The 60948-nt window shown below is 46.7% G+C and overlaps 1 protein-coding gene, 1 non-coding gene and 1 pseudogene across 2 annotated transcripts; 1 reads left to right on the forward strand and 2 right to left on the reverse strand.

Moving 5' to 3' along the window:
• Positions 1 to 25121: 25121 nt before the first annotated feature.
• LOC101958654 (transmembrane protein 126A-like) lies at positions 25122 to 29067 on the reverse strand (annotated as a pseudogene).
• A 4427-nt stretch (positions 29068 to 33494) lies between these two features.
• On the reverse strand, positions 33495 to 37172 carry Mchr1 (melanin concentrating hormone receptor 1). Its single transcript, XM_005322224.4, has 2 exons — positions 36357 to 37172; positions 33495 to 35106 (listed from the first exon to the last, which is right to left on the reverse strand). The coding sequence occupies exons 1-2, from the start codon at positions 36436 to 36438 to the stop codon at positions 34127 to 34129; spliced, it is 1062 nt and encodes a 353-aa protein (XP_005322281.2). The 5' UTR covers positions 36439 to 37172; the 3' UTR covers positions 33495 to 34126.
• Positions 37173 to 55175: 18003 nt separating this feature from the next.
• Positions 55176 to 55280, forward strand: LOC120888804 (small nucleolar RNA U13). Its single transcript, XR_005732487.1, has one exon. It is a non-coding gene; the product is annotated as a small nucleolar RNA U13 (small nucleolar RNA).
• The last annotated feature ends 5668 nt before the right edge of the window (positions 55281 to 60948 follow it).

Genomic DNA, 60948 nt, shown 5'->3' on the forward strand with positions numbered 1-60948 from the left:
TCACATAAAATTTGCCACTTAACCGTTTTCATATGTAGCACTGAGGTACATGCGAAGTGCTGTGCTACCATCACCAACATCCATCTCCAGAACTTTCTTCATCTTTCCAAACTGAAGCTCCACACGTCTTAAATAATAACGTCCCATTGTCTCCTATCCCCAGCCATTTCTGTCTCTGTAAATTTGACTACTCTAAATGTCCTATATAATTAGAATGAATACAGTATTTGTCCTTTCATGACTGGCTTGTTTCACTTAGCGTAATTTCCTCCAGGTTCATTGATGATGTATGTGTCAGAATTTCTGTTTCTTCAAAAGATGAATAATATTTTATTTTATGTAAAACACTCTGTTGGTCAGCTTTCCAAAATCTGAACAAAACTATAACAAAATGCCTGAGATAAATAACTTATGAAGAGAAAAGTTTTGCTTTGGTGCATGGTTTTGGAGATTCCACACCATGATTGACTAGCCCCATTATTCTGGGCCTGTGGTGAGGCAGTAGTACATCATGGCAGGAGCATGTGGCAGAGCAAAACCACTCAGGAGCCAGGGAGCAAAAGAGAAAAGTAAAACAAACAGATCCCACAGTCTCCTTCAAGGGCACACACCCAATGACCTAAGTGTCTTCTAAAGGTTCCACAGCCTCTCCATAGCACCACCCTGGGGAGCAAGTCTTTAGCACATGGAGCTGTGAGGGACATTCAAGATCCCAAATAGAGCACACCTTGTCCATAGCTGGACACTCAGGTTGCACCCCGCTCTTGACTATAGTGAATAATGCAGCTATGAACATGCGTGTGCAAATATCTGTTCAAGTCCCTGCTTTCAGAAGTGGAATTGCTGGATTGGATGGTAATTCTGTTTCTAGTTTTTGAGAAACTACCATGGTGTTTCCCACAGCAGCTGTGTCATCTCACATTCCCGCCAGCAATGCACAAGATTTCCAATTTCTCCACAGCCTCCCAGCCTCCCCAACACTTGTTCTTTTCTTTTTTATAATAGCAATTCTAGTGGGTGTGAAGTTGTATCCCATTGTGGTTTTGGTTTTTTTCTTTTATTGCAGTTGTGGGGAGGATTGAACCCAGGCTTCCCTGCATGCTAGGCAAACCCTCTTCCATTAAGCTACTTCCCCAATCCTATTTATTTATTTATTGACAGGGTCTTACTAAGTTGCCCAGGCTGAACTTAAACTTGTGATCCACACATTGCAGTGTGTGCCACTGCACCTGGCTTAGGACTTTGATTTGATTAGTGAAATCACCATGAAACGTCTTCTCATAGGTTAGTTGGCCATGTGTACGTCTTCTCTGGAGAAATATCAACTTAGGTCTTTTGCCCATTTTTAAAAATTGGATTGGTTTAGTTGTTATTGAGTTTCAAGTGTTCTTTATATAGCCTGGCTATGAATCCCTTACTGGATATATGATTTGCAAACATTTCTCCCATTCCACAGGTTGCCTTTTCACTCTGTTGATATCCTCGGAATCTAAGAAAGCATGAAGAAATCCATTTCATGAAGCGTTCCCCTTTGTCTGTTCTGAGAGTTTCATAGTTTGAGCTCTTCTGTTTGGCCTTCATCCTTTTTGCTTGTGGATATTCTGTTTTCCCAGCACCACTTGTTGAAAAGTCTTCCTTTCTACCACTAGAGAATCTTAGATCCTTGTCAAAAACCACTTGACCACATATGCAAGGGTTTATGTTTAGATTATCGTAGCTTTGTGGCAAGTTTTGGAATCAGGAAATATGAGACCTCCAATTTTGTTCTTTTTTTTGATTTTTTTTTTCAGCTATTCAGGGTCTTTTGAGATTCCGTAAGAATTTTAGGATTTTTTTTTTTCAATACCTACAAAAAAAAAAAAAAAAAAAAAAACCCACAAAAACCAAAAAGCCATTGGGATCTTGATAGGGATTCCATTCCAATTTGTGGATCACTTTGGGTAGTACTGACACCTGTGTTAGTCAGCTTGCCATTTTTGTGACAAAATATCTAAGAAAAATGAATTCATAAGGAAGAAAGGTTTATTTTGGATCATGGTTTCAGAGATTTCAGTCCATATTCTTTGTCTCCACTGCTTCCGGGCCTCTGGGAGGCAGCACATGGTGCCAGGGAGCATGTGAAAAGCTGTTTACTTCACGGTGGCTGGGATGCAAGAGAGAGGAAGGGCCAGAGTGCCAATATCCCCTTCTCAGGGCACTCTCGATGACTTAATTTCTTTCCACTAGACTCCATCTTTTTTCTTTCTTTTATGTTCACAAATACTAACATGTTAAAGACCTTACTGTGACTCCCGGTTTTCCTACTTTCTAACATGCTTGGAAATTCTTTCATATCTTGGAAATTGCTTCTCATTCTTTATTATTAGCTGTATAGTACTCCATTGGACATTTGTACCATACTGTGTGTGGTGGACATCTAGGCTGTGCCCAAATTCTGCTATTTAAAACAGGTTACGATTTTTCTTGAACGACCTTTCAGCACAACAGCTCGCACTGAGGAACACTGTGAGAATTGATTGCTATATGCTATCCTTGTCCACTGCTCGCAGGGTCATCTTCGGGTGGACCTACCAGCTCCTGTGAAGTTCTGCGTTTTGCCACTTCACAGGCTCTGCAGTTCCCGTACTTCATCGTTCACTCTTTGCTTTGACCCCGAGCGCTCTCAGAGCCGAGGACGTGGACCATGTTACCGACTGTACTGTACGATTCATTGTATATTTATGAATGCTAATCTCATTCTTGGTTTCATTACTTTCCTTTTCTTATTTTCTTTCCTCTTTGATTTCCAAAGCTATTTGTTTTATTTCTTGACACTGCATATATTTTTGTAAGCCATCTCAGGTTTTGTGAGACAAAGTGGGTGTAAATAAACACACACATACATGAATATGTCCATCCATGCATAAACAAAATATGAATTTATATCCTGCACCTCCTCTCCCTGCACTGTCCAGAGATACTGACCTTCCCCTCCCTTGAGCTTCTGCAGGATCCTTAGCTGCCCCTCCAGCCCGCCCCTGTGGCCCAGCAGCCTCACTTTCTGGTTACTCTTGGAGATATTCCAGTCCATTATAATGCTTCCAGCTCCCCTGCAAGCCCCAGACAAGGGCTGAGGAGAGACTGACCCGGACTCCCACATACTATAAAATCTTAATCCAAAGCAGGTATGAAGGGGTGGGAAGTGACTGTGCCAAAGGGGTGACCATGCCAAAGGGGTGCTGGGGTGCTCTCAGGGACAGGAAAGGAAAACAACTCCTGGTGGCTTCGCCCCTCCCTGCGTCACAGGTCCAGCTCTGGTGTCCTGCTGCTGCAGCTGCTCCTGCCCTCGCACTGTCATTCAGCTGAGTGCCCTGGTCACCTCCTCCCACCCACTATCTTTCTTTTGCCTTGATGTGAGAAAGCGATTTGCATCCAACCAGCAGGATTAAGTAAGCTCGATGGAGGTAGCCTGCTTTCTCTTCTCACAAACCTCTTTTGTCTTGCAGAGGCTGCTGTGCAGAAGGCAGGTGGAGAGCTTTTGTTTCAAAGTGGCCCCTGCAAACTGAGGTTTCAAATTTGTGATTCTTCTGCCTCAGAGAGGGGAACAGCGGGGGATGCTGCAGTCTAAGGACCAGACACACTTGAACCCTGCCCAGCTCCTCTGGGTGCCTGCTGAAAGTCAGATGAAGAGGCCAGCTCTGTTTGCAGTCCCTGGTGTGGGCGGAGCAATGTCTGAGGAGTGTTGTTGGAAAAGGGATTCAGGATGCACAGACATCCAGAGACTGCTCTGTACCAGGGCTTCTCCCCGGGGAAAGAAGGCTATGGGAGAGCAAAGGAGCAGAGTGCCAGGTGCATTCCAGAACTGTGAGACCTTTCCAATCCTTAGTGTCTTCTCCTGCAAGGTGGGCATTTAATATTCCTGGGCTCCAGTCATTGCTCTAAATGCTTTACATACAATGACTCATTTACTCCTCTTGCCACCCTTAAGTATCATTATCCCCATTTTTCAGAGAAGAAGACTGGGGCTCAGAGTGTAAGTAATTTGCTCAAGTTCACAGTGAGTGACAGAGTTGGGATTTGAATCTAAGAAGTCTGGTCGCAAAATCTCTGCCCTGAAGCACTGTGGCCTCTCTGCAAAGAGCCTCCCTCCTGCAGAGTCCGATGATGGCAGAAAGGCATGTTTTCAAGGGAAAGATGTGGCTGCTGGTATCTGAGCCACTGATTCTGGCTGAACCTGGGAGGTGGGCTCTGCGAAAGGCTGATTCTCTGGAACCCCTGCTTCCCTCCGCTCTCCTCCTCCTCTCTCTTCCCCAGCCAGCCAGGGTCAGTCCTGGTGCAAACCTCCATCCATGCACTGAGCTCCTTGGGCTTGGGATACATGTCCTACTTACAGTTTGACTCCCCTGTCTACAAGCAAATGCTCCTTCTTTCCATATCCCAGCACTTAGCATAGTTCTTTTTTTTTTTTTTAATAATTTTTTAGTTGTTGATAGACATTTATTTTATTTATTTATATGCAGTGCTGAGAATGGAAACCAGTGCCTCACACATGCCAGGCAAGTGCGCTACCGCTGAGCCACACAGCACCATCAGTGCTTTCTTTTTCTTCTTCTTCTTGTGATGCTGGGGATGGGACTCAGTGCCTCATGCGTGACAGGCAAGCACTCTACCACTGAGCCATAACCCCAGCCTTGATAAGTGGTGAATATCCCCAGCCCTAGCATATAGTTCTTGATGTATAATACGTGTTTACTTAAAAATTGCTTCCTCTGGGCAGGTGTGGCTCAGTAATAGAGCATTTTTCTAGCAAGCATGAGGCCCTAGGTTCCATCCTCAGCACGGCAAAGAAAAAAGGGAAACAAAACAAAACAAAAACCTCTTCAGCAGTTGGAGCCATGAAAGTCTCTCTACCTAGAAACAATGAGACAATCCTGGGTGATCCTGTCTTCCGTCTTCCTGCTGTGGCCTGGGCCAGAGACATCCCTGTTGTTTTCTGTTTTCATGACTCAAGCAGCCTGCAGGGATTACCTTCTGAGGTCACTTAGAATTAGTTGATCTTTGAGCAAGGTGTTAAGAACACATGAGAAAACTAGATATCCACATGCAGAATAATACTGGACCCTTACCTCACACTATATACAAAAATCACCTCAAAATAGATTAAAGACTTTAACATAAGACCAAAACAGTTAAACTACCAGTAGAGAATGTGGTGCAAAGTCTTTTTTTTTGGAAGTAGGGATTGAAGCCAGGGCCTCTCACATGATAAGCAGATCCTCCATCACTGAGCTACAACCCCAGTCCTCCTTCTTGTTTTAAAATTTTGAGACAGGTTCTCACTAAGTAGCTTAGCGTGTTGTTAAATTGCCCAGGCTGGCCTGGAACTTGCAATTATCCTGCTTTCTCCCGTTACTGGGATTCTAGACATGCGCCACCATGCCTGGCTGGTGAGAAGTCCTTTTGCTCTGGGCAGTGATATTTTGGATGTGACCCCCAAAGCTCAAGCAAAAATGACAAATGGGATTGTTTCAAGTCAAAAATCTCTGCACAGCAGAGGAAACAATCGAGAGCAAAGGGACAAACTAAGGAATAGGAAGGACTAGATCATACATCTCATCAGTGCTTTTTTTTTTTTTTTCTTGTGATGCTGGGGATGGGACTCAGTGCCTCGTGCATGACAGGCAATCACTCTACCACTGAGCCATACCCCCAGCCTTGATAAGGTTAATATCCTTAATATATAGAGAACCCAAAAGCAATAGCAAAAAATAAATAAATAAATAAATAAGTACCCTGCTTTAAAGATGGGCAAAGGACCTAAATAGACATTTCTAAAAAGAAGACATGCAAATGGCTAATCGGAATATGAAAAAAAAATGCTCACTATCACTAATCCTCAGGGAAATGCAAACCCAAACCACAGTGAGCTATTATTATTTACACCTGTTAGAATGACTGTCCTCAAAAAGCCAAAAGATAATAAGCGTTGGCAAATATGTGGAGAAAAGGGAATCCTGTACAGTGTTGGTGGGAATATAAATGGACACAGCTGTTATGGAAAACAGAACAGCGGTTCATAAAAAAATATTGAAAATAGAAGTATCATGATTCAGCAGTTCCATTTCTGGGTATGTACAGTACCAGAGGAAATGAATTCAGTATCTCAGAGATAGCTGCACTCCCATGTTCTTTGCAGCAATATTCAAAATAGCTTCAATATGGAATCAACATAATTGTTGGTGTTTGAATAGATCAAGAAAATGTAGTATGTATATATGTATATGTATATTTGATTCCATCTTTAAAAAGAAGGAAATCCTGTCATTTGCAACACCATGGATAAACTTGAAGGACATGCTGCTGAGGAGAATAAGCCCAGCATGGAAGGAAAAACACTGTATGATTTCACTTATGTGTGGAATCTAAAACAGTTGACTTTGGACTAGAGATGCAGGTCAGCAGCAGAGCACATACCTCATAGGCATGAGGCCCCAGGTCCAATCCCCCAACACTGTTTAAAAAAGAAAAAATAGTGCTGGGGCTATAGTTCAGGGGTGGAGCACTTGCCTAGTACATGTGAGGCCCTGGGTTCAATCCTCAGCACCACAAAAATAAAGAAAATAAAGGTATTATGTTCATCTACAAATACAAAAAAATATTAAAGTTAAAAATTTAAAGTGGCTCAGGAGGCTGAGACAAGAGGATCACAAGTTCAAAACCAGCCTCAGCAATGTGCTAAACAACTCAATGAGGCCCTGTCTCTAAATAAAATATAAATAATGAAGCTGGGGATGTGGCTCAGTGGTTGAGTGTCCCTGAGTTCAATCCCTGGTACCAAAAAAGAAAGAAAGAAATTTAAAGTTGAGCTCATAGAAGCAGAAAGTAGAGAGTGGAATGGTGGTTGCCAAGGACTGAAAGCTGTTGACCAAAGGGGTCCAACATTTCAGTTATACAGCATGAATAAATTCTGGATTTCTAACGAACAGCATGGTGGCTTAGGCCATTTGCTGTTTCTGTAAGAGAATACCCAAGACTGGGTAATTTATAAAAGAAAGTTTATTTAGGTCATAATTTACCCTTGTGCTACATTGGAACATGGCAGAAAAGCAGAAGGGCAAGCTGGGATGTACAGAGAATAAAAGGGGAGGGGGAGCTGGCTTTCTACAGCTCACTCCTGCTCTCACTAGTCCAGTTCCAGTAGAACCCATCCCACCACCTCTCAACCCTGTTACAACAGGGACCACATCTCAGCATGGGTTTTGGAGGCCACAAGCCATTTTCAAAGCTTGAGCATGTGGTGATTATAGTTAACAGTACTGCATTGTGCTCTGAAAATTTGTCAAGAAAGTAGATTGTGTTTATATCACACATAAAAAAAAACCAGTAACTATGTGAGATGATGAATGTTAACTAGCTTGATTGTGGTAATCATTTCTTTTTCTTTTTTTTTTTTAATATTTACTTTTTAGTTTTCGGCGGACACAACATCTTTGTTTGTATGTGGTGCTGAGGATGGAACCCGGGCTGCACGCATGCCAGGCGAGCGCGCTACCACTTGAGCCACATCCCCAGCCCCTGTGGTAATCATTTCTAACATATATGTATGTCAAAACATCATACTCTATGTATATGGTAAATACAAACAATTTTTATTTTTCAATTATATCTCAGTAAAACTAGAATGATACCTTTATAATTTTCATTTTCATAGTTGTAGATGGACACAATACCTTTATTTGATTTATTTATGTGGCTCTGAGGCTCGAACCCAGTGCCTCACGTGTGCTAGGCAAGTGCTCTACCATGGCAATCACCATTCCTTCTATCTCCATGAGCCCCAGCCCCAGCCCATCACTTTTTTTTTTTAAATATAAAAGCAAATCATGCTTTTAAAAAAATTTTTTGATTTGAATTTGAAAATGAAACTCCTCCATAATTCTGTGCTGAACATAGCTCCTGGGCCAGCAGTCTTGTCATCACTTGGGAACCTGGGAATGCAGGCTCTTGGGCCCCATTTGGGCTGGAGAATCAGTCTCTCTTCACTGAAAAAGATCCCATTGGCAGGGCAACTTAACTTTGAAAAGAGCTGGCCATGAATCCATGAATACCCTCCTCTTCCCCGGTCCCAGCTAAGGGACAAGTATCACCTGTTTTTGTTTTTTGTATCAGGGATTGAATCCAGGGATAATTAACCACTGAACTACATCCCCAGCACACCCACCCACCCACCCACCTCCGATCCCTGCTGCCTTTTTATTTTAAAACAGGGTCTCACTAAGTTGTTTAAGGCACCACTAAGTTGCTGAGGCTGGCTTTGAACTTGCAATTTACCTGCCTAAGCCTCCTGAGCCTCTATGATTACTGGTGAGCGCCCAAGCCCCTGGCTTGTCACATGTTTTGTTAGAAGGCTTTTTAATTTATTTTTATTTTCTGATGCTGGGGATTGAACCCAGGGACCCTTTACTGCTGAGCTACATCCCCAGCCCCATTTCTTTCTTTCTTTTTTTTTTTTTTTGTACCTTTATTTTACTTTTATGTGGTGCTGAGGATCAAACCCAGTGCTGCACGTGCTAGGCAAGTGCTCTACCGCTGAACCACAACCCCAGCCCCTCCCCTGCCCTTTTTATTTTTTATTTTGACACAGGGTCTTTCTAAGTTGCCCAGGCTGGCCTCCTGAGCCAGCAATATTCAAAATAGCTTCAATATGGAATCAATCAGTTTCCTGAGTATCTGGGACTACAGGCATGGGCCTCCCCTCCTGGCACCTGTCTTAACCATTTTCTAAATGGAGAGTTCAGGGGTGTTATGGTGACACTGTTATGCAGTCCATCTCCAGAACTTCTTCATTGCAAAGCTGTAACCTAAACACTCCCACATCGCTCCCTCCCACCCCGATCACTGGCAATCACCATTCCTTCTGTCTCCATGAGTTTGAACACCTTGCTTTTTTTAACTTCACAGCATATCTTTCCATATGGGCACATCGGATCTAGCTCATTATTCCTTGAGCTTGGAGTATTCCTCCGTGACTAAAGCTGATATTTAGCCAGCCTTCTATCAAAGATGTGAAGGCTATTTCCAGCTTTTGCTATTGCAAACCAGTTAAACCTCTAGAAGGTTGAGTTCAAAGAGTATGCATTTCTCCATTCTGCCAAATTGTTGCTCAAACAAGTTATCTCAGTTTCCTCTCCCACCCACAGAGGACAAGAGGTCTCCCCGCCCCCCAAACATCAGATTCTTCCCAATGGAAACCAACAAGTAAATATTGTGCCATCCCAGTGACAAGTGGGACCCAGCTTGAAAGGAGGGGTCGGTGACTCCCTTTGGCGGTGATCTCCCAGGGAGAAGCCTGAGAGGTGAGCTGGTGGCAAGCTGAGGGAATCAAAGCTGCGGTGTATACACAGAGGAAGTCTAATTCAAAAGCCATATAATGAGTGGACTTGGGAGGAAGCTGGTTGCCGTGGCAACCTGATTTCCCTGCTGCCAAGAGCAGCTTTTCTTCTTTCTTCTGCACCTGGCAGGAGCTCCCCCCACCCCACCCCACATTACTTGAGGAAGAAAGACAGAGTTTGGCATTCTTTTATTGAGGTCAGGGCACCGTCTCTGTCAGTGGCCAAGTGTCATGGAGAGAGAATGTGGTGGCCTGGATGCCTTCGCCCATCAGCTGGACAGAGGCACCTGGGTGTCTGGGCTGAAATGCTGATGTCAAGGAGACCTTTTGGTTCTCTCTGCAAGAAAAGCTTTTCTGTGCTTTTCTTTAAGGACACCAAAGGTCAAGGGCCTGGTGAGCTTTTGTGAGGCCTCTTAAGCCAGTTGTTTCCTTGTTCTAAGTCACTCTGCTCTACTTCCTGCAGGGCATTCAAGCCTGGCGGTTCGGATTGGAATAGAGCTAGGGAAGGAGGAAACAGATGGATGGGCCCAATTACATGACAATTTTTTACCTGTTCCTGCCTCAGGCTCCTGCTTGCTCCATACACAATTTACACCCCCTCATCTAACCCATAATGGCTGGGTAAGGTGGCAATTATTAACCCAGTGGTTATTCTCAGAATAAAAAGTGAGGCTCCAGCTCCTCAAGCCTCAGTGATTGCCCAAGATCTTAGTGCAAGAATATGAATCCAGGTCTGCCAGTGTCTCAAGGTCATGCCCTTGCACCCTGCCACCCCCCCTCCCCCTGAGATAATATGGACAGGCCAGCCAGACAGTGGAGAGATCACCCTTCTCTTGGACATGATGGCAGCCAATCATGTCCTTTCTAAGCAACAAGTGTATAGGGGATTTGATCCACATGCTTCACCTGGTCCTTTCAAGCGAAGATCCTGTTAGGTCAGTGGCAGCGACTTGGTGGCAGGTCAGTGGCAGCGACTTGGTGGCGACTTAGTGGCAACTTAGAACAAAGCAGCCTGCGCTGCTTTGAACATCAATCAGATGTCGGTGGAAACGCCTGTCAAACAGCAGGACCCCCTGGCCAATCCTGGAGTTCAGCCAACTCCCCTGACCAACTCCAAGGGGGCAAGGGACCCTAGAGACACCTTTTCCTGTCCCAAGCCCTTCCCTTCCTGCTGTAAGCCCCATAAAAGTCCAGTCCGGTTGAGCTTCCACGCGGTTTCTCCTCAGACCCTTCCCCTGTCCCCTCTGTGGGTCTGATTGAATTCCGCCCGGGAGTGATATCTCAATAAAGCCTGTTCAGCGGCCCTTTTAAATCTGCCTCCTTTGGTTGCTGCCTGCCCAGCCTGATCTGACAGATCCCCTCCTCCTGGGAAATCCCACCTGCCTCCTTTAATCAGGCTGTGGACTGCGGCGGGGACAGCATGTGTGGGGAGGCCATAGACTCTGTCTCCACAGAGTGGCTTCAGAGCCCTTTCCCCCTCCCCCGTTGACCTGTCTAATGTGGGCTCTTCTATGAGATGGCTCTTTCCCCAGCCTCCGGAGTAAATGATTTGTCTTTCCTATGATTTGCCTGCATCCCACACAGAGACAGTCATCCCGGAGCCCTCTCAGGGAGCATCTTGCCCCCAGACACATTCACTCTCGAGTGCCAGGTGCCCCTGGAGTGGCCCTCTTCTATGTGTCTGCCCCTCCATCTAGGCCCCAGGAATGTTGCTCTCTGCTTCCCTGGCGTGACAGCGCTGTCTGGGTGACTGAAGCACACGTACCAAGAGTGCAGATCAATAAAAGCTGCTGGGGAGGTGCTGCTCCTCCGTCTCCTACAGCTGACTGATGAGCTGCGAGCCCCAGCCCCTCCCTTCTGTGGCAACGTGGACAGAAACCCTCATTTGCCAATTCGTGGTTCTACAGCACATTCCAATTCAAATGGCTTCTCTTGGGTGAGAGTCTCTCTGTGGTAAGTGCTCAGGGTTTCTTTGTTTTTGTTTTGAGATGAATGTCTAGCAAGGTTGCCCAGACTGGCCTCCAATCCTGGACCCTTCTGTCTCAGCCTCCTGAGTAGCTGGGATCCCAGGTGTACGCCTTCGTGCCGGGCCCACACGTGGGCCTTCTGGAGCGTCCCTGACACCCACTGTTCAGTGATTGCTTATGACTCAGTCCCAGTCATGTCCCCATAGATTCTCATCTCTTTTTCCTGCCCTGAAACTCTGAGGCTCTCCAGGACCTTTAGCTGCACAGATTTATCTCTCTGGCCATTTCTGTACTGAGAAACTGCTGTGACTCCATTTTTGAGAAACCAGCCTCTACCTCAGAGCAAAGCCTGAACAAGGAAGGGGGCGTGACCCTTGTCCTTGGAAAAACCCACAGAGCACTAAGCACATACCCACCCTGCTGAGTTGTTTGTCTACAAATAACAAGAGAGATCTGTGGAGCCAGGTGTCCCTGACTCAGTCGGGCTAGGTGAGGACCCATAGCAACCCCCTAGCAACCACCAATCAACATGAGACAGGGAAAATACCTGGGGTGCCAGATGACCCCTCAGTAGTTTATGGTGGTTGATAACATGTTGGGAAACCATGTAGTTTAGCACGTACAACCCTTGTGGCCTAAACCAATCAGTTCAAAGTAATCCCCCTCTTGTACTAACCAATCACCCCTACCCAACTTGTTCCCGCCAGTGAATGTGCAAATCAATGTTAAGAGTTGTTGTTTGACTTTCCCGTGGTATGGAATGATTTGCTGGGTGATGATGTGACGCATAGAGTATCCCCCCAAAACTGAACAAAGGACCAGGACTCACTCCCTGGGACCGCTGCGTTGGGAACGGTTGTGAGTCCAGGCTCGAGCTTGCAATAAAGACTCTTGTGTGATTGCATCGGATTTGGCTCCTGGGGGTCTACTGGGGTCCCACGAATCTGGCATAACAGTACCCCAGTGCTATTCCTCTGCCCCTCTTCTTGCTGGATGCAACCCTTATCCCAACACAGAGCTCCCACTAGGGCTCCAGATAGGAAAGAGGGCCACAGACCCTACATTTTGAGCTGTCCCCTTACCCAAGCTAATATGGTACTCCTTTGGCCCAGAGGATGTGTTCAAAATGGTGCCTGGGAATTCCCATGTCCCTTGCCTCTGCCCACTCTCTACCCTCTTCACTCTCAATTTCCTTCCGCTCCAATCACATATAATGCAATGAAACTCGGGGACCCAGTCCTCCAGGCCTGGTTCTGGATGAATTAACATGCGCTTACATTATATGGAAAATGCTTTTCTGTCTAGGCAAAGACTAACTTCCAAACTTACTACCTTGCTTCATGCCAAGGAATCTTTTTTTTTTTTTTTTTTTTGATGTTCACAGCTGAATACTGACTTCCTCCTGCTCTTTGCAGCATCCCTACTCCTCTCTGAGCAAACAGATGCCCCTGGCAGAAGAGGAGGGAGGTGACACCAAGGGAGTGACACCATGGGAAATGCACACAAATGGCATGCAGCAGATGTCACCCAGTCCACTTGCTGATGATGAGGCCCCGAGCTTGTGTGAATCTGTGAATTCTGTCCTCTCAACCCCATGGACATAGAGCTCGTTCTTCATTGTAGTTTTTTTCTCTAAAGAACTTTTATTTCCCCACATTTTTTACTGGTGCGTTATAATTGTACATCATGATAGGACTTGCTGTTACATATTTGCACATGCACACAATATCACAATATAATATGGCCAATATCACTCCCTCCCCTCCCCTCCCTTTCAGGTATCTTTCTTCTACTGATCTCCCTTTGATTTTCATGAGCTTCCCAGCCTCCCACCCTTCTTTTCCTTCTTCTCTAGCTTCCGCATATGAAAGAAAACATAAAACTCTTGACCTTCTGAGTTTGGCTTATTTTGCTTAACATAATGGTCTCAAGTTCCCTCTAATTTCCTGCAAATGACATGATTCCATTTTTATTTATGGCTGAATAAAACTCCATTGTGTATATGCCATATTTTCTTCATCCATTCATCCATTGATGGACCCCTAGGCTGGTTCCATAGTTTGGCTGTTGTGAATTGTGCTATAAACATGGGTGTGTGTGCATCACTACCGCATGACTTTCATTCTTCGGGATAAATACCAATGAGTGGTTTATCTGGGTCATATGGTGATACCATGCCCAGACTTTTGAAGAACCTCCAACTGATTTCCATCGAGGTTGTACTAATTCACAAATTTACCAATGAGGTAAAAGTGTTCCTTTTTCTCTACATCCTCTCCAGAATTCATTATTATTATTATATTATATTATTTATTTATTTAGGTACCGGGGATTGAACTCAGGGACACCCAACCACTAAGCCACATCCCTAGCTTTTTTTTTTTTTAAGTGGTTGATGGATCTTTATTTTATTCACTTATTTTTATATGCAGTGCTGAGACTAGAACCCAGTGCTTCACACATGTGAGGCAAGTGCTCTACCACTGAGCCACAACCCCAGCCCACTAGCCCTACTTTGTATTTTATTTAGAGACAGAGTTTCATTGAGTTGCTTAGTGTCCCAAGCTTTTTGCTGAAGCTGGCTTTGAACTCCATCCTCCTGTCTCAGCCTCCGGCTGGGATTACAGGCATGAGCTACCACGCCAGGCTGTATGCTTAATGACTACCATTCTGATTGGTGTGAGATGAAATTTCAGTGTAGTTTTAATTTGCATTTCCCTAATTGTTAATGATGTTGAACATTTTCTAAAGATCTCTTTTTTTTTTTTTTTTTTTTTTTTAAGTTTTGGAGATCAAAACCAGGGCCTTGATGATGCATAGCAAGTGCTGTACTATTGAGCTAGATTCCAGCCCCTATTAAAAGACCTACTCTTTCTTTTTTTGCAATACTAGGAATCAAACTCAAGGTCTCCCAAGTTAAGCAAATGCTCTACCACTGATCTATATCCTAGCCCTTTTTATATTTTTCATTTTGAGACAGGATTCTGCTAAGTTGCCCAAGTTGGCCTCGAACTTGTGATCCTCCTGCCTTAACCTCCATGGTGCACACCACCATACTCAGTTCTCCCTCTCCTTTAACAGAAATCCAAGGGATTTAAGGTGGGCCTAAATCACCTCATCGTGAGAACTTTAACTTAGCTATAGTATCTGTCAAGACCTGATTTCCCAATGACGTCATATTCATAGATGGAATTAAGTCTTGGACATTTTTTTGGGGGGGGGGACACTATCTGACCCACTACATGTCCTTTTCGGTTCTCACTTTAGCCTTTCAGTACCGCTTGGTGTTCTTGATTACTTTCTCCTGGAAACCGTCCTTTGTGTTGGATTCCAGAGTGCAGGCTCTCTTGGTTTCTCTCCTACACCTGTGGCCCGTCCTCCATAGGTTCCCCTGCCAATTCCTCTTCTCCCACTCAGCCCTGAGGTGTTGAGATGGCTAAGATTCTGCCTTAGCTCTCTTCTTTTCTCAGTCCTCCAACAACTGCATCATTGTCCTCAGCCAAGACACAATGGAGTCATCCTGGATACAAGGCCATTTTATTGCCGATTGTAGAGGTAGAATAGCCTTTTACATATCTGATGGCGACAGAAAAGGGATATTATAGGATTCGAAAAGTGACCAAAGGAACTCAATGTTTTAAGATTTCTTGATGTTTGGGTTGGACTAAACTGAAGAAGGAGGATAAACACTTGAGTTTATGTTAGTGAGGTGACTTTGAAAGGCCCCTAAAGATGCCAGGGAAACCAACCCTGTGCCTAAAGAGCTGGGACTCTCAGCCCTGCTTCTCCCCAAGGGTTCAGCTGATCACCAACGGCCAAAGGCACACTGCATCATGAAGCCTCCATAAAAACCCAGAGAACTTCTGGGTTGGCGAATGAGAACTCCCCCAGGTCCTGGGAGGCTGGCATTCTCCCAACTCTGTGGGGACTGAAGCTCCTATGTGCTTGGGGCCCTTCTGGGCCTCATCCATGAATCTCTTGTTTCCTTTAAAATATCCTCTGTGGGTTTGGGGGTTTAGCTCAGTGGTAGAGCAATTGTTTAGCATGTACAAGGCCTTGGGTTTGATTCCCAGTACCATCAATCAAATAAAATATCTTTTGCAAAATATCAATAATAGAAAGGAAAGTTCCTTTGGGTTCCACAAGCCATTCTAGCAAATTTTTGAACATGAAGAAAGGGTCATGGAAACTTCTGATTGGTAGCTAAGTTAAACAGAAGTTGAGAGTAACTTAGCGATCCATCCTTAGTGTATCATCCTTAAACAAAAGGGGCCTGGTCAAACACTATGTCCCTGAGTGCCCCCATTTCTGTTCCCAAAACTGAGCCAAGTGAATGAAATAATTACAAGCTGCGCTGGAATGTCCAGATGCAGGTTATCTTGAGGGACAACTGGCTTTCTCTGGTGCTGGTAATTAGGGCAAGTCAATGTTATCTGTAGAAAGTTGCTTTTTGCACATAAAAAAAAGCAACCTGGGTTGCAGTCATACAAGCGTATTAAGCCAACCAGCAAGCTGATGCTGATGATGGCCCTGCTGTGCAGCTAGGCACATAAAACCCTCCTCTCAGTGGGGACTGATACAGAACTAAGGGCACTGCGGAAAGGATACGTGTCACTCATCCAGTCAGCTGCCACTAGACAAAACACTTTGAGGGACAGGAGGCACTGCTTGGTGAAGCCCAGTGAGGGACAGGGTGCTATCTGTTCAGCCTGTCACCCCAGGACTCCCCCATAAGCACTTCTCAGTAAAGCCCATGCCTCCTACACCTTCTCCATGCATTTTCTTTGGTCTCTTGGTGACCTATCCCTCTGCCCTGGCACAACGGGCAGGTGTGGGTCTGATACCTTGCAATTGATGTCTGAAGTGGGGTGTGGTCTTGTGGGACTAGGTCCTTCACTTGTGCGGTCTGCATAGCTCCAGGCAGCTAGTATCAGGAATGGGTTAAATTACAGGACATCTAGTGTCCATGGAGAACTGGACGATCAGTGGGTGTGGGGAAAACCCCTCACATTTGGTGTCAGAAGGGGAGTGTTGGGTCAATGTGCAGATAATTTTTTTTTTCTTTTTAGGGATGAAGGAGCAGGGGATGAACACCCTAAATAGAGGTGGGGGATTTTGGTGAGTGAGTGTGGGCGGTAAGTGGTAGAAGAATTATGAAGATGTGGTTTCCACCTAACCAAGTCCAGGATGGCAGGATGGCATGTGGACGGATGGAAGTATTGCTCAAGGTCAGAGAGGAAGAGAGGGATTTGAGAGGAAGCAGAGGGGAGGGGGAGTGGTCAAGTGAATGGTCAACAAGATGGAGACCCATGCAAGATAAAACGGTGACTGGTAACTTTTAGAACTTTACTTCAAAGGTGCCATAGCATTTAAAGTTCCCTTCCCCAATCAGGCGCCGTTGCCCTGGCCTGTAGCCTCATCCACTCCAGAGGCTGAGGCAGGAGTATCGCACCCACCCATGTCAGCCTGGGCAACTTAGTGAGATGAGTCTCGAAATTAAAATTTAAAAAAAATTTAAAAGTCTGGGGGTGCGGCTCAGTGGATGAGTGCCCCTGGATTCAGTCTCCAGTATGGGGGAGGGAGTCTTCCTTTCCCCAATTCAGAAGAAATTTATAATCTTCTGATTTCTTGCTTTTTACTCCATTTCCTGAGGAAGGAAGGAGTAAAATCTCGATGCCCTCTGGCAAAACTTGTGTTGGCAGGCAGCCTAGGCAGAAGCAGCAGGTGAGAAGCAGGCGGCTGGGCAGCCCTTCCCAGCTTGAGGGACTTAGTAGCAGGAAAGGAAATCTTACCCAGAAGACGCCAGGCCACGTGGCAGTGCCAGGGGAGTTTGTGCTGGAAACCCATTGTCTGATGTACCAGAGCTTTGTCCCGCGTTGGTAATGTTGCTGGCATTTGGTTTTTCAGCGCTTCTTCCCTAATGAGTTCCAGGGGAGACCAGGAAGGAGATGCACAACTTCTATGAACCAAATTCTCTTGTCCTCTTTGCAATGAACTGGTTTGACCCCAGGCTGCTGCTACAACCACATAATTGCAACCAGATTACTTTTTTATTACACCTTGCAAAACACACCCCAGGAGGACCCAAGAACACAGAAAATATCAAGCTCAGACATCCCAGTGGTTCATCCACGCCAGAGTGTGTATCAGCATCCCCTTGAACTCAAGAGGGACACTAACTCTCCCTCGCCTCCTGACCCTTCCGGTTGGCGTGGGTGAACTATTCTGTAGCCAACCAGGCCTTCTGGGACCTGGCTATCCCTCCCTGGCAGCCCTTTGCTCATTCCTCTCCTTTGCAGAATCCCAGTTATAATTTTACATCTATTTGTAGGTTGGGAGCTCCCCAAGGTCAGGGATCCTGCCCACCCCTGCTCTGTGGGCAGGCCCTGTACCTGGCGCTGAGCAGGGGTCCCTTGGAGACCCTGTCTTCTGGGTCATCTACTCTGTGGTCAGACCTCCGGATTCCACGCTGGGCATCGTTCCATGACCAGGGGTTCTGCCCCTGGCATCTGGGGAGAAGGTTGCAAACCCTCCAAACGTATTTGCTGTATTTGATGTTCTTATGCAAATGTGCATCTGTGATGGGGGAAGAGTCCAGAATTGTCATGGGATTCTCATGACAAAAAAAGATTATTTTCTTGTACAAATCCTCACAGAAATTGCTGGCTGCTCCCTCGTCCTTCCTGCCTGCTCCTTCTCCCCGTTCTGATTTTCCCCCACTCGCTCCCTGAGCTTTGTTCTCCAATAAGATATCTGCCCATCAACCTTCGCCCTACTTAGGTAATGTAAGTTCTTGCATCTTTAATGAATCCCCCCCCCACACACACACACACACACTCTGTGGAGCCGCCAATGAAATGGCACTACTGGAGAACATGTGATCTGCATTAGCAAATGAGAGTGTCCCATTTCTCTGGTCTGAGCCTGGTTGGGTGGAAGTGGGAAGGTAGTAACTCACTGCGGGTGGGGGGGGGGAATCAGAGACATTTTTAGGATTTGAACTAGGTGTTGGGGGGAAGGTGGAGTGTAAAGGAGGCTGGAATGAACTGGCTAATTCCTGGAGTTGCTGTCTCTAAGGACAATGCAGGGTCACTCCCCTATTGGTGGCTACCTTTGCGGCCACATGGGAGAACAGCCCCGTGGAAAGGAAGCCTACAGAGGAAAACTGGGCCCATCGTGGAGAGAGAGCCTGTGTGAGAAAGAGAAGGGAGTTTGTCCTGACTGCAGATTGGGAACCCTTGCATCTGGCCATGACTTCAAGCCAGATCTAACCCTGAACTTTTCTGTTTCCTGAGACAATCTGTTCCCTTTCTTTGGTTGCATGGGTTGAAGTTGGATTTCTGTCCAACAGCCAAATAAAGCTCTTACCAGCTGTCTTAGAATCCTGGGTAGCTTTTTTTTTTTTTTAAGTTGTAGATGGACACAATATCTTTATTTATTCATTTATTTTTATGTGGTGCTGAGGATCAAACCCAGTGCCTCACAGCTCAGGGCTCTACCACTGAGCTACAGCCCCAGCCCAAATCCTGGGTAGCTTTAACAGCAGACATTTACTTCTGGAGGCTGGAAGTCCAAGGTCAAGTTTCAGCAGATTCGGTTCCTGATGAGGGTTCTTCCTGGTTTGTAGATAGCTGCTTGTCAACATCCCTCCTGAGCTCAGCTTGGTGAGTGTAGTGGGAAGGGAGAGGTAGCAGGCTCTGCATCTGTCTTTCACAGGGTTCTAATGACATTGCAGGGCCTTACATGTGAGAACCTCATCTCAACTACTCACCTTCCAAATAGTGTCAGATTTGGGGTTAGGCTTCAGTATATAAATTTTGGGGAGACATGATCAGAAGCTTATTTTAAATAAATGAAAATCATTTATTTAAAAAATGATTATTGAAACAGTTCAATAATAGTCAAGATTTCCTTAGCTTCAGGGAAATCTTGACCCATCCTCAAACATTGGTACCTGATTCTCCCTCTTTCTCCAGAAGTCGCCCCAGCAGATCTCTGTGTGGTTTCTAGTGATCAACCCTAGCTGCAAGGGAGGCTAGAAAAACTGGAACCAGGATTGTTCTGATTGGCTGAAACTAATCACGGTTCATCCCCTGGGGCTTTTATTAATGAGGAAGAGGGGATGCCTGTTGGGTATGAAAGAACTAACAAGGCTTGTTGTTGGAGCAAATGCCCTTGTATTGAGGAACAGTTCTGCATATTTATAGAGCCAGGGGTGGTTTGACAGTTGGCATGGGGTGCTTTTTGATTGGAGGGTAAGGATCAGGTGAGCCAGCAGGGCTAGTCTGATTGGTGGGTAGGATCAGGTGAGCCAGCAGGGCTCTGATTAGTGGGTAGGGATCATGTGAGCCAGCAGGGCTCACCATTGGACGGCTCTTCTTGGGGGATGGGGAAATTAGTCTTTGGAGCCAAGTCGACTCCCAACAGGGCAGTTACCAGAAAAGTTGGATGTAGTTCCAAAAATACACACCAAACTTTTTTGCTTCTATCCTTTGTTCAAGTTATTTCCACTTGCCTGAAACTTGTTCTTCTCTGTCTTTGCTTGTCAAAGTCCTATCTAGCTTCAAAAAAATCCTTCTCTGATGTCCTGAAACCCCAAAGAGACTTTGCAGCCCATGGATCAGTCACTTTCCAGTTGTGCTTTGGATGGATCACTTCACCTGTCTAGGATCTTGATTTCCTCATCTACAAAACAGGAATAATATTAGAACCTGTCTCATAGAGTTATTGCAAGGGGCAAATAGGATAATTTGTGTGAAATATTTAGCTTCATACCTGATGCAAAGCCAGCACTTGATAATGGTTAGTTATTACCATTATTCCTGTTCTGGTGTCCCTGTCACCGACCTCACCCTCTCTGCCTTCCTTAGCTTTGCATACTCTGCCACTATTATTTTTTTTAAAGGAGATAATTCACAAACCATAAAAGTTACCCTTTTAAAATATGTAATTCAGTGATTTTTAGTCTGTTTTCAAAATTATGCAACTATTACCTCTATCAAATTCCAGAACATTTTTATCACCTTGAAAAGAACTCCTATACCTGTTATCAGACTCTCCCTTTCTCTCCCTCCCCTCAGTCCCTGGCAATCACTAATCTACTTGATGTCACTGTGGATTGCTTATTCTGGACATTTAATATAGAAGGAATAATACAATTTGTAGTCTTTTGTGACTGACTTTCTTCATCTGGCAAAAAAGAAAAAATTGGGGACAGGTGTCAGTACTGGAGATTGAATCTAGGATTGCTCTACCTCTGAGCTGCGTCCCCAGCCCTTTTTAGTTTTTATTTGGAAACAGGATCTTGCTAAATTGCTGAGGCTGGCCTGGAACTTGTGATCCTCCTGCCTCAGCCTCCTGAGCTGCTAGGAGTGTAGGTGTGCATCATAGTATTTTAAAGGTTCATCCATGGTATGGCGTGTTTCAGTACTTCATTATTTTTATGGTTGAATGATGTTGCAGCGTATAGATTTACCATATTTTAGGTATCCACCAATCAGCTGATGGACATTTGGGGGCTTCCACCTCTTGGCAACTATGAGTAGTGTTTCAGTGAACATTATTGTACAAGTGTCTGCATGGACGCTTGGAAGAACATTTTGAAGAACCGCTACACTGTTTTCCACGGCAGTTGTGCAATTTTACAGTTCCACAAGCATTGTCCCAGGGCTCTGATGGCTCCACATCCCCAGCTGCTCTTGTGCTTCCTACTGAGCCCCTTTTATCCCAGGACTGCACATCACAGGTGTTCTGGGTGTTGAACTGAAGCTCTCTGGGGCTCTGGCTTCCCCTAGGAGCTAGGCTGGCATAAGAACATAATTTATCCATTGGTGGCATTAATTGTGACCCCATGGATCTGGGGAGAACAGCTACTTTTGCCTTCACTCTGTGCTTATTAGGTGTCAGGCCCAGTGCTGGGCCCTTATGTCTCCATGGAGCCCAGAGGCATGGATGAGTCGGCAGAGCATCAATCCCCACTCCTGAGAGGACAGAAGCTCTTCAAGGAGAGTACTGTGATCTTGATGTGTCCCCCAGATTTCACGTGTTGGATACTTAATCCTCAAATTTATTTGTTGGTGATAACTGGAGATGGGACCTTTGGAAGTAATTAGTATTAGATAAGGCCATCAAGGTGGGGCTCCTGTGATGGGGCTGGTGGCTTTGCGAGAGGAGAGAGACCCAAGTTAGCATGCTGTGTGATGTCCTCTGCCACATTATGCAGCTTGAGGCCCTCGTCAGATGCCAGCACCATGCTCTTGAACTTTCCAACCTCCAGAACCATGGGCCAAACAAACCTCTATTCTTTATAAATTCCCTGGTCTGTGGTACTTAGTTATAGCAAAAGAAAACACAGAGGGCTTCCTGGAAGAGACAAGCCTGACCAGTTTTTAAAGATGAAGTATTTTTGTTTCAGAGAAAAAATGGGAGGGTAGTGTTCCCAGGTAAGAGGAACAGCACAAAGAAAGAGGCAGAGGTGGGAAAGGGTCCAGATTGCTGTGGAGGTGGCCAGGAGGGGATTCAGTGGTGAGAGAAGAATGGAGAGCATTGAGTGTGAGATGCCTAGTTTCCACCCAAGAGAGGCAGCGCAGATGGGAGGTCTGCCTTGGCCTTCTCATGGGTAAAGGGGGCCATCCGATTACTGAGCTGTATAGAACTGGTGGGGTTTAATGAGTTTGAACAAAATGTTTACCCAGCATTTTGAACAGTCCCCGGCACATGTAACTCCTGCTGCCTTCCAAGAACTGGGTGAGACATTGTGTGTCTTTTTCTGGAACTCAGAAGTGAATGAATGGAGGTGGAGGGCGGGGAGCTACCACTGGAGGGGAGCCACGAAGGTGGTGGGGCGAGGCAGTAAACAGTTCCTGGAAAAGAAAGATGACTTAGTACACCAAACAATAGGCTCTCCTTCCAGGGACAGTGATCAAGTTCAATCAGCCTTTGTGTGGAGAGTGCCTATTATATTCCAGGCACTGTGTGAAGCTGCAGGATGCAAAGAAGTAGGTCTCCCTGAGACAGTGCACAGCACAATAAGGGGGGCATCCATGTCACCCGACAGAACAAGCTGAATCACCTGAGGGCATAGCTAGAAAGCACCTCCACGTCCAGAAGGGAAGGCGGGTTTCAACTCAGGTGGAGGAAGTCACCAGGCCAGAAGGGCTGTTTATTTATTTATAATCAAGCAGAGAAGGAAAAGATTCCAGAGCATCCCATGGCGATTCACGAAGGACAGGAAAGGAAAACCGTGATCTAATGATCAACTAACACTCATTAAGTGCTAGGCATGGCCTTAAGGGCTTTCTACATTAAGAAGAAAGAAAATTCACCCTTTTAAAATCATGATGCAAAATAGTACTTACTGCTCCAAGACAAATATGAATGCTTCCAGGAGCCAGAGAAGGAAGGAGGCAGTGACCAAGGCCAAGAGTTAAGCAATAGGGAGTGGTGAGAACTGGGGCAACTGGAGGAGCATTTGCTTCCCCTAAAAGGGATAGCTGCTCCCCACTCAGCAGGCCGTGGGCCCCAGTCACCACCATAATCTTAAAACCAATGGACCTTCCATGCCTTGTGAACTTGACCTCTTAGGCAGCTCTGTTCTGGCCAACCTCAGTGCCAGACTTTCTTGACTTGCCTTCTACCCCAAGATCCCTCTGCTAGGGGCTGGGGATGTAGCTCAGGAATAGAGCACTTGCCTAGCAAATCTGAGAGGCCCTGGATTTGATACCCAGCAATGAAAAAAAAAAAGAAAGAAAGAAAAAGACTCCTTGGCTGGCCCTTCTTCCTGTTTGTCCTCTGCTTGGTGGAATCTCCCCAGCAGGCCCCGGCCCTTCTCTCATCTGCTTGGCTTCAACCTTTCTCTGGGCCATCTTACCTCTCTGAAAGGCAGGGGTTCCCAAAGTCGTATTTCCAACGTGGATCTTCTGAAATCGATGGGATCCTTGAGCATTTTACATAGACAAACCCAGTTGGAGATTTTCATCTCTTCCTACAAATCTTTCCCTTCAGTTTCCCCCATTTCAATAAATGGAACAGCTAAACCCTATCACACGTGCCAGCAGCTTGTTCTCCTCTGCGCTCCTCCTTCAACTCACCCCAGGGCCTATGGCTTCCACTTTACAAATGTGTTTCATGTGTGTCCACCCCTGTCACCACCCTAATCCAGGCCATTAGCATGACCTGCCCCAACACCTGCCGTCCACCGTCACCTGTTCTCCTTGCTTTCCCTCCATGCCCTTTTCTAGATCCAAACATCCATAGTAATAATTTAATGTTAAAAATCTAATCCTATCACTCCTATGTTTAAAACCTGTTGATGTTTTTCCCTGGATTTAGTATAAAACCCAAAATGAGTATTGTGGTTCACAAAGCCCTAGGTGAACTGGGCCCAGGGATGTGAAATAAAATTTCTGTAGGGCACAGAAGAGTGACTTAAATAAATGAAGCTGGCTGAGTCAGGGACACTAGTGGGTTGTGGAGACTGTGGCTAGTTGGGGAACATGCCTGTGCACAGCTGGTCTTGTGGATCCAGCCCCTTGTAATCACGTGGAAGGGCAGGCCCGAGAGCTGCATTCTGGTATTTCAAGAGAAGCTTGAAATCCAGATTTTAAAGCAAATCTACATATTTAAAATCTGGCAACTGATTCACAAACTTTTTAATACTATGCAAAACAAAAACAAACACCTGTGGGTGAGATGCCATCCTCAGTCTCTGCTGGAAGAATCATGGACCAAACTTCTGTTAGAAAAATTACTAATACTTTTGTTTGACAAGCATTTGGCAGGTTTTTTTTGGTGGAGCAGGTAAAGCTCCTCTCGCCCCGTGTCCCAGTGAACAGAAATGGGACCTGGAGAAACACAATGCTCTGTGTAAGAGAGGACAAAGACATCTTCTTGGCATGAACAGTTTGCCCTCCTATGTCCAATTTCAGAATTTCTCCAGGTTGGCAGAAAAAGAGGAGGTTTGGAGGCCCTGGTTCCAGGAGGAAAGAGGAAGTTGGAGAAAGGCTCTCATCCAGTGTGCCTGGCTCAGACTCAGGGCAGCTGGCCAAGCCTGGGAGGGCAGATCAGGAGGGCCTCCCTGTGACTTGGCTCAACAGATGGACTGCAGGATGGCAACGCCTGCCAGCCAGCTCCAGTCCTTTCCATTCTGGTCTCGCCACCTCCCTGTCTCTGCTTTGCCGATCCCTGAGCCCCACCCTCTGGCTCCAGCTGGAGCGAGCTGCCTCAGGGTGAAGCCACCTGCAGAGAGCTGCAGCCCCTTGGAGAGGCAGTGACCAGCTGGGCAGAGAGGACCTGAGCCAGAATAGGCAGGAACACCCCCCCATCCCCCCCACACCCCCCCACCCCAGGCCTACAACCACCTACAGAGATGTTGAGAAGGCATTCCTGCAGCCCCCAGGATGGAGGCTTAAGTTGGTTTTGTCAACCTAAGTAACAATCAGAGACTCTCCAGAGAGAAGCTTATTTGGGAAAAGCAGGGCACTGTATCAGGAACACGGCCACCAGAGTAAACTATGAGTGTATCCAAGGAGGTCAAGGCAAGGGAAGCTTTTAAAAGGCAAAAATGAGGATGACTATTTGACAGTAATTCTTGCTCACAAAGATTAATAACGATATCTATTATTTTATATATTGATTAATCTAATTAATATGAATGAATATATTGTGGAATGGTAACCCTTAGGGCTGATTAACAAATACATGTATTATGTATATAATTATATATATAATATATACATTATATATAATTTTTATCTTTACAATTTTATTTTTGTATCTACATTTGCTCAAAATTAGTGAATTTCTAGGCCAGGTTCAGGTAACTGAAGGGCCTTTATAAATACTTCATATTGTCTAGATCTAAGGTATGCTACAAACATAGTCTGAAGTAAAATGGGAAATAACATCTTTCTGAAGATAGGCTTAGAAATTTTAATCCAGTAAGTTAAGATATTTCCTTTCGGGCTGGGGATGTGGCTCAAGCGGTAGCGCGCCGGCCTGGCATGCGTGCGGCCCGAGTTCGATCCTCAGCACCACATACCAACAAAGATGTTGTGTCTGCCGAGAACTAAAAAATAAATATTAAAATTCTCACTCTCTCTCTCTCTCTCTCTCTCTCTCTCTCTCTCTCTCACTCTTAAAAAAAAAAAAAAAAAAGATATTTCCTTTCTCTGGTAGCAGGGCTGATTCACACCTGGCTGCTAGGTCAACATTTACAAGTATAGTGAAGAAAACAGGGACAGACCTCCTAAAACAAAACCAACAAGTCCACCCCATGTCACGATACAAGTTTTACAATTCAAACCATAAAACATTTGAAAATTGGGAGCACTGCCACTGGTAGGCCAGCAGCTGTGCGGGCCTGTGTTACATGCAAGACGTGCAGAGACTATTTGCTATTAGGTCACAGAGAGCAGCATTAAGTCCAATATACGTGGATTCATGTTCAAGTAGATTCCTTTTTGCTTCGTATAGTTTGTTCAGTTTTCCTGGTTATAATATCAAAAATTGGGTTTTCCTTGATAGTGTCACGTGGTTTATGGTTTTCCATCTTGGCCGTATTGCTCTCCTCCCAACAGCTGGTGCCTCTCCAGTTCTTTCTCTAACTCGCCGGGGCTTAGGATACAAACTTGACTCCATTCCTCCTGGCGCAGACATCTTCGGCTGACACAACAAATTAATATAGTAAGGGTGGTTACCAGTGTGAGGTTGAACAGTTGATGCGCAGAGGTCCTCACAGAAGTATTTTCTGTGCAAGGTTGTGGTTCCGGCAGTCTTGTGATCTATCAGGCAATGGTGTGTGAGAACCCTTCCTTCATAACCTCCTGGCTTTATTTATTTTCTTGTCATAGTTGACAGAAATGACTCCATTTTGATTCTAACAACTTTCACAGTTCATATGAATATTGCAAGTTATTGACCCTAGGGAGCACTCAAGTCACCTCTTCGACATCTCATTTAATTGTCCCTAAAACCCCATAATGTAGCTGTTAATATCCCCAATTTTATAGGTGGGTAAACAGGCTCAGGAGAAAAAGTCACTTGCCAAGGTGTTATGGTTTGGATATAAGGTGTCCCCCAAAATCTTCTATGTTAATGCAGGAAAGTTTGGAGGTGAAAGGATTGAATTGTGAGAGCTGTAAACTAATTAGTTCATCCCAGTTTGAATGGACTGGCTGGGTGGTAACTGTAGGCAGGTGGGACATGGCTGGATGAGGTGGGTCACTGGGCACATGCCCTGGAAGGGCGCATCTGTCCTGCAGCCCCTTCCCCTTCCTCTGTCTCTCTCACTCTGTCTGCTTCCTGGCTCCACAAATAGAGCAGAGCTCCTCCACCATGCCCTTCCACCATGATGTTCTTCCTCTCCTTGGGGCCAAAGCAATGGCGTCAGCCCACCATGAACTAAATCTCTGAAAACTGTGGGCTTAAAATAAACTTTTCCTCCTCTAAGTTGTTCTTGTCAGATATTTTGGTCACAGTGCCAAGAAGCAGACTAACACACAGTCAGAGGACTAGTAAGTGCTGAAGCCACCAAGTCTAGGGGTTCCCCTGCACTGCCTTCCAAGGAGAGAAGGCACACTATGTCTGGGGCAGGTGCAAAGAGAAGCCCTGAGAGATGGGCCGATGGAGCTTTGGCTCATCTGTGGGTCAGTGGTGGCCCTCATCCAGAGTCTCTGGGAGCTCTGTCCCTGTGGGCAGGATGGAGGACGGCTGCTGTGCCCTCCAATCCTTGGATTCCATGGTTGCCATGGGTGACACAGTCATTAGGAGATATCCCTTGTACTTCCTGCTGGAGGGGCCCCTGGAGGGAGGCAGAGAAGCTAGGAGTGGACAAGACGCAGTCCTTGCCAGGGTGGAGGGAACTAGGTGGAGGAGGCAGAGGACTGAGGGTGGTTGGCTGTGTGACGAATGAGGGAATGGAGGCTCATGAAGCTCTGAGAACCCACAGAGGCCATGATTAGCCTTCTCTGTGGGAGGCCCAGGTCCTCCCAGACTCTCAAGAAAGCCTCTGAGGTGCACCTTGAAGGATGCTCTTGCTCTCTGAGTCTGCTGTAACAAAGTGCCACAAATTGGTGGCTTAAAACAACAGACACTTTTGGTCTCCCAGTCCTGGAGACCAGAAGCTGGAAATCAAGGTGTCTTTCTGGAGGTGCTCAGGAAGGATGCGCTCCTCCTCTCTACCCTAGCTTCTGGTAGCCTCAGGTGGCCTATGGCTTATAGGTGGCATCCCCCCGACTTTCAGGTGGTCTCTGTCTTCACATCATCCTCCCTCTGTGTGCGCCTGGAGCTGTCTCCAAATTTCCCTTTTATGCAATATGGCACCAATCATATTGAGTTAGGGTCCACCCTCACGACTTTATCTGAACTTGATTAAAACTGCCAAGATCCTGCTGGGCACGTTGGCATGTGCCCGTAATCCCAGGAGCTCAGGAGGTTGAGGCAGGAGGTTTGCAGGTTCAAAGCTAACCTCAGCAATCACAAGGTTCTAAGGAACTCAGTGAGACCCTGTCTCTAAATAAAATACGAAATAAGGCTGGGGATGTGGCTCAGAGGTTGAGTGCCCCTGAGTTCAGTCCCCAGTACCAAAAAACAAATACTTGCCAAGATCCTGATTCCAAACCAGTTCACATTCTGAACTGGGGGTTGACCTCAATATATCTTCTTTGGGAGGACACAACTGAACCCAGTACAATAGGCAAGCGAGAATTTCACCGAGGACAAAAGAGCTTCTTCAGACAGAAACAAAAGTTGGCAGTCTGTAGTACAGGGTGAGACCAATGAGGAGAGGAGTCTTGGGGAGGGTCGGGAGGCGGGGCTCAGTTTGAAGATTAGGATGTGCTCTGAGGGGAGGTGACTCAGACTGGGCTTTGGATTCAAGCACACTTGGGTCTGCGTCTTGGCACTGCCACTGACTCTGACATTTGGAAAGTCAGTGAACCTCTAAGTCACAGTCTGTAAAATGGCATGAAGAGCCATCTATCACAAAACATTGTTGGGAAGATTAAGTGAATTACTAAATAAATAAAGCACTTAGCATAGTGCTTAGCACAAGAGACTAAAAAGAAAATAATTAAAGGGCTGGGGATATAGCTCAATAGTATAGTATGTGCTGAACTTGCATGAGACCCTGGGTTTGATCCTGGGCACAGAAAAGAAAAAAGAAAGACAGAAAAAAAAAGATAGAAATTACTTTTTCTTTAATACAAGGTGTTGCCCCTCTGTGTCATTTACAATCACCACCATTCATATTTCTCCATTAGGAGGCAGATTTGCAGGTAATTAAGCAGGTGGCTTCTCTATTCCTCTCTAACCATCTGGAAAGTTCTCCAATGGCTGACCTCCGAGTTACACCTGAGGGTGGGGCACTCTGGGGAGGTTGCCCACCTCTATGTAGTGGCCTTGTTTTTTCTGACCTCCTCACTCAGCTACTAGGTCAGTTGGATTTAAAAGCTGATCACAGCGGCTGGGGTTGTGGCTCAGCAGTAGAGCACTCGCCTCACCCGTGCAAGGGACTGGGTTCATGCAAGGGCCTGGATTCGATCCTCAGCACCACATAAAAAAAATAAATAAATAAATATGAAGGTATTGTGTCCAACTACAACTAAAAAATAAATATTAAATAAATAAAAGCTGATCACAGGCTTGAGAGGTAGAAGAGCTTCCGGGGAAATTGTGGTTCTCCATCCAAATGCTCGAATTTTTTTTAAAAAGGTCAAGTACTTCCTTGAGCTGCAGGAGAGAAAGAACCTAGTTTTTAAATTATTAAAAAAATTTTTTTCTAGTAATAAGGCATGAAGAGCCAATTATTATTAATTTGAGTTGAATAAAATATCCTTGCTAAAAATAACAAAAGAACAACCCCATTAAAAATGGGCAAAGGCCTTGAATGTACATTCTCCAAAGAATCGTAGCAAATGAATAATGAAAACACATGAAAAGATGCTCAACATCATGGATCATTGGGAAATGCAAATCAAAACCTCCATGAGACCACTTCACACCCATTAGAATAGCTTCTATTTAAAGAGAAGAAAGCAAAGGGGAAGGAAGTATGGGTTGGTGATGGGGAGAAATTGGAACCCTGTACGGGGCTGGGGAGATGTAAAATGAGGCAGCTGCCGTGGAAAACTCTGGCAGCTCTTCAAGATGTTAAACATAGAATTACCATATGATCCCGCAATTTCCACTTCTGGGTGTACACCCAAAGCAGGGACTCAAACAATTATGTATGCACCCAAGGGCCAAGCAGCATTATTTACAACAGCCAAAAGATGCAAGCAACCCAAGTATCCATAGATAGAGGTAGATAAATGCACATTGGTACACACACGTGGTAGTCTATTTATTCAGCCTTAGAAAAAGAATGAAATTCTGTCACATACAATAAGAGGGATGAACTTTGAGGACATCATGCTCACTGAAATAAGCCAGTCGCAAAAGGACAAATGTGGTGTAATTCCACTTATGTCAAGTTCTAGGTTAGTCAAAAGCACAGAGACAGAAAGTAGAAGGGTGCTTGCCAAGGGCTGGCTGGAGGGGGAACGGGGAGTTGGCGTTTTATTGGAGTTTGGGTTTGGGAAGATGAAAGTCCTGGAAATGAATGTTGGTGATGGTTGAACAGTAATAGGAATGTACTTGATATCACCGGACACTGGAGGTGGTTAAAATGTCAAGCTTTATGTCCCACACACAAAAATCAAAAATGCAGAAAACGAAAGCAAAAAATTATTCTAGTGACTTTCCATGATGCTCCTCCTATTCACTGGTGAAGGCCCAACTGCTGAAGGGCTCCCTGGCGTTCACTTGCACCTTTGACTGCTCAACCTGGGAGCTCCCAACGTCAGCAGTGGAATCCCCCTCCCATGGATTTTAGGAACACCATCCTCACAGTTAAGGAGGAAATAATTGCAAGGGAGCAGTGTATGAAGCACTCACTGGGTTGGGGAAATGATTTGATGGGGTAACAGGGGAGACTATTGGTTAGGGAATGGTGTTCTAGTCAGCTTTTGTGTTCTTGTGACCAATATACCTGACAAGAACAACAAAGAGGAGGAAAAGTTTATTTGGGCTCACAGTTTTAGAAGTTCAGTCCATGGTCGGCCCAGTCCATAGCTCCGGGCCCAACGTGAGGCCTAATGACTTGCATCAGGCTTGGTGGAGGAAAGCAGCCAAGGAAAGACATAACAACCTGGAAGTCAAGAGAGAGCTCTGCTCACCAGCAATAAAACATACTCCCAAAGGCACACCCCCTGTGGCCTACGTCCTCCAGCCACACCTACCTGCCTACAGTTACCACCTTGTGAATCCCTGTCAGGGGACTGATCTTTCAGTTAGGGTACACCTCTCATTCTTGCATTGTCTCACACATGAGCTTTTGGGGCACACCTCAAATCCAAACCATAACAAACGGAAAGGAGCAAAGATCAAGTGCACAGCCTCCAGGCCCTTCCCGGACTCTCTATCTCTCAGTGGCCCACATGGTTCTGGCTACAACGGATGGGGGGGGGGCGGTGTTTGAATGAGGAGGAAAGGAAAGTTCTACTCACTCTTCAGACTTGCCAGACGAAGTTCCCCACTGTTATAAACAGTGTCGAGAAGCTAGTTCACCCTTATCCTGAGGCGGTACCGGAGGAATAAGAAACAGGTAGGCTTAAAGCAGATTTAAGAAAGGACACTTAATTACAAAGTGCTCTTAATTACACCCCCCCCCCACACACACACATTAAACAGATTAAGCAAAAAGATGATATCTTGAGGGCTGGGGATGTGGCTCAAGCGGTAGGGTGCTTGCCTGGCATGTGTGCGGCCTGGGTTTGTTCCTCAGCACCATAAACAAAGATGTTGTGTTTGTCAAAAAGCTAAAGAGTAGGGCTGGGGGTGTGGCTCAAGCGGTAGCACGCTCGCCTGGCATGCGTACGGCCCGAGTTCGATCCTCAGCACCACATACCAACAAAGATGTTGTGTCTGCTGAGAACTAAAAAATAAATATTAAAAAAAAATTCTCTCTCTCTCTCCTCTCTCACTCTCTCTTTAAGAAAAAAAATCCTCTCTCTCTTAAAAAAAAACAAAGATATCTTGAGGCACCCATAATTTATGGGATTTTCTAGTGTCTTTTTTTTTTCTTCTTTTTTTGGTACTAGGGAGTGAACCCACTTGACCACTGAGCCACATTCCCAGCATTTTTTTTTAAGAGAGAGAGAGAATTTTTTTTTTAATATTTATTTTTTAGTTTTCGGTGGACATAACATCTTTATTTTTATGTGACCTGAGGATTGAACCCAGCGCCCCGCGCATGCCAGGCGAGCGCACTACCGCTTGAGCCACATCCCCAGCCCCCGCCCCTTTTTTTTTTTGAGACAGGGTCTTAAACTTGTGATCCTCCTGCCTCAGCCTCTGGAGTTGCTGGGATTATGGCCATGCACCACCTCATCTGGCTCTTTCTGGTGCTATTGGTCAGATAAGAAAGACCATGTCAGCCTGAGGATCCTGAGAGTAACCAAACACCAGAAACTGTCTTGAGAGATCACCAGACTGATATCATTCTTACGTGCCTTTCCATACCCACCCCTCACCAAATTTCCTTTAAAAGAAGATCTGGGAACCTCCAAAACACATCTCTCACTCTCGAGAAGACCCACATTCTCCTTTGAATATGTATTTTATTGCCTCACTCCCAAAGGAGTCTCTCTGTGAGATCGCCCTCATTCTCCCTTGGATTCTTTTCTAATGCACATGCCAAGAACCCTCTTCTCTCCAGGAACCCCTCAGACCCTTCTTCAGAGATATCTCTTCTCCCATGACAAACCCATCTGACCTCTGCTTATCCTCATGCTGTGACATCTCAACAGTGCTTATGTTCCTGTTGGATCAGGCTGGGGAGAGATGTGTTGGCGACCTCCCCCACCCCTGTTATAGTACCCTCACCTCTTTCAGCCTCCCTGATACCCTTCTCCCCTACGCCCTCTGTTTTCCCTGACTTCTCTGTGGCTCCCCTGATCCACTGCCCTCTCTTCTGTTTACAGCACCACCTACTCACTTTCCTGGCTTGGTCCCCTGGGCTTCCCTTTCAGCTTGAGAGCTGGAGGACAGAATGTTCCCCTCTTCTCCAGGAGAGGCTGGGGCCTCTATCCACTCGGTCACCTGTGTCTCACTTATTTCCTCTCCCAGATTTCTTGGTGAAGGAAGGGCTCCTTTACCAAACTGTGGCTGACTCTTCTTAAATTTGCCCCAAGACTCCCCTAAGAATCTAAAATGTGCATCTAAAATGGTCCTCGGGCATTCCTGTGGCAGCTAGAGACCCTATTGATAACAAAGAGGAAAGCTAACAGTGGGCCAGGAACTACTAATGATGATGACAAAAATAGCTGACCCAGGGACACTGCCCAGAAGTTTTCCAAGCAGGCTATCGCTGCGATTTGCCTGAACAACAACCAGCAAGCACAGGAACGGGCTGTGCTCACTTGCCTGCTTTAAGGATGCTTCTGGACAATTTGCTCCCACTATCTCATTAACGTCCACTGAGCGGCTGCTGAGGGCTCTGGCTTGGCCCCCTCTCAGTGAAGGAACTGAGAAGCAGCAGGCAGGGCTGCCTCCCAGTGGCCTGCCGTAGCCTGCTCCAGCTGCCACCCAGATCTCAGATGGCTCAGGCTGCCCCCATAGCCTGCCCTGGCCCTGCAGCTGGTGACTCAGCAGGGGAAGGGGGCGCACAGGGGTAGGAGGGAGGACTTAGGGCCTGAGGGGCCAGGCTTGGTGACATGTCCAATTCACAGTAATTCCTTTAATGTCACCGAATCCTCCTGTGTGCTTCAGGCTCCCTAACATACAGCCCAAACCAAAGGCTAAGCGCCACAGCCAAAAGACCCCTTTCCCTGGTATGCTACTTGCACTCACCCCAAACCCAAGCAATGACACAGAAGCATCCAGAGCCACGTGGGTGGAGGTTTCTTTTATTCATTTTGATTTTGGTGAGGAAGGGCTACAAGGTGATGTCCATACATCAGGCACTGGAATGACCCTCTGCACACATAGAACACATGGACGCCAACTCCAGGGAGCTACTGAGGAGCAGATGAGCGCCACGAAGAGAAAGTCCCCACAGCTGCAAAAGCCCCCTCCCCCCATTTCTATTGGTTTCAAGACCCCCACCCCCACCCACCCCAGCTTGCCCTCCTCTTCTCCTAATCAGATCTTTCAGCAAAATGGGCTTTAATTCCTGTGGGGTTCAGAGCCCCACCCCCAATGCAAACATGCATCCCCTAGAGAGAAAGGGAAATCAACACAGCATGCTGGAAAGAAGACAACAGGCTTGGCTTTCTGTGACCCACCAGCTTGGGAGAAAGGATGCCTTCTCTAACACCAACCAGAGATGGGAAAGTGCATTTGGGCTGCGCCATCTTTCCTTTTCCCCAGGGCCCTGGGCGATGTGGCCCTGCTGCCCATCTGCTGGCCCTGTCTGATTTTAAACAAGTTCAGCTAGGAGCCTTCAACCTCTTCCCTTGGGAAAAAGACACATGGAAGCTAACACATGTAGGGCTCAACGGAACATTCAAACAAACATTTCCACCCCAAACCCTCATCCTGTTCCCCGCAATGGCATTTCTGAGGTCAGAAGTCCCCCAAGCTGACTCCAGTTCTCCCCAGCAATTGGTGGGCCCCATAGTATATTTAAGTGCAGCAACCCCTCACCCAGCCTCCCTGCCTCCCCGCAGGGTGGCCTTGGGTTTTTCTCTAGGTCTCCCCGTGGCTTGCTGTGGTGACCTGACTAGGAGGTATCTGGATGGCAGGAGAAGTGTCAGGTGCCTTTGCTTTCGGTCCTCTCCTCGTCAGCTGTCTGAGCATTGCTGACCGTGCGAAGCTGCCCCTGGGCAGCAGGCTTCACCGACAGGACCAGGCGCTTGCGAAATGTCTCGCAGAGCACAATGTACACAAAGGGGTTGAGGCAGCTGTTGGCGTAGCCCAAGCTGATGGCCGCGTTGTACAGGTAGACAAAGGTGAGAGTTGGGCGGCTGATGGACAACTGGGTCAGCTGCAGCACATAGTAGGGCGCCCAGCACACAAAGAAAACCAGGCAGATGGCGATGGCTGTGCGGGTCACCCTCTTTGTCCGCAGCCGGATACTGCGTTGAGAGGCAGGGGCCACCGAAGAGGTCATGCGCTGCAGGATCCTCACATAGGCAGCGGTGATGACCACAAAGGGCAGGGCAAAGGCCAAGAAAAACTGGTAGAGCGTGAACCAGTAGAGGTCAGTGTCTGGGTTGGGCAGACGGATGCCACAGCCCACAGCACCCCCGGGGAAGGGGATGAGCCTGGCGTAGAGCCACACCGGGGTGATACTGATGAAAGAGAGGGCCCACAGGAGGCAGATCACCAGGGTAGCCACTGAGGGCTTCCGGAACTTGGTAGAAGAGATGGGGTGGACCGTGGCCAGGTAGCGGTCAATGGCCATGGCGGTCAGGATATAGGTGCTGGTGAACTGACTGTTGGCGTCCATGGCTGTGATGAGGGTGCACATGGTCTCCCCAAAGTGCCAGACGCCATTGCCCATGAGCTGGTGGATCATGAAGGGCATGCCCAGGAGAAAGAGGAGATCCACCACGGAGAGGTTGATAATGAAGATATCGGGGACGTTGCTGCACCAGTGCAGCTTGGACTTCTTCACCACTGCAAAGATGACCGTGGAGTTCCCCACGATGCCCAGGAGGCAGATGGTGCCGAACACTGAAGGCATGATGATGTTGATGTAGGAGACCCTCCCCACGCGAGGAGGTGACACTGGGGACAGAAGGAGTAAGTGTTCCACGTGACATGGCCTCTGCTCCCGCTCCACCCCCAGTGGACTCTGGCTTCCCTTTCACCCTCCCCACTGTCTCAGCTCGGGGCCCACATTCATCTGGAACTCTCTCCCACCAGCCTTCCTCTCCACACTGTTGCTAATCCTGTCCCCTTGCTCTCCTCCACTGTTCCCTGGGAATCCTACCAGATTCTTCCAAGCCACTTGTGAGTTGAAAGACCCGATTCTTTGCCTCCTGTGTCTACTCTGAAGTCACAGAGTCAAGACCCACAACTGACTGATGGAGAATTAGTCTGTAGATGCCTGGGTTTCAACAGAAAATTTTGTCCAAAAAAAATAAATAAATAATCATCATGAGAGTATGTGTGTCTCTGTGTGTGTCTGTGTGTGCATGTATTGTCTATTTGCAACCCCTATCATTTCATCTCAGGGATTCCCTGGCTGGAGTCCGGGCACTAATTCCCGGGCATTGCTGTGGATGATGTCTCATGGAGCCTTTTGCTCACTGAGCCCAGGTCAGGTTTGCGGCCCTGGGAGCTCCAGACTCCTACCAGGAATTTCCTTGGCCAGTTCCCACACCAGCCTCAGCTTTCTGAGGCAGGCAGAGATGGAAGCTGAGTATTGCAACCCTGCAGCCTGAAAATTTCCTGCATTCAAACCCTTCTTCTTTTCCTTCCTTCCCTTCTCCTTCAAAGCTAGAATCCCAGGGCACTGCAGCTCTGGAAATGTCAGGAAGCTTAATTCACCAGAAAAGTTAATCCCCTCAAGCTCTGTGAAGTCTTCGCTTCCCACAGCTTCTGCCAGAGGGCAGTAAGTGCATCTCAGACCCCATTACCCCAGTGCGAGTAAGAGGAGCCCCCAGTGAGGTGAGTGAGCCAGGCTCCTGCTGTCTCCCACGCTACCCAGCAGCTTCTCCGGCTTGCTTTTCCAGCCCAGATTTTTTTCTGCAAAGCGTATTGGAACTCATCAGCAAGGCTTCCCCTGCCTCCCTCACGGCTGGCCACCATCCCTTGCCACTTTTGAATGCGCCGCTGCCCTCTCCTCTGCTCCTGCCCCTTCTGCCCTGCCCACCTCTGTCCACTTCTCTCCTTCCCCTTCAGGCAAAGCCAACTGCAGAGCTTGTCTCCAAGAACTGTGATAAAGTTTCCCAAGCAGTTTGGCTCCTGGGTGAAACCTTCCCATTTCCCACCCCAGCCCATCAGGGGAAGGACTCCCCTCCCACTCCACTCACCGGCAGAGGTGAGGTTGTCAGGGCCCTCGGAAGCATTGCTGGCATTGGGGCCAGTGGGCAGCAACAAGGCGTGCAGGTCCATTCAGCTGGTGCGGGTCGCCTGCTCCCCTGAGTTGAGCTCCTGCCCACCCACGCAGGCTGCGGCAACCTCCAGTGCCTGCCCCCGCCTCGTCCCAGAGCAGAGCTGTGAACCCCGCAGTCTGGAAGGGGGTCTTCCTCCGCAGCCTGGCAGCCTCTGCTGCCTCCAAGCCCAACTGCTCTCCCCACTCCCTCCTTCCCGGCTCCCACTGACATCACCTAGACACATTAACATTCGGAGGCAGATGCACATTAACCTCTTCAGTCCCGGCTGCAGCTCCCGCTTCTGATTGCCTGCAGAGTGCAGGCACTGGGCTCAGGCGGCCCCATCAGGGAGGGGACTTCCTTCTCACTGGCTCTTGGGGCGGTCTTCTGTGCACACAGGGGCTGCTGCGGCTTGCCTTACATGAGGATCAAGGTCTCCTCAAAGGCAAGATGGTAAAAGCAAACAGGCTGCCTCCTTTGGGAGGCCAGGACAAACCTGGCAACCCCTGACCCCAGGTATAAGAAGTGGGGTCACATGCCAGGGGCCAGGGCAGGCTGTTCACAGAACTTGGGAATCAAAGGCATGTTTGCCCTCGTGCACACTGGAGGTCAGCCTGGGCTCCTTCCCTGTGCCTCGGTGGATTCCAAACCTCTTACTGGTGTGTTTGCAGGCATCCTTCAGAAGCTGAGGAGCTGTGGGCTGCCGAATGCCAGGGACTCAGGGGTGATTCAGGTCACTCCATGCTGGCAAGGGCCAGGGCCTCTGGAACCAGAAGAGACAAATTCCCATCTGAGCAGGATGAGCTGGGACTGAGTTTATAGATGTTTTATTTTTGTAAATGCTCTGAGGTCTTTAAAGTTTTACCTGGGAATCCCCGAGACAAATATCAGAGCAATAAGAGCATAAGCCCCCCAGAGAGATTGTCAGTGAGGAACAGCCTCAAAGGGGGTAGGCACCAGTGAATTCCCTGCGGAGGCTGTCCTGCTGCATGCTTCAAGGATGTTCCCTCAAGATCTGCTGCCACATCACGACCAGACTCAGGGGCTGAGTCCTTAGTTACCACAATTGCTTGGTAACCCTCAGCAGTGTGCACAGAGGCACCAAGAGGCACCCCTGAATTCTAGACCTATTCTTCCTTGCCCCCAATTGTGTAGCAGCACCCTAGTTCTTCACGCCAAGTAGAGTCGATCATCTTTACCAGTACACTCCCCCCGGTCTTAGCCTTCTGAGCTACCACATGAGGAGCCTAAATAAAACCCGATGATAGCTTACTTTCAGGTTCAGTGGAACCCTTAGCATGTTTCTAATGGAGTGCCCCTCCTCCCTGATGCCCCCTGATCCGAGTGTCCCTTACCGTGTTAGTGAAAGGGGTGTGCTCTGGGCTTCCTTGGAAAACTCAGTCAGCAGTTGGGCTCTGTGGTCTTAAGTAATAAATCCCATTCTAGCACTCCAACTTCCCTGGTCTTTTGACCTCTTTCTCAAAACTTCGCCAAGTAGCCAGGTGCACACCTGTAATCCCAGCTACTTAGGAAGCTGAGGCAGGAGGATCACAAGTTCAAGGCCAGCCTAGGTGAATTAGCAAGACACTGTCTCAAAATAAAATTTAAAAAGGGTTAAGGATGTAGCTCAGTGGTAGAGAACTCCAGGGTTCAATCCCCAGTACTAAAAAAAAAAAAAAAAAAAAAAGGTACAGAGTTTTGATTTGGAATAACAGAAAAATTCTAGAAATAGACAGTGGCAATGGTTGCACAACAGGTACATAAAAGCATTTAAGAGCCAGGTTTGTTGGCATTAAGTACAAGCCCAGGGACTTGGGGAACTGAAACAGGAGGATTGAAAGTTTGAGACCAGCCTGGACAACTTAGCTAGACTCTGTCTCAAAATAAAACAAAAGGGACTCAGGGCGTATCTCAGTGGTAGAGAGCTTGCCTGGTATATGTGAATCCCCAGATTCCATTCACCATAGAAAACAAACCAACAAACAAAACCCCACCGAAAAAAAGAAAGAAAAGAAAAGAAAAAGAAAGATTAAAGTGAACATTTTGATGTCCAATTACCACAATATAAAAAAAATCATTATAAACCTTATGTATTTTTTTAAAGAGACAGTGAGAGAAGAGAGAGAGAGAGAGAGAGAGAATTTTTTTAATATTTATTTTTTAGTTCTCAGTGGACACAACATCTTTGTTGGTATGTGGTGCTGAGGATCGAACCCGGGCTGCACACATGCCAGGCGAGCGCGCTGCTGCTTGAGCCACATCCCCAGCCCCATATATTTTTTTGTCATTCAAAAAAACCAAAAACTCTCTCAAGGCAGTCCCAGCACCCCCATCCTATTACTGTAGACCATTCCATAGAGCATGTCATGAAGCATGTTAAGTCTAGCTCTAGGTATCCTTCCAGAATGTTATACCCATGTTCCAGGAGAGTGCTTCCCTGTCAGTTTGCACCATAGTCTAGCACCCTCACATTTATTGCTTTTGTTTCTTCCAGACCATATTAGCTGGGTCCTGGGGATTGACTATTTTCTCCAAAAGCAAGGACTGCCTTTCTTTCAGACTATACTGAGATCTGACTCTAGTCATTGAGTCCAAAGCAATGTGAGGACTCGGGGGTCATAGCTGAAGAAAACAGATATCCTCTTGCAAGGGTTCAATCTTATCCTAATTTCTGCACTGCTCTTCTACACAAGAGTAGGCTGGCAAGGGTTGCTTCTGCTAGCTTGGAATTTCAGGGGGTTCAGGGGTCTTGGGGAGTTTGATGTACCAGATGTCCCGTCCTAAACCTCAGGGTTCCACTCTTTTTTCATCAGGGGCTTGACATTAGCATTAGAGATCTGTTAGGACTGCACACATTCTATCTTTCTTTGCAATTCTGCTACCCTTACAATTAGATTTTGGGTCTTATTTTCGGCACAGTCTGTCCTATCACTGTAGAAGATGAGGGTCTCTTTAATATATGTTTTGGAGGTCTTCTGGCTTTTATTGCTTTTATTAAATTGATTGTTGGCTATCTGCCTCTGACATTTTTTTCTAGGCTTTCAAAGCATTGAATGAAAGTCAGCCAATTCAATTTACCATAGCTCCCACAATACTTTGTTTTGTTTTTTTCCAGTACTGGGGATTGAACCCAGGGGCTCTCTACCACTAAGCTACATCCCTAGTCCTTTTGTTATTTTTAGATGGGTACATTAGTCAGCTTTTCATCATCGTGACTAAAATACCTGACAAGAACAACTTAGAGGAGGAAGGATTCATTTTGGCACATGGTTTCAGAGAATTCATTCCATGGTCAGCCAACTCCATTGCTCTGGGCCTGAAATGAGGTAGCAGATCATGGCAGAAGGGCGTGGCAGAGGAAGCTGCCCAGCTCACGGCAGCTGGGAGACAGAGGGAGAGAGAGGAAGGGACTGGGAGAAGATAAACTCTTCAGGGGCACACCCCCAGTGACTTACTTCCTTCAACTAGGTCCTACCTCCCGGGAGTCCATTCAATATCAATCTATCAGTTATTAATCCGTCCCTCTGATTGGTTATATCACTGATGAGTTCAGACCCCTCATAATCCAATCATTGCTCCACCTCTGAATTGCCGTGCATTGGGGACCATGCTTTCAACACACGAGTTTTGGGGGACATTCCAGATCCAAATCATAACACAGGGTTTCTCTAAGTTGCCCAGGCTGATCTTGAACTTGCCTTCCTCCTGCCTCAGCCTCCCCTAAAGGCATGTACCACTGCCACCAGCTATATACCATCCAAGTCCAGAGATACCACATACCTGGATGCTTTCTTTTTCAACCACACATCTTCCCTGTTGAAAGCAGGGAGAGTCTGTGTCATTGTGATGCTACTGCGTGCCAGGCCACCATTCTATCTACCACAAAGAACAGGGTCCTTCTGATTAGTCATGGGTGCTTTCCAGAATCTCATTCTGGGGGGTCCTGTTTTTACTGTGACCTGGGTATCAATGTTCTTAGCTTGATTTTCTCTAAACACAGAGCCTGAGACAGGGAATGAGTCAGAGAAGAAGGAGAGTAAGTATATGAGTTCATTACCAATTTGTTCAGGCCTTTCTGAAGAGGGTAGTTTTGTTTTGTTTTGAGACAAGGTTTCATTGAGTTGCTTAGAGCCTTGCTAAATTTCCCAACCTGGCTTCACACTTGCAATCCTCCTGCCTCAGCCTTCCCAGTCACTGGGATTACAGGCATGCACCCCTCCCACCCTCCAGCCCTTCCTGAAGAGCTTAAGAAAGTCTCTCAGAATTATTCACCTCAAGAATAGAAGCTTGGGTTTTTATTCACCGATTCCTCTCCCTGTTGGTGGAAGCTCCTCCCACAGGACACCAAGCCTGCTCTTCTGGCCTGTGCACATGCTGGAGCCCAGAGAACTCCTAGAGCATTAGAGAAGGGCAGGGAGAAAACAGACATAAGGTGCACAGCCGAGGCAAATGCTATTGGCACAGATGAGCTGAGCTCACACACGATCATCCGTTGAAGCCAGAGCTGAAGTCAGAGGGACAAGGGGAATGTGATGTGCATTCCAGAAGCATCTGGTATAGAAGGTTATTGCAATAATCCTGACAAAATATGCCTGGGAGATAAGAGAAGTGGAGCTGGGGAGAAGTGACGGGTTTTATACACCTTGTGTAGAGCCCAGAGAATGGTATGGAAAATGTCAGAGAGGTAGAGACATTGGGGACAACTCCCAGGTTTCTGACCCAAGTAACTGGAGGAATGAAATTGCCATTTACTTAAATAAGGCAGTCTGTAGGAATAGGAGGTGTGGAGGGGGAAAAGCTAAGAGTTCTGCTTTGTTCATGTTCTATTTGAGATCCCTGTTAACATTTGAGAATAGATGTGGTGGTGGTAGTTGTGTATAAGAGTCAGAAGTTCAAGGGAGAGATCATGCCAGGAGATATAAATTGGAACAGATAAGACCAGATGGGATCCCCTAAGGAGTGAATGTGAAGAGAATGGTCATGAGGACCGAGCTCCAGATACTCCAAAGTTTACAGATTGGGGATATAAGGTTTATTTCCACTGTCTTCTCCCTGTCTATATACTGTAGCTTTCTAATCTCCACCCAGTCAGCTAACAAATCATTTTTCAGCATTTGCTATACTAGGTCCTGCACTGGGAACACAGTGAAAGAAAATCAAGGAGCTTTCATCCAAGTGGGGAAAGACAGAGATGTTACCAAGCTAGGTAATAAGTAAACGAGGAGTTCTGTTCAGAGTTCAAATCCAGACATAGCTTATAAAACTATGGTTCTGGAATTGGGGTGCCCCTATCATCATCTATACTAGCAAAACGGCTGAGGCTGGTTGGATGAACTTGATCCAGGACCAAGCAGTGAGGGAAGATGGGAAGGCTGAGTTTTCATTTTTGGCCTTGCTAGGAGGGGCTTACAAAGGGGCAAGCACTGAGCAAGTCAAGTCATGATGCCTGCCACACAGGCTGATCACTGATTTCTGTGTCGCCCAGGAGATGAAGGGGTGATGCAGGAGTCCTGCAGAGAGGGGAGTTAAGGATGTTCTCTTGAAAGAGGCATTCAGGCAGCTCCTCGATATCCACTCCATTACAAATGATGCGTTTAAACAAATTAATCAACAGTGATCTCATTCCCTCTATTCACCTCAAGAATAGAAGCTTGGGTTTTTATTCACCGATTCCTCTCCCTGTTGGTGGAAGCGACTCTCTCAGGGATGTGCATGCCTACTGGTCACCTGTGTGTGCTCCTCAGCCTCTCCTAGCCCATGCTCCAACCATTGCTGCAGCGACCAACTCCGCACATTCTCCAATCTAGTGTGGCTGCAGGTGCAGACACAGGTATGACCCCATGGTGCTGCATCTCAGACCTGCACGGGTGTCTTTTTCCCTGTGTCCTGGGTCTTCTCTGTTGCTGCCTCCATTTAGAATACAGGAATCCTAGCATGAGGGAGAGCTTGTTATTAATCCTCAAAACAACTAGGGCTTGATCTGTCTGGCTTGATCTTCTCTCTCAATCCTGATTCCTGAGATCACACTTCCTTGGTCTCAGCTCTGTTTTCTGGGAACCTGAGGCTAAGACAGTATGTGACCCATCCCTACCAGTGGCAGTAAGGGAGGAGGGTGGGGTGGGAGGCTTCTAGCAAGGATTTCTTTGCCTTTACAAAGAAGACTCAGGAAGAAACTGTCTCCTTCGCCTCCTCTGGACTTTGTTGGGTCTGATCGTGATTCCTGGCACTTGCTGCCAGTGAAACAATTCTCACTGACTGGATCAATCAATCCAGGAGGAAAGAGGACGGACTAAATGTCAAAGCAGAAGAGAGTTTAATAAAAGGCCTGTTTACTTAGGTCTGGGCACAGCTAAGGGAGATGCTGCCACAGCACCTGGGACCGACAATGGCAGGACGCCATTCCCACCCCTGGGTCTAAGGGAAAGGGGGCAGTTAGCAGGACCCAGGAAGAACAACCGATGGCAAAAATCGAGGGGCCAACCAGCAGCAACTGGCAGGGAAGAGACCAGAGGAATGAATGAGCCTGCCTCATCTCCTCTTCCCTCTGATCTCTGCCTGTTGAGGTTGCCCTTAAGGGTCAGCCTCCTGGGGCTCAGGGTGGAGGAGGGGGGAAGTGATTTGAAAGAACAAATGGAAAATTAACCCTTGATGCTGGAGAGGGCACCCAAGCTGACATCCACTTGTTATTAATCCTCAAAAACAACTAGGGCTTTCGTGGTCCTCCTGTGACAGTTGAAGAAGTGGAGTGGCACGGGGTGGGGTTTCCAGGAGCAGAGGCTGAGGGAGTGCACCGTTGTCTATGTGGGGTGACCTGGGGAAATGGGGAAGGGAAACACACGGAGAAGGGCCCTCAGCTCTGACGCAGGCCTGACAAGGACTCTGTTAGCGCCATAGGAAGCTCCAGAGCAAAGCAGTCCAAGGTTAGGTGAAAATGGCTGTGCCCTGGACCTCAATCCTGCCCATAGGTTGCTGGGAACCACCCCAAGATCAGTGTGATCCCGGCTCAAAAGCTGAGGCAAGGCTCCTCAATACACGGAAAATAGAGTTACCGTGTGATCCAGGGATCCTGCTTCTGGATGTCTATCCAAAGGAAATGGCACCCACCTCTCCCAGAGCTGTCTGCTCTCTGTGTTTACTGGTCACAGTAGGCAAGGTATGGAGTCTGCTTAAGTATCCATCAACAAGGGAAATTCTGTTACTTGCATCAACATGGACGAACCTAGAGGGCATTTCATTAAGTGGAATAAACAAGGCACAGAGAAGCAAATATTGCATGTTCTTACTTTTATGTGGAATCTAAACAAACCAACTCAGAAACAGACAATGGAATGATAGTTACCAGATGTTGGGGTACCAAAAGAATATGATGTTTCAGTTGGGCAGGAGGAATAAAAGATGTCTTTGGGGTGAGGGATGTGCTAATTGGTTTGATTCAGTCATCCCACATTTTACACAAAGACCAAAGCCTTACTTCAGCTGAGTTTGGTGGTGCTTACCTGTAATCCCAGCTACTCAGGAGGCTGAGGCAGGAGGATCACAAGTTTAAAGCCAGCCTCAGCAACTTAATAAGACCCTGTTTCAGTAAAATAAAAAGGGCTGGTCATGTGGCTCAGTAATAGAGCACCCCTGAGTTCAATCCCCAGCACTGGGAAAAAAATCAAGCCTATTTATAGCAGTAAACCCTCTCCAGAGCACCCCAAGAGTTGAGAGTGTTACAGAGTATTAAGGTTCACATGTCTGTACTTCCCAGGACCTGGCTGTTGTCTGAATGTTTCCAAGGCCCACTTGGGTCACTGAACCAAAAAACCACTTGTTCCTTCCTCACTTCTGCCTGGTATCTTCCAATACTAAATAGTAGGAAGAGTTCTGTGAAAATGTAACTCTCACTGGGCTTCCCTACTGTGAGAAACATGTTAGCAGCTCTCAAAAAACAAAGCTAATCCCCTAGTAGAAGGTAGTGGATGTGGAAATAATGGGGTTTCCCAAGGTCAGTTCCCCCAAAAACCAAAGAACTTGAGGTGTTCCTTGGGAGGATAAGTACCAGAACCTCTGAACAGCCCTGGTGAGAACCGCGAGTGGGAACAGCAGCAGTTGAAAAGGGATTTCAGTGGGATGTGTAGATTCTGGAGCAGTACAAGTGCTGAACCAAGTCTAGCACTTAATTTTTTGGGAAAAGTGAGTGTGGTTACTATAACAGGCAGGGCCAGTGGAGCTACCAGGAATGGTCTAACCTACAGAGATTGATGTGGCTAAGTGGTCATGCAGACTCCCTAGGACCAAAATACACGAGCAGCCCACCAACCCACTAAGTTTCTACTTGATTTACATGAAAAAATGTTCACCTTTGGCAAACGGAGGTCTGACCTTAGCCACCATGATTACTAGAAGTCTCTCCTCGAGTTCCTAAGCCTGAGTCAGTCACTATTCCAGAATCCTGGAAGAAGTGGAGGGGGGATATCTCCAAGAAAGAGAATTGCAATAATATGACCAGTATGCGCTCTGCTTCTGCTCCAGCCTTCCCCAAGAGATTTGAGTTATAATACACAATAAAAGATTGTATAATACAGGCCTCATGGTGATAACTGGGCATTGGCTCTTGGATAATATTAATTCCTGGTATTCGAGAACTCTGCTGGGATCTACTAGTCAGAGTAGGAGTTAAAATGGACCAAGAAATAAGTGAAAGTGGGGTGCGGTGGTGCACACCTGTAATCCCCGAAGCTTGGGAAACTGAGATAGGAGGATCTCGAGTTCAAAGCCAGATTCAGCAATTCAGTGAGACCCTGTCTCTAAATAAAATACAAAATAGGACCAGGGGTGTGGCTCAGTGGTTAAGTGCCCCTCAGTTCAATCCCTGGTACCAAAAAAAAAAAAAAAAAAAAGAAAAAAAGAAAGAAAGAAAAAGAAAAGAAAAGAAACAAGTGGAGTTTGACTGAATGACTTTATAATAGGACCTATGGAGGACTGGGGGCGTAGCTCAGTGGGTAGAGTACTCGCCCAGCGTGTGCAAGACCCTGGGTTTAATCCTCAGCACCACTAAAACAAAACAAAACAAACAAACAAAAAAACAATAGGACTTGTAAATCTCCAAATGTATTTTTTTTTTTTTTGCAGTGTTGGGGGTAGAACATTGAGCCTTGCACATGCTAGGCAAGCACTCTATCACTGAGCTACACCCCCAGCCCCCAAACTTTTTTGCTGAAGTAATGAGTTGAACTCAGGGGTGCTCTACCACTGAGCTACATCCCCGGTTCTTTTGTTTTTTTAAAATTTATTTATTTATTTATAGTGCTAGGGAGTGAACCCAGGGACTTATGCATTTGAGGCAAGCAATCTACCAACTGAGCTATATCCCCAACCCCATCCCCAGTTCTTTTTTTTTTTTTAACAATATCTTTATTTTGTTTACTTATTTTTATGTGGTGCTGAGGATTAAACCCAGTGCCTCACATATGTGAAGCAAGCGCTCTGCCACTGAGCCACAACCCCAGCACCCCCCCCCCCAGTTCTTTTGTTTTTTACTTTGAGACAGGGACTTGCTAAGTTGCTGTGGCTGGCCTTGAATTGCAATCCTCCTGCCTCAGCCTCCCAAATCACTAGGATTATAGGCATGCACCCCTGTGCCTGGCAAAGCTCCTTTTCTTTTTCTGTGTTCCTAATTATATACCTGGAACAGATATCCCCAACCACTGGCAGAATGACTGTGTTGACTCTCACATTGGCAAAGTAAGAGATTCGGTGATGGGAAAGTCAAGTGGAAATCCCTCCTTATAAAACTGATAAACCAAAGGAAATACTGCACTCTCTGGGGGAACTAAGAGATTACTAATACCACCACAGCCTTCAAAGATTCCAGGATGGTGATTTTATCACATTCCCACTTTAAAATTCAGTTTGTCTAGTGAAGATGGCAGATGGGCCTTGGAGAACGATGGTGGATTTTCATAAACTTAATTATGCGGTGACTCCAATTGCAGCTGCTATTTCAGATGTGGTCTCATTGCTGGAGAAAATGAATTCAGTCCCTGACACCTGATAAGCAGTTATTGAGCTGGCAAGTCTTTTTTCTGTATTCCAAGAAGCAGAAACGATCAGAAATTCTGTTTTCATTCATCAGGGCCACCCGTAAAGCTTCACCATCTTGCCACAGGACTCCATTAGCCCTCTGACAGCTCTCCAATTCTCAGGTTTTGAACACTTCGTCATTGCACAAGATATAATGCTATTCTGCTCTGTGTAGATGACATCATGCTAATAGGACCTAGAGAGAAGCAAGAAGCAAGTATCCTAATGTGACAGAAATAAAAAGGTCTCTAGCCAGGCACAGTGGCACATGCCTGTAATCCCAGCTTCTTGAGAGGCTGAGGCAGGGAGATCACAAGTTCAAAGCCAGCCTCAGCAAAAGCAAGGCACTAAGCAACTCTACGAAACCTTGCCTCTAAATAAAATACAAAATAGGGCTGGGGATGTGGCTCAATGTTTGAGTGTCCCGAATTCAATTCCCAGTACCAAAAAGAAAAAAAAAAACAAGGTCTCAATAATGGTTTGGGGTCCATGGTTCTGAACATGCCAAGATTTTTCTCTCCAAAGTAAAGTATACCTCACACCCCCCCCACCACCACAAAAGCAGCATGAGGCCTTGGGGGTCTCTATGGACTTTGGCGTTATCACATATTCTTTTCAGGTATGTTGTTCCAACTCATTTACTAGATAATCTTAAAGCTATCCCCTTGAATGGAGCCCCGAGCAAGAGAAGGCTCTGAAAACTGGTCCGTGCTGCAGGATGATTTCTGCCATTTGACCCTAAGGACCTTGCAGACCCCACATGGAAGGCTGAGGCAGGAAGATCAGAAGTTAGAGGAAAAACCTGGGCAACTTAATGAGACCCTGTCTCAAAATAAGAGATAAAAAGGACTGGGCTTGTAACTTAATGGTAGAGTGCTTGCCTAGTATGTGCAAGGACTTGAGTTCAGTCCCCAATACCCTCCCCTATGTCACACGCAAAATCTTTGCAGATTCAATGAAGTGCTGGATTTTTATAGCAGATATGGAGGCCAAATGAAGCTGTGACAATCTTTACAGTAGAAGCCTGGCTTTTGGAGCACAGTCCCACTTTTCTTGGTGATGCTGAGGATTGAACCCAGGGCCTTGTGCATGCAAGGCAAGCACTCTACCCATTGAGGTATATCCCCAGCCCCTGGCCCCACTCTCTTAATGGCTTATTATTCTCCGTTGAGAAGCAATTCTTTGTTTAACACTTCTCAGTCTGATAGACACTGATTGCCTACCCATAGGATGACAAATGACATTACCTGAACCACCAATCATGAACTCACCACTGCGTTCCCTGTGATTTTTCCTTGTCACGAGAAGGTGATTTGTACAGGGTTAGCCCCAAGAAGCACCCACAGGCAGCGGTGAGCTCCTGCCTGCAGCCTACAAGTGCTTCACCTCTCCCTCACCCACATCTGTGGCTCTGGGTTCTTCTACACAGAGGGGAAATCTTACATCAACCATAACTGGATTTCGATGGCCCAACTGAATTGGAAGCTGAGCCTCCCACTTGGCCAGGCTCCTGGCTCTGCTTGGAAGAGAGGCTGAAACGGTATTACTCTCAGGGGAAAGTCAGTTGCTCCCTCCCAAAGGCAGCAGGGAGGGGTGTAAATGGGTCCCAGGTCTCTTGGAATTGGATTGTTTCTTACCATCACATCCAGAGGCAGAAAAAAAAAAAAAATAACAGAACATGATCGCAAATCTTTATAGTCGGTACCATGAAAATCTTAGCCTCAGGTAGAGAATCTTGCTAAGGTGCTCCTGCAGGAACAAGGACAGGGAAAGGGGGAAGGAAAGAAATGCACAGTGCGGTCTCTTGACAATGATAGAAACCTGGCGTTCCACTTGCCTTTCAGTGTCCTCAGGGGATTAGCTTCAGTACCCATGAGGAATCCAAAACCCACAGATACTCAAGTCCTTAAGGAAAATGGCAGAGTATTTGCACAGGCACTGGGAACATCTTTCCTTATGCTTTTTTCTTTGGTGCTAGGGATTGATCCCAGGGACTTGCTTATGTCCTTATACTTTAAATCATTTCTAGGTTATTAACGACACCTAATACAATGTAAATAGTTGTCATGCTGTCTTGTTTATGCAACAATGATAAGGCAGAAAAATCTGTACATGTTCAGGACAGACACAAATTTTTTAAAAATATTTTTTTTTTTAAAGAGAGAGTGAGAGAGGGGAGAGAGAGAGAGAGAGAGAATTTTTAATATTTATTTTTTAGTTCTCGGCGGACACAACATCTTTGTTGGTATGTGGTGCTGAGGATCGAACCCGGGCCGCACGCATGCCAGGCGAGCGCGCTACCGCTTGAGCCACATCCCCAGCCCTTAAAAATATTTTTTATTTGTGTTGGTTGAATCTTTGAATGCAGAGGGCTGACCCAAGAGGAATAAAAATCTGTGTCCCCACAAAACCTTGTACACAAATATTCATGCAGTCAGAGGATGGAAACAACCAAATGTTCATCTGCTGAATGCATTTTAAAAAATGAGTGCATTCGTATAATATTATCCATCCATAAAAAAGAATGAATATTGATATATGTTATAACATGGATGAATCTTGAAATCGTTATGCTATAAAGAAAGCCAGTCACAAAGGTCACAAACTGTACAAATCTATCTAATGAAATGTCCACAACAGGCAAATCTATAGACAGAAAGTAAGCCAGATAGCACGTGCCTGTAATCCCAGCGACTTGGGAGGCTGAGGCAGGAGAATCGTGAGTTCAAAGCCAGCCTCAGCAACTTAGCGAGGCACTAAACAACTTTGTGAGACCCTGTCTCTAAATAAAAAGGGCTGCGGATGTGGCTCAGTGGCAAAGCATCCCTGGGCTAAATCCCCAATATAAAAGGAAAGAAGGGAGGAAGGAAGGAAGGAAGGAAGGAAGGAAGGAAGGAAGGAAGGAAGGAAGGAAGGAAGGAAGGAAAGAAGGAAGGAAGGAAGGAGAAAATTAGTGTATGCCCAGGTCTGTGGGAAAGGAGGAGTGGGAAAGAGAGGGACTGCTAATGAGCAGGAGCTCTTTTATGGGGTGATGAAATGTTCTGAAATTGATTGTGAGGATAGTTGTATCACCCTGTGAATATACTGAAACCACTGAGCTGTACACTTCAAAGGATGCATTGCGTGGTATGTGAATCACAACTCAACAAATGTGTTTTTTAAAGGTTTCAGGACAAAGGCAGTGGACAGAAGAAGCACTTAGAAATTCAGAGTCTCAAAAGCCAGCCTCAGCAATTTAGTGAGGTCCTAAGCAACTTATCAAGACCCTGTCTTTAAATAAAATATAAAAAGGGCTGGGAATGTGGCTCAGTGGTTGAGCACTCCTGGGTTCATGCCCTGGTACCAGAAATTCAGAGTCTCCTCTCCAGTCCTCAGAACCAGTGGCCAACCTTAGACATTTTTCTCCTATTCCGGGTCTCCCTTTTCCCCTTGCCTCCTGGGAACCTCATCCAGCTATGTCTTGCCATTGATTTGGAGGTTCTTGGGGGCTGCCCACTGGGCAACACCTTTTGCTAAATAAAAGAAACTTCCTGGGAACTTCTTCCACCTGGGAGCTGCAGCATGAGCTTGGGTTTGGGCTGGTTCGGTGGACGACACCGGCATCAGTAGTTTGGATGGTTTCAGACCTTGGTTTTACTGCTGACTTGCTGTGCCATTCAGCAGGTCCCCAACCTGCTTGGTGCCAAATGACAACTGGAGTAAAATAAGCCTGACTTGGGAGTCTCCCTGGTGTGGATCTGATTTCTTGTGGCAAGGTTACAGCAGCTGACATTTGCTCAGCCTTTTTACAACACGTGTCATCTCAGCTGACACCCGGGGGCAGATATGATTGCTAGTGACAGATGTGGGCTTTCCCAGTGCCTCCAGCTGGCCTGTGCAATAGGCCTGCTTTTCTGACTCCAAATTCTGTGCTTATCCCTCTCCTGAGGCTCCTGAAATGAGACTTTCTTCCTATTTCCCAAATGTGAACGCCAAGGAAAAGGACTTAACTTTCAGCCAGTTGCAGCCCCTGTGCTGGCAGCCCTGGGACACAGCCCCTCTATGTCCCTCTTCTGCCATTTGCTTGCTGGAGGCTCCTTCCCCTTTTCACTTTTGCAGCATTTGGATCCAGGCTGAGCAGAGCCAGGCTGGTTTGCACCTTGACATTGGATAAATGATTGTAGACAAGACTGCAATGAGGAGGAATAAGAATCCAGTTCCTTCACCAATTAAAAAAAAAAAAAATGTGGGGGCAGGGGCGGGGACAGGGTGGCAGTGAGAATCCAGTTCCTCTTAGACAAACTTTAATACCAAGTTGTCTGGATTCGTCATGATCTGGCCTCTGGCCATTTGTCAGGCCTCTTCCCCTGACCATTCATTTCCTTCCTGCACCCAATGTCATGTTTAAATATCTCAGTGTTTCCAGAAAGGGCTTTGTGCTTCTACAGTTTTGTATAGGTCCACCCCTTGGGATGATCTTTAGGATGCAGCAGAGTGACCTTGTCCCAATAAAGCTCTCAGGCTGTCCCCTGCTCCCTCTCACAGCTGCCCCCTGGCTATCCCTGATGTAGAGAATGGTCCTTGGCTGACAGAAGCCTCCTTGTCAGGGAGGCTACCACCACCCAGCAGCCCTCATCCAAAACCTGGAAAGAAGTGGTAAAAGCCAGTCCCTTTGCCTCCAGGGGACCACTCTGCAGTGCAGCTGTGATCCAGAGCCATCTGCTCACTCCTCCGGACCAGGCCAGGGGCCAACGTGACCTGAGATCTCCTGGCTCAGCAATTGCTCCTGCTGCACTTCCTTCTGGGAATTTTTCTCCCACAAACCTCAGCCCCCAGACCACATCCTGGGGCTAAGGCACTAGCACATTCCATTGTGATTAACCATTTCTCTTCCTGTCTTCCAGACTAGTCTCTGAGCTCCTGGAGGGCAGGGACAGTACCGTCCTAGCTGGGGGCAGAGCAGGAGCTCTGCATGGAGATCACTGAGCTTCAGGATGGTTCTACAGTCCTCACACCTTCCTGTCTCCATCTCCTCCATTTCCTCCCTTCTCCCAGGGATCCCCTTCTAACTATGCCTCCTTCCTGGTCTCCCCTACTCCACAAGCAGCAAAGACTTTGGGATGGGAGAGCAATAGCTACACCCCCATTCCACCCCCCTGCTTCTAGAAATTTAGGCTGAGAAGGGGCAGACTGGCAGAGTCTGGAAGGCTGGAAGGCAGGGCTGGGCAGACAGCCCTGGCAGAGGGTAGGGGGTTCGTGGGGGGGTCTGGGTAGTGGAAAAGGAGCCTGGTGCACAGTCTGAGCCTCCGAAGGCCATTTGCAATATGCCCCACAGCGGCCTTTTCCAGTGGCTGCCCTTGACTTTCCCTCCCTCTCTCTGCACCTCTTAGCTTCATAAGCGCTCTAAGAACGTGCCCACTCTGTTTCATTCATTGCCACCCACTCACGGCACCAACCCACGTCACAGGAGGGATGTCTTTGCCTCAGAAGCTTATTAACTTTCCAGGCGGCCTCCAGCTCACGCAGGCGCTGAGTCAGTGCCGGCTCAGCTGCCCCGAGGGAGGGAGGCCTGCAGGCTGACTCAGATTGCTGGGTTGCAGCCAGAGGTCCTCTCCAGCAGCAGGGCTACACTCCCCAGCAGGGGCGGGCTGGGGTTATGCTCCCCAGGCTAATCCTACCCAGCTGCAGTCGGCCTACTATCAGGCACATCTCTGCATCCTTCCCTGGTCTCCCTCTGGGAGACCCCCACATGAGCTCCAGCAAGACTTCTGGGGGAAGGGGGAGGAAGGGGGGAGGGGTGTGGAAATTGTTACCACCTTGACTGGGGACTTAGTCTGTTTTATATTGCTATAACAAAATACCTGAAACTGGGTAATTTATAAAGAATAGGATTTTGGAGGCCTCACGGTTCTGGAGGCTGGGAAGTTCAAGAGCAAGGTGCCGGTTTCTGGTGAGGGCCTCTGTGGGCATCACAACATGGTGGAGAAAGCTGTGAGTTCAGGGCTCTTCCTCTTCTATAGCCACCAACTCCAACACGGGACTTCTATGACCTCATCTAATCTGAGTTCTGCACCAAAGGCCTCACTTCCAAACACCATTAATATATGAATTTGGTGATTAGGTTTTCATCATTTGAGCTTTGGGGGATACTTTCTAACCAGAGCAATTCGTCCAGGGCTGGCCATGTGACCTGTCAGATCCCATGAGAAGCATTGATATTCAGGCCAAAAAAAATGTAGAACAAAAAATACTCCTTCCTTTTTGCTAGACTTGAAACAGAAGAGGAAGGGGCTAGAGCTGCCATGTGTTGTTGCCATGTAACAGCTCAGACTGTAGCCAACCCTGTAAAAGAGAAAAATGGAGGGGAGATGAGTCCTGACTGTACCTAGAGTCCTGAATCAGCCATGCCTGAAGCTGGAATAATGTCACTTTGCAGCTTCATGCCTCAATGTGTTTCTTTTGCTGAAGTGAGTTTTCTGTCAGTTGAAAAAAAAAAAATCTAAGTATTTACCACCACATTTAACTAATCCCAAGACATACATTTTTTTTTGTTTGTTTTCATTTCCCAAGGTTGGGAGCATAACTTACAATCAATGCGAATCAGCCATTGTTCTTTTTTTTTTTAATATTTTATTTTTTAGTTTTCGGCAGACACAATATCTTTGTTGGTATGTGGTGCTGAGGATCGAACCCAGGCCGCACGCATGCCAGGCTAGCGCGCTACCGCTTGAGCCACATCCCCAGCCCAGCCATTGTTCTTTGCAAATTTGAGAAATTGAGCAGAGCTGTTTGTATTGTCTTCACGTCAACTTAGGCCCGTGGTGGGTACTGCATGTACTGAATTTAGTGCTATTGAAAATGTCTTTGAAAGATTATACTATGATTCAGCATTTGGATCAAAAGTGATTATGTAGAAAGAAAGGCAGCCAACCAGAGAGTGAGGCTGAGATTAGTAGAAGCAACCTTTGTCTTTGGAGGAATGGGCTGCTCTTTCTTCACAAACCAACAAGCAAGTGCTTTGAAAAACCTAAGATGCAAAGAGCCCCACGAGTAGAAGTTGCATTACATTTTGTTCCTGAAACACAGGTAAAAAAAATGGATTATCACACACCAAGCAACGTAACAGAAGACAGGAGAAACTGCGGACTCTCATGGGAGGCTAAGAGGAATTTCAAAGCAACCTGAGTTGCAGTGGGCTGTTGTTAAGATGCTGTCACAGGGTGTGACATACTGTGATCATTGTTTTCTTTCTCAGTGGTCCATCTTATAACCATGGGGATACACTACCACATCCATTTTGCAAAAATGCTGTTAAAGTGACTGGCTCAAGCCAGGTGTGGTGGCGCACACCTGTGATCCCAACGCTTTGGAGGTGGAGGCAGGAGGATCATGAGCTCAAAGCTAGCCTCAGCAATTTAGCAAGACCCTGTCTCAAAACAAAATATAAAAAAGGGGCTGGGAATGTGGCTCAACAACAATGACACAAAAGACTTGCTCAAGGTCACAAAATGAAATGAACCTGAACACCATGGACCTGACCATTACTTCCTATCCACATCTGTCCCTGGTCAAGGGAGTGGAGCGCTGGGGACATCTGTCCATCCCTGTCCTGCTGTCCAAGCACTCTGGCCTGGTCTGGCTCAGCAGAGGTAGAATCTAGTAGTTACAATGGCCTGGCCTGATATTTGCTCTTAGATTGTCTCAGTGCAATGGGCCTAAAGAGAGATCCCTATCCCCATCAATCTTCATACTATAGTTTGAGTAGCACCTGGAGGTTGTGCCTTGGGTTACAGTTTTTCATCCTGTAAGTATTTTTAAACATCTTTGCATAAAATGAGATTTTGATAGAGATTATGTAGTAATTTCTCTGTGCACAAAACAATAATAACATTCCTGCCTGAGTGATCTTTCTGTAAGAGCTGATAGAAAAACAGCAGATGATATTTCTAAGGAGGTAGCAGGAATGGTAGCTGAGCACACAGACTGTAGACTCAGAATGCTTGAGTTCAAAGCCTGGATCTGACATGTACTATCTGTGTGACCATGAGCAAGTCACTTAAACTCATATAACAGTAATTAACATAATAACAGTTTCCTCATATAACAGTAATTAATAGGACCTACTTCATAGAGTTGTTATGAGGCTTATATGAGATAATATATACAGAGCACTAGTTTAACAAACTACACACAGCACTGCCACGTACCAGGCAATATTCTTTTCATAGAACAATTCAGATGATGATTATGGGGATTACATGCATCAATATTTGTTAAATTACTGGGGTTGCGGCTCAGCGGTAGCGCATTTGCCTGGCATATATCTCAATGGGTTCGAATCTCAGCACCACATATAAATAAATAAAATAAAGGTCTATCAACAACTAAAAATTTTTAGAAAAAAAAAATTTGTCAAATTAGGAACCATCTCTTCTGGCCCAGTAACCTCTCCCTTCCTCCATCACTTTGCATTTAAACAAATCCTTTGTATATTTTTGTTCAGTTTTTTTAAAGCTGTATTTAGAGAGCATGTCAGTGTAATTTTCCTAGTCCAGAAATATTATATTAATTATTTATTATCTCTCCCCAATCTTCACCTTGCCCCAAATAAAATGTAAGCTCTTAGGGTTTTTCATCTTTGTTCACTGAGGAAGCCCAAGTACCTAGAGCCGTGTTTGGCATATAATATGTGTTCAATAAAAACTTGTTGAAACCCTCTTAGGGTTCGTAAGCATGATGATGAGGTTTTGTGCTATTGTGTGAGATCGCTCCTCCTTCAAATCTTCTTATGACATTAGCACATTACCTGGTCTTACATGAGAAGAAAAAAAAGGTCGTTGAATGAACAAAGAAAGGAAGAGAATAAAACCGATACAGCAGGGTGACTGGCTGGCAGAAGCTGGCCCTCAAGCCACAGAGCGCTAATCAGCCAGAGTTAAGCCAGGTCGGTAGCTGGGAGGCTGGACAGGGTTGCAGAAGGTCTGGGCTCCAAATATGGCACTACTGCTTATCACATGTGTGACCTCAGGTAAATGAACTATCCTGTGCCTCGGTTCCCACCAGCTCAAGTGAGGACTAATGAGTTGACATGTCGATGGGATAGAGGAGTCACAGTGGCCAGCATGTAGCCCAAGCAGTGCCATCATTTGCTGTCACGAGGATGACAAATAGCAGGGTCACAGCAGCTTTGGCCCCTGGGTGCTCTTATTTCTCTTCCTTGTGCCTTCTCTGTTCCAGGGAGGTGTGAGCGGGAGACTGCATTCACACATCTATTCAGTGTGCACCGGGGGTGTGGCTCAGTGGTAGAGCACCTGCCTAGCACACGTGAGGGCCAGGTTCTATCCCCAGCACCACAAAAAACCCAACCAAACAAAAACATAGATAAAAAAGAAAGGTGTTGACTTTGTGCTGGATACTGTGTTAGGAGCTGGGAAGATCCGTGCAAAGGACTCAATAATACCGGGGCTCTTGCCGTGGGCTGGGAATCTGCCCTGTGCTTTATCTTAGCCAGTTAATTCCCTGTAAAACAGTCTTGTAGAAAGTTCTGGAAGCACTGTCACAGCAGCTAATTTCAAAAACATTATGGGTATGTGGCCCAACTTTTGGTCCTTTTATCCTCTGCTAACATAAGAGGCTGTATTTTGGGTGAAGAGAAGTGGAACAAGGAGCATGTGCTAACTCTTCAGGAGAGAGAGGCACTTGGCAAATTTTCAGAGTTACAAGAGAATATTTTGCTTTGTCTGTATGGGTTGAATGGGTTTAGATAAAACTCTCCTAAAGAATTAAGGTTTGGGGCTGGGGTTGTGTTAGGGGTAGAACACTTGCCTAGCAAGTATGAGGCACTGGGTTCTATTCCCAGCACCACATATAAATAAATAAAATAAAGGTCCATTGACAACTAAAAATATTTTAATTCTTTTAAAAGCCACCTTTTAAAAAAAGAAAGAAAGAAAGAATTAAGCTAGCCATGGTGATGCATGTCTGTAATCCCAGAGGCTCAGGAGGCTGAGGCAGGAGGATTGTGAGTTCAAAGCCAGCCTCAGCAACTTAAGTGAGGCTCTTAGCAACTTAGTGAGACCCTGCCTCTAAATAAAATATGAAAAGATCTGGGATGTGTCTCATGATTAAGAGTGCTTGGGTTCCATCCCCAGTACCCAAGAAAAATAATTAAGGTTTGATTTTAGGAGGGTATTGCGAGAGAGAGAGAGAGAGAGAGAGAGAGAGAGAGAGAGAGAGAGAGAGAGAGAGAGACTGACTATTGCCCTTCCTGAGGTTTTTTTTTCTATTTTGGGAGGTGGTGGTAAGTGAAAGACTCCATTCACTCATCCGTTTGCCCCAGAAGTTCCCTAAGTGTACCTGAAACTCTCACAGGTGTCTGCAAGCTAAGGGGAGCCCTGACTTGAGGGCCCCTGCCTGCTCTGAACAGATCCTCCAAGCCTCTTTTTCACCCTGGACTATTCTGCAGGGTGCCAGCTATATACATGCTCATTATTATTGATTCAGACAGTCAACAAACATTTACTGTGCACATACTATGTACCAACTCAAACTTGGAGAAGCCTGCTGCTGGAGGGAGGGGCCGTGGATCTCACCTGGGTGGGTTTACTGAAGGGTAGATAGGGATTTGCTTCAGGACAGGTGGGAAAGAAGGATATTCGAGAGGAGACAGACTCTCAGAAGAGGGAGTCAGCTTAGGAACTGGAGCTGGCCCACTGGGGGCCCCATTGCTGAGGGTTTTCCCCTAGGACTCTGCAACAAAGCCACCTAACCCCAGGGTCTGCTGGTGTCCCTCTGCCTGGAAGGTTGAGGTCAGCACTCGGGGAAAAAAGCCGGTCCCTGTACCAGTTTCACAAAGCAACCACCGACCCAGCCTCTTACAAGCAAGGTCTTGTCAATGGAGACCTGAGGAGGGGTCACGTCCCAGAACCCTCACTCTTTCTGTTGTCCCCCACTACTGTTTTCCAGAGTAAACACAAAGTTAAAAATTTTAATTTTTTAAAAAAATTTTGTTATTATTATTTTTAGTGGTTCTGGGGATTGAAACCAGGGACATTTGACCACTGAGCTACACCCCCAACCCTTCTTTATTTCTTATTTTGAGACAGGGTCTTGCTAAATTGCCAGGGCTGATCTTGAACTTGTGATCCTCCTTCTTCAGCCTCCTCAGTTGCCAAGATTATAAGCCTGTGCCACTGCATCTGGCTCAAGGAATTTTTTTAAAAAAAAACAAATAAGAAATGAGTCCCTCAAAGGGAATTCCAGGGAATACCATTTTCTCCGCCTTGTTTTCATCAGTCTAGGTTACAGCTTTGCGATTTTTGTTAAAATTCTCTGCATCCATCCCTTCCAGGAATTGCTTAACAACCGTGTGGGGAACAGAGACACCCCTCACCCCCCATGGGCAAGAGAAGCAAGGAGCCTTGGGAAGGAAGCAACATGTTTTCAGGGACCTGGACCAGGAGTCCCGATACTGACCCTCCCCCAAGTTCCCAGTAGAGGACAATGTAGAGACTCTGAAGAGAACTTTCTCCTTTTCACGTTATGTAGACACTCTAAGCCCCAGCCCCAGGTGTAGGCACTGAGCTGTGACCAGTCCTCGCCCTAATTGACAGATGCCAAGATTGAAACGCAAGGACACTGTGGAAATCACCTATAGTCACCTGGCTCCCAGGGAAGAGCCAGGTGCCCAAGCTACGCCTATCACTTCAGCAAGGTCCCTGCCCTCTTGGGAGATTCTTGTTTGATTGCGATTGCGACAATCACAGAGCACCTCTGTTCACCTGCAGGAGCTGGTCCTGAGGGAGGACCTGGGAGACCAACTCCACGTTCTCACCCCGACTCCATCTGCTTCTTTGACTTTTTTTTTTTTTTCAATTTCCTTCTGCAGTGACCTTGGGTCCTAGGAACCACATGTCTGATTGATAAGCATCTTTATGACAAAGGACCAGGGAGCCTCGCAGGACAGGTCACCCCTTGATGAGATCACCGCCCCTCAAGCAGGAGTAGTCATCCCCCCCTGGGAACCAAACTGCCCTCTCAGGTGGCCATGACCTTCCCAGGGTTTCACTGACCAGTCTTGAGGGTAATGATCAAGCAGACGGTGGCCTGACAGAGATGACATTCTCTGCCTGCTGTACACCCGCTCCCTGCCCTGCAAGTCCCCAGCCCTAGCCTTTCTTGCCCTTTTCTACAAAATGCTTAATGTTTTTTCAGCCCCTTGAAGATAGATCTGTGGTCGCCACTCTCCTGGATCTGTTCTTCCCAGCATGGCCACGCTGATTAAAGCTTCTTTCTGGTCCTTCTCTTTGATTGCCATAATCGGACAGGGGGCTGAGCCTGGTCTGTTGGGACTCCCTAGAGCTGGGGCCTTGGGCCTAGGACTCTGGTAACAGAGTGTACTATGATCATTCAGCTCCACTCCAATCAAGCTTTTTGTTACTGCTGATTTTTCCCACACTCTGGTTCTCTGAGACTCTGGTGCAAGGGGCTCTTGAGTATCCCTGTCCATTCAGGCAAGAGAAAAGAAACAATCACTTCCAAATGAGAGTGTAGGAAGGCTGCACAAAAGAGCAGGTAAAAGACAACTTCGAAACCGTTCCAGTCAGGCAGAGGATCTCAGTGGGGAAGGAAACCAGCATAACCTGTCCACCTACCGGGAACACAAATGGAGCCCCACCTGATGACTGGAGTCCTTATCTCCTCCCACTTTGTGACTCTCAACCCTGCACTTTACCACTGGGGGCTGCAGGCACAGTGGCATCCAGAGGACCCTGCCCGCCTCTCTCTCTCTCTCCTCTATCTTTATGATACCAATTATCATCATTAGGCCTCTTTGCAGATGATCTCAGGCCACCTGCAAAGGCTCAGCAAGGCAGCACTGGCAGCCCCGCTCCTTGCTCATGAAGTTGGAGGAGAGCAGAAAACATCTTTTTTGAGCAATTCTCACAAAAGTCCCAGGGTGCACTGAGATTGGCCTGGATCCGTAACATCTCTTCCCCAAGGGCCTGGAGCAGTTGGTAAGAAGTTGATGGTACATCCTGCTTGAGGTCTGGGGGAGGGCTTGAACCCACTTACATTACATGAACCAAGACATTTCGGGGAACAGGGGGAGGGTTAGTCCCTCTGTGTACAGGACTGACCGAATGCCTTAGCTTACATGTGCTGCTGCTAGTAACAGGGACACTTGTGTCCAATCTGCTTCAGTCAGATGGCTTCTGGCAGCATATAACAGCAACCTTCCTCAGAAAGGAACTGTGTTTTACCACCCAAAGGAATACCTAGCAGTGGAGCAGCCTCCACGCATAGTTCAACCCGCTGCTGGGCGCTACAGTGGAGGTGCCAGGGGTTTCCCATCCTTCTCCTCTGCCTTTCTCCCCGGGAGCTTGATTGTAAGTCTATTTTCTCCTGGTAGTCAAAAGATGGCTGCAGCAGATCTGGATTTCACATTCAAATTACATCTTCTGCTGTTTCTTAGGAGCAAGAAAATCTTTTCCAAAAGCTCTGCAGTGGAGGTCTGTTGGGCTTCAACGAGCAGACTTGGGTAACCTCCCCATTCCTGGGCCGGTAACTGCCAGCACACCAGGGACATTACTATGATGGGACATTCCTTTAGTGGTTAAAACAAACATTTCAGGAGAAATATGGCAGTCTAGGAGTCAACCAGGAAGGCCACCTCCCCTCCCCTGTGGAGGGAGAGACTAGAGATGCAGAGATTTATTTATTTATATTTATTTTATGTATTTATTTTTATGTGGTGCTGAGGATTGAAACCAGTGCCGCACATGTGCTAGGCTAGTGCTGTAGCATTGACCTATAACTCCAGCCCTGGTGCAGAGATTTAAAAGTCACCCTTTAGAGCTGGGTTTGGTAGTGCCCACCTATAACCCCAGTGGCTTGGGAGACTGAGATGGGAGGATCGCGAGTTCAAAGCCAGCCTCAGCAGTGGCAAGATACTAAACAACACAGTGAGACCCTATCTGGATGTGGCTCAGTGGTAGAGTGCTCCTCAGTTCAATCCCTGGTACATCTCCCCCCAAAAAAGATATACTTTAGAGGTTGAGGACATAGCTCAGTGGTAAAGCATGTGCTCAGGATGTACAAGGTGGGTGCCATCCCCTGCACACACACACACACACACACACACACACACACACACAAAGAGAAAAGAGACATTTTAAAAAATAGATAAAACTACAGTGAAACATCTGAGCAATAAAACCATAAAGATTGTCTCCAGAACTGAGCTCCTGGAAGGCTGTGGGAGGCAGCAAAGTACCATCTCCTGTCTCTGAAGCTCTGAAGGTGATTTCAAGGGTATTTGTTCTATAATAATTCATCATGCTTGACATTTGTCTGATGTGATTTTTCTCTGTACTTTATTTTATAATAAAAAAGGGTTTAAAGAAAAGAAAAAAGGGCTGGGGATGTGGCTCAAGCGGTAGCGCGCTCGCCTGGCATGCGTGCGGCCCAGGGTTTGATCCTCAGC

The sequence above is a fragment of the Ictidomys tridecemlineatus genome, chromosome 6 (genome assembly GCF_052094955.1).
Source record: "Ictidomys tridecemlineatus isolate mIctTri1 chromosome 6, mIctTri1.hap1, whole genome shotgun sequence".
NCBI classification, from domain to species: Eukaryota; Metazoa; Chordata; class Mammalia; order Rodentia; family Sciuridae; genus Ictidomys; species Ictidomys tridecemlineatus.

What these genes read in the sequence shown, in the direction of transcription:
- Mchr1 (XM_005322224.4), bottom strand. Translation starts at nt 36,438, where the DNA reads ATGGACCTGCACGCCTTGTTGCTGCCCACTGGCCCCAATGCCAGCAAT. An exon ending in TGACAACCTCACCTCTGCCG is followed by an intron (nt 35,107 to 36,356) that starts GTGAGTGGAGTG and finishes TTCTGTCCCCAG; the next exon opens with TGTCACCTCCTCGCGTGGGG.